The 72,089-nt window shown below is 37.6% G+C and overlaps 1 protein-coding gene across 1 annotated transcript; it reads right to left on the reverse strand.

The window, feature by feature from the left end:
• Window positions 1-10,036: 10,036 nt before the first annotated feature.
• On the reverse strand, window positions 10,037-49,491 carry LOC116267887 (alpha-terpineol synthase, chloroplastic-like; the record flags this gene model as incomplete). Its single annotated transcript, XM_050075345.1, is given in 6 exon segments — window positions 10,037-10,193; window positions 31,053-31,229; window positions 48,204-48,380; window positions 48,568-48,940; window positions 49,080-49,335; window positions 49,423-49,491. Coding segments are annotated over 6 exon segments (1,209 nt in total), but the record flags the coding sequence as incomplete, so codon positions are not given.
• Between the last annotated feature and the right edge of the window lie 22,598 nt (window positions 49,492-72,089).

Raw genomic sequence — 72,089 nt, forward strand, 5'->3', positions numbered from 1 at the left:
TTCTTTTAAGAACTCTCTTCTGTTTTTGACATCTCAATCTAACAGGAAAGTTTGGGTCCCAAAGAACACAATGTTCATATTATCAAACACCCTCTAAAGTGTGTGTAAGTTTTTGTTGCTATTCGGCTTGTACACTTCCAGGCCTTCTCCCTAGCAGGATTCTATGGGAAGTTCGAAGCTTTTTTCATGTATATCTTTGAATCAACGCCTTTAAAGCAAAATTATTGGAATCAAACTGAAGTTAACCTATCCAACCCGAATCGCTGTTAAGCCAAATTTTTGGCTGAGCAGGAGGTTAACAACCACACTACCTAGAAAAGACCCAAGGACCCCTCATACCTTTCAGCTTAAGTGTGACGAACTCACATTTAATTGTTCATATATATTTTTGGTATTATCATTTTTAAAAAAGGTAAATTTTATATAGTGTTTTGCCGATTCATAGTTGAATCAATTGAATTGGTAAAATAGCCAATTTTACTGAATTGACCAGCTTGATTGATTTGATTCCATGTAAGTATGTTTTTTGCAATAGCAGTATTTAAAAAAATATAAACTGAACCCTCACAAGATGGTTTCCACAACCATAAATCTTTACTACCCACAAATGTTTTTTTAGAAAATCATCAGACAACGTAAAGATACAAGACTAACCGACATTTCATCCAATTATATTAAACAAGAGCTGATAAAAATCGAAGCCTCCAAAAGAGTTAATTTCACTTAATGTTTCTGGAACTTACAATAATTTAGAGTGCATTTAAATGTCTCATTTGTTTGCAGGGGATATTATATGAGTGTCGAATAAATCCACTCTAAAGATTAGGGCCTCATGAAACGGTACTAAAATTTATGTGTTATCTTTCATCGAACACTCACATAATAACGTTCATGCATGTTGTCAAGCAACCCCTAAGAATATTTTAATGTCAATGAATCTCTTCTCGACTATTTCTTTTCTAGGGACAAAGTATCTTTATTTATGGGCAGAGCTAAGGATGTCAATGTATCTAATATCTGATTAAATTAGAAAGGAAAATAAAAGGATTAACATCTGATTAAAAAATTGGATGTATTTGATTTTATAAAATGTTGCTCTCACAATTCTGGAATTGAACTCAATTTAATAAATGTTCAATCAATTTGGATAAGGGTTTAGGTTCAATTTCAAACAAATATCCTTGTATATTTAATATACAAACAATTCGAAAGATGGCCAGTCCTTCACATGTCAAAATATGGTCGGAATTTGATTGCATAGTTAACGGATGGTGTCAGACTTGGATCATGTTGAAATGAAAATTAGATATCAGATCGGATCTGGACTACAAATTCAAAAATTTGATTCACACAAACTTTTCTTCCATTAATATTCAAATCTTAAATCATATCTAAATATGTGAACTTCTGATATATGGAATAGGGTAATGCCATACATTCGATTTGAATCTGATCCGATGGGGTATCATTCTTTCGAAGGCCATATGCCACGCAAGGTTGGGGAGAGAATGGAATTGCTTTTTGAAAGAAACAAATGGCACCACATGTTCTCTTCAATTTGTCACGCTGACAATTTGTCCTTGTGAAGAGAGAGAGGGAGAAAAGGGGGGAGGGGGAGGGAGTTGATGTGAACAAGTTTTAAAAAACAAGTTAGGCCATAAATGAGTTAAGCAAGTTAAGGGAGTTGAGCTCGAGCTTGATGTTGTTTAATCAAGTCGAGCTCAAGAGGGACAAGCTTGGGCTCGACGCATGTGCTGCCCTACTTGGTGATGCAATGTCGTTGCTATAAGTTTAGGAGTCCCAAACATTTTTATTAACCATATAACAGACAACAAAATACAAGATACCTGAGCTAGAACAAACCAAAAAAGAAGAGACACATAAACCTCAAATACAAAGATAGAAACTAAAACTAACAAAAAAGAAGATAGGCATAAAACCAACCTCACTGTACAAAAGGATTACAGTCTCATTTCAATCGATTGTTGACAGAAAATACATCAGCTACAAAAAGCCATTTTCAGCACACCATTTCACCACATACAGACATTTTCTGCACACCATTTCACCACATACAGATCGACCAGAAAACCATGTAGTAAGTTGGAAAGATCACCTCTTGATGTTTCCACTTAATACCAGCTTTCATATCCTTTAAATCATTGCGGACTCTCCATTCGAGACCGCACAAAATCAAATTGGCATGATGCATAATAGAATTTCTTTGTTTCCTCATGTTCCAAAAGAGTACATGAGAGCATAAACACAGCGCATTGTAACCCATTTATTTGAAAGAACATTTGAACCACCATGAGATAACTTCTTGAATAGAGTTATGCACTTCTAGCCATGACCCAACCCCCCTCATATTTTGGAAAAAATATGATACTTATACTTTAAAAAAAAATTAATTTGGGCTATGTAAAAATTTTGAAAAATATTGTTCAGTACTTGTATATTTTTGGCAAATACTATTCTACCCTTCCTAAAAAAAATCGCTGGCTTCGCCCTTTCAAGCAGACTTCAAACTAAGTAAGTTACATTTCCTAATATGATGAGAATCCCCCCAAATAAAATGACAATTTCTTCTCTACAAAATTCAGTAAGTGGAAGTGTAAATGCTCTCACCCAACAACCACCACTTGCTGTAGAACATGCTTCTCATATAAATAAGTGGATGGTCCACCCTTCCACAAAGCTTCTCACATAAGTCGGGGGTGAGAGTACCAACAAATAATGGAACCCAAATAAGTTAGGAGAAGTTTAGACAACTATCAACGAAATCGGTTTGCAATGACCATTGTGTATTCAAGAACATTAAAATGAATAAAAAAATGAAATGAATTTATAGTCAAACCCGCTTTGGAAGTGAAATCAGGTAAAACTTGGTTTAAGCAAGAAGTGGATTTTCACAACAGCCAAAAAAAATAAAAGGACGTCATTTGTAGAGAAGAAGCGCCCCAGGTAAGAAGTAAATTGAGAAAGTCATTTTAGGGGCTTCATGCCCTGTAAAACTCACCATTGGAGTTTTTTATATAATACTTCCACAACACAATGATAGTAAACAAAAGTGGAGAGAGAGGGTGCATTTCTCATCGGCCTCCATGGCAACAAAAAGTGGTTCCCTCCCTTCTTAAAGGTGACAACTAAGGAAGCAGTAGAAACATAAGAAATAATTTTCCTCACCCGATCTTCACGGGATCCCAAAAAAGAAAGAGCAAAGTGCAGGAAAGCACATCTCACTTTGCCATAAGCTTTTGGAATATCTAATTTGAGGAGAAAAAATTGTTCTATATGCCCTTATCCAAGATTTTGACTGCTTCGAGTGAAGGTGCATGGTTGGTGAAATATATATATATATTATATATATATTTGTTTTGGATTGTGATCTGGATTTTGACTCTATTTTTGGATCTGAATTTGGCACAATTTTCGATCTAAAGCTGAGATTTGGATTCAGATCTAAGGATCAATTTTGTATCTGGATCTCAAATTTGGGTCTAGATATGGATCTATGGATCCATTTTTCCTTTACATCTTGGATTGGAGCAAATATGAATCCAAGGCTCTTCAATCTAGACTAGGTGGATCAAGATATGGACGGAGGGCTCTTTTGCAATCTAGAGGTGGCATTTGGATCCAAATATGGGTCTAGGGATCTGATTTCCATTTCCAGCTAGGATTTGGATCCAGATGGGTCTAGGGTCTTGTTTTCAGTCTCTGTATGATTTTTTTGACTGAAGTCTGAATGTGGATTTGAATTACAAAATATGTCCAGATTTGGGCTGTGCTTGAGTCTAAACTTCTGAAATTAGAACTAAATGGGTCCTAAATCGAGTTGACAATATAATCAATAAGAAATCGATCAAAATTAAAGAAAATCAAGGTGTTTGCAGCTAGCAATCTTCGCTATTTTGTTGTAAAACTCGCCATAAAATGTTCAAAAAGTGCTGATTACCCCAAACAACAGTTGGATCTATCCTCCACCACTGGCAAGACAATCATGTGGTGGTGGAGCTAATTAAACGGACCCACTCACTCTATGAGGGGAGTGCCCAAGTCTATAAGTCAACTATAATTTTCGGCAGCAGCCTCATCTTTATCATCAGTTCTTGCTTTGCCTTTCTTCACCTCCATATTCTACAATCCCCTATCCCCAATACCCATACCAAATTTTCACCTTCTTACCATTACCCAAACACCGCTAGATTTAGTAACAAACATCTTCTCATCTCCAAAAGGCCGCTTTTCGATATCCATGAGAAATGAGCTTTAGTTTACAGGGTTCACAAGCTCCAATTCAAGTATTGGTGTCTGACCAAAAGAGCCCACAAGGAGTTGGAGATTCTAGCATGAAAAGTTCTAGTAATAAAACACAGAGAATATCACCAGAAAATATCGATGGAAACCCCGGTTGCACAGGTAGAGTTAGACCAGGGATAACATGAACAAGCATTTGAGGTTCTGTCAAGAGTCTTTTTGTGTCCATTGTATATGCAAAAAAAAAAGGTATTACATGTGCAACTCTTAGTATCACAGTGGAAGACATTTATCCCAGCTTCCGCAAGAGTACATAGGCTCAACAAAGTGGAACTGCATCCCCAAGGTGGTTGGTGCCTTAGGCGGGTGGGGACGGGTAAACTGCTAGTTTCCGTTTTGGATCCCCATTGTGTCAACTCCCTGTGCTGCAAAAGGGAGGCATCGATATGAAAATTGATCCATAAGGTGGGCACCTTTTCCAAGGCACCAAAAGCACGCTTGGAATTTATGGGGACTTTATTGTAAAAGTTGACTTCTACTACTCATTCTGCTCTCCCAAACAGGGGAAACGCGAAACTTTTTTATCATTTTCCTATTTTTTTTATGAATTTAGCAAGTTAAAACTATGGGAAGCCTCATATGAGCCAAGGGGTACATGTCCACACTTCATTGCCTAAAATCTCATTGGTTGTCTTTATGGTTGCAGCCAGTGGTAGAGCCAAAAATTTCTGGTTGAGGGGCACTTGAAGTGTAAGATTCAAATCTTAAGGGACACTGATATGTAAAAAACTGAAAATTAATGAAGTTTTTGTATGTAAATCGTTCCATTTTTTTGGGTTGGTGTGGGCAACTGCCCACACTAGCAATAATGTAGCTCTACCACTAGGACACAGTAGCTAAGTTTTCACTATGGTCTACACGCTATGCATCCCCATTTTTGGCTGCTGTAAATATAATTTTTTGTTAATACAAGTCCAGAGCCTAACTCCCACCATCTTCCATAGGAAACCTGAGCAGCTAATTACCCTATATCTAGAGATGTCAGCATATCCGATTTGGATCAGATATCTGACCAAACATTATCGAAAAAAATCAGATATGAAAAAAGAAAATATCTGGTTAATAAGGCAGATCATACTTGTATTTAAGAAATGACATATGATTGGATTCAGATATACATAATATCCTATCATATTCAGATTCATCGGATTTGTTTTTAAGGAAATATCCTATATCTAGTGCTCTTAACTTCTGACAGAATGGCTAACTTTGGTCAAAATTCGGATTCAGATTCAGATATGAATGTAAAAGTCAATTGTGAAATCAGATTTTGAATTTGGATTCAGATATAAATTTCTTTGTTTTTCAAATATGAATATCCAAAAAAGTGGACACAGTTAAAAGTATGTCTGATTTGAATGTGATCTGCTGACATCCCAACTATATCCACATAAATTGTCCAACTCAACTCAAAGATCAGAAGACAAACATGCAGCCCCTGTGAAATGAATTAGCATAAGATTTGCAAATGGAAGGAATGCAACAGGAAAGCTTAGCATCACAAAGGGGTTCTGATACACTCTTTGTTACGCATATGAATGGCCAAAAAGAGCAGCAAATAAGCCATATGTGGGCTGGTATGAGCAGTTGCCGGCAGGGTCAACAGCTTTTTAATGACGAGTGGACTTGGATTGTGGATCTAGCATTAGGAGCTGCCACCCAGGTTTGCTTGTCATATGCCATCAGCCATAAGGATGTCAATGGATCAGATTCGAATAAAATATACTCTTAACCATATGTACCTGCTTTTTCAAATATTCACGTGTTCATATTTGAATTCTGATTTGAACATGAATGAATAAAAGTCATATCTAAGTCTGAAATCCAATTTTGCAATCTGAATATGATCTGAATCCAACCTTGCATTCACTTCCAAATCTGAATTTTGAACCAAATCTAGCTGACTTTAACACATAAGAGTGTTAGATGTATGCTATTTGTTTAAAACTAAATCCAATCTGAATTTGAATCTGATCAAATATTTACATATATCTGAATCCGAATCCAATAGATTGTCATTTCTTAAGTCCAAACCTAATCTGATTTTTCCATTGGACATTATATTTTTTTTCTATAACTGGTTTTTCAGAATGGTTTGGTTGGATATCTGATTCAAATCGAATATATTGACATCCTTACTTAACCAGAAATTCCTATCTCCACCACTGGAAATGGGAGTAAAAAATGCACCATGATGTGCACGTGATACTACTACTTGTTTCTAACCAAGGTGGCCACAGGTATTGGCAGATGATCTATGTTTCAAATCTAGGAAGTGATGAGATCATTCAACCTTCTTCGATGCACATTTCAGTTTCTTTCTTTCCAAAGTCTAGAGAAGTAACACCCATAAGAATGGAACTAAGGATGTACCATCAGCGCGCTCCTCAAGCCAACTAGCTATCCTATGGCATGTCAATTCCGAATAGTTGACAACAATATATTACATCACAGACCTGAAAAAAAAATTGAATGTATAGATAACAATAATTTAAGTTTGAAGCAATACTTGACAAACAATACACTAGACAAAGTAGACCATGTAATCGCTGGAATTTATTTCTAAATCTTTCTTGCACATGTACGAAACATTTGGACCCAAATACCCTGAGGTGTTCAAGTGACAGCGGCTTACTGAGGAGGAGTTCAAGAGGAATTTTTCCTTCTATGCTAGAGTTTGGAACTCAATTGGATATATAACATGCTGTCCCAATGGCTTCGCTCCAAAAAATCTGAGGTACGTTCATGTGCATCATAAGAGCCCAAGCAATATTCAGAAGTTGTCAGTTTTTTCTTTATGCAATGCTGTTTTGCTGAGGCATCCCGGCGCAGGTACATTGGAGCTGTACTTCATGCTTCCTCATAAAGTTTTTCAATGCATCATCCATATATTCACCACCATTGCCAAAGCAAAGCATTTTAATCTTAGCACCATATTGAGGGAGAATGAGGGCATAGAATTCTTCAAAAATTTTTGGCACTTCACTCTTATTTTTGAGAAAATAAATCCAAGTTACACGAGTCATATCATTAACGAAAGAGACATATAACTTAAAACCGGCATGAGAGTCCTCTGGAGCATGTCCCCAAACATCCAAGTGAATGAGATCGAAAGCTTTTTCAGACCTTTCATGAATCGGTTGGAAGGTGAGGCGTGTGAATTTGGCAAATTCGCATGCATTACTTGCTTTATTATCATCAATGGTGAGGGAAGGGATGAGAGGACTGAGGTTCCGATCATATATGTGTCCTAATCAAGCATGTCAAATTTGATAATCCGTCCTTTGATTCAATCTTGATTGGATGAAAAAACTCAAACTGTCGGTGTCCAAAGTGTAGAGGTCACCATGCCGTCGGCCCTTACCAATCACCTTCTTCGTGCTCGGGTCCTGAAATGTTACATCCTTCTTGGAGAAAACAACTAGACAATCATAATCTTGAGTGATTTTGCTAACAGACATAAGGTTGACAGCAAGCTGAGGAGCAAGTAAAGCGGAACTAATATTTTTCTTGAAGAATGTTTTTCCAATGCCAGCAACAACCGTAGATGACCAATCAGCAGAAAAAACGTAATGATGAAGATCCTTATTTAGATCGGCAAGTCCTGTGGGATCAGTAGTCATGTGATCAGTAGCACCAGAATCAACTATCCAGGATTTAGTTTTAGTGGCAGTCAATAAGGCACAGAACTTACCTTCTGAGACGTCACCCACTGGTTGGGAAGATACTAGATTTGGTTTAGAGAATTTCTGGAAGAATTTTTCCTGGTCATCTTTGGTGACAAAGTTTGCAAGGTTGACGTCTTTGTCTGGGATTGATGGAGATCCCTTTTCCTTCCCTGGTCGCCCCACAAGTTCCCAGCAGCGATCGCGTGTGTGACCCAATTTCCTGCAGTGAGTACTCCTACGTTTGCTGTGATTTTTCTATGTGTTTGAGTGGCACCTTTGTATGCCTTGATTAGTGCCCGATTGTGAAAGGCACACCATTCTTTCTTGGCTGTCTTCTATGGAGTCCGTTTGAGAAGGGACACTCATGACTCTTCGCCTTGACACCTCTCTCTGAATCAATTGACAAACAGCATTGAATTTTGGTCACGGCATAGTATTCAGGATTTTAGTCCTTATGGCTTCATAGTCCTCACTCAATCGAACGAGGACCTTGAAGATTTGATCTTCTTCAAAATGCTGTTTGTAAATGACTGGATCAGAGGTCGCTGGTCGATATTGGAGGAACTCATCATATAGACTCCTGAGTCTCCCAATGTACCGCTGCACATCTTGGTCATGGAGGGTGAGATTGGCAATCTCGCATTTTATCTGGTATACTTGAGCAAGATTATTTTGCTCACTGTAAAGTTCTTTTAGAGCCTCCCATATTCTGTGCATGGTATCATGATATGTAAACAGATTTGCTATGGATGGTTCCATAGAGTTGAGCAGCCACGCCATAACCATGTCATTCTCTGATTCGCATTCATCATAGTTGGGATCAGTAGTGGCTGGAGCTTTGATTTTCCCATTTCCTGCAGTGAGTACACTTAAGTTTTCTGTCATTTTTCTGTGTGTTTGAGGTACCTTTGTATGCCTTGATTAGTGCCCAATTGTGAAAAGCACGCCATTCTTTCTTGGCTGTCTTCTATGGAGTCCGTTTGAGGAGGGACTCTCATGACTCTTCGCCTTGACACCTCTCTCTGAATCATTTGACACACAGCATTGAATGTTGGCAGCGGCATAGTATTCAGGATTTGAGTCCTTATGGCTTCATAGTCCTCACTCAATCCAACGAGGACCTTGAAGATTTGATCTTCTTCAAAATACTGTTTGTAAATGACTGGATGAGAGGTCGCTGGTTGATATTGGAGGAGCTCATCATATAGACTCCTGAGTCTCCCAATGTAGTGCTGCACATCTTGGTCATGGAGGGTGAGATTGGCAATCTCGCATTGTATCTGGTATACTTGAGCAAGATTATTTTGCTCACTGTAAAGTTCTTTTAGAGCCTCCCATATTCTGTGCGCGGTATCTTGATATGTAAACAGTTTTTCTATGGATGGTTCCATAGAGTTGAGCAGCCACGCCAGAACCATGTCATTCTCTGATTCCCATTCATCATTGTTGGGATCAGTAGTGGCTGGAGCTTTGATTTTTCTGTTAACATATCATGCCTTTGATCTTCCACTAAGAACCAAGCGAGCAGCCTTCACAAAACTCAAATAGTTAGCACCATTGAGTGGGGCGGAGGTAATTTTCAGGGTATTATGCTCGGTGGACTTGGCTCCCATGAAGGTTTCATCTCCTTGATTTGAGCTAGCAGCGTCGGCCATGATATTGGCACTGCGGATTCCCAGCTGAAGACAGTCTGGGTTGCAGGCGAGTCTCTCTATTGCAGGAGGTCGCAGGGTTCTTTAGAAACCTGTCACACTTGTAAATTCTGTATCTCTTCACAGGATTGTCCAAAAAATCTGAAAATTGGATAAAAAATACTAGACACGTGCCCAAATCCAACGCCTCCTTACTCGACCTCTGAATTGCATGCAGTCAAAAACACGCTTCAGAGAAGGTCATGGCTGGAATGCCCTGTCTGGTGGGGTTTGTAAAGCAGAAACTAGAGACAGAGTTGCTCCCTCAAATTTACCAACCATAATCATCCATTACCTCACAACAACTTGCACAAAGCGTTCAAGCTCCTCAACAGACTGATGCTCGCCGAAGATGTCCTAAATGGTGGCCATCAAGTAGGAGACCCTGACAAGTTGCATCCTGTACTGTGAGAACTGTGGCTCATGCATCTTCCCCACCGCCATAAAGTAGCTCTCCACCAGCCTATCTCTGGGGAAGCTAATGTGATAGCCCAAGCCCATGTCCCTCCACCACCTGCAAACACCCAAAACAAAGGACTCATGGTTGATTATTAGTGGACCCAATGATGCAAACCAGCAACAATGTAACATACATGATATTCGTTACTGATATACATATATACATAGAATGACATTAGTTGCTGCATTATTATCATCTATTAACCAAGTTATTTAGGCAAAAGTTCAAGAATGAATTGTACCCAGATAACTCCCTGAGCTCTCTTTGGTGGATTGTCCGCACCATGTTGAAGTCCAGCCTAGCAAACTCATGCAGCACTTGGCTTCTGCGGTCCGTCCTCTCGAATGTCTCAACATACACTTGGTTCTCGACCCACTTGGTTCTCGACCCTGTGAATCCTTCTGTGGAGCGGAACCTGCAGAGTACGCTGTACCTCTCGAGACATCCTCTGGTCCATGCGGCTTATCCTTGCTCTAAGATGCTCTGAATAGAAGGCCATAGCTTCTTCCAACACAGTTTCTCCTTCACAGGCTAGTTGTGATGCTTTGTAGAGGCCCAGCAACCCTCTCACGTCCTCACGAAGATTCTCAGAGAACCGGCCAGACTGTTCCCTAAATCTACTAAATCACTCTACGAAATGCAAAAAGAAACTTTGATGGTTAGTGTCAAATAACACATTTGTAATAGACAGTCTAGATTAAGAACTAATAATTGAGTCAATATTTTGGAATTAACGCATGTCTATATATATATGTATACCTGCATAAACATTATAGCCATGTTGCTCCAGAATTGTAAACCAAAGTGAAGAAGAGTAGAGGTCGTCAAATCCTCTAGTGCTCGTGCATATGGCATCTAGTGATCGCCGGATCTCACTCTCAAAGTGATAGGCCACACCTAAACGTTCGAGTGAATCGATGAGCTCCAACTGAGCCACTTGCTCAGTTGTAGATGTTATAAGTTGTCGGATTTCTCTTCTCAATTCTTCAACTCTGGTCCTTTGTGTTTCGATCTGCTTTCATTTTCATGTCCTTGAAATAGGATCACATCATAATACCAAAATAAACAAAATAATAGTCAGATCTGAGGTATGGAAAATTGCTGATGTTGCGGGCTGATAATGGACTGGATGAAGTCATAGTTCCTTGTACTTGGCTGGTATCTGGAAGGCCTCCTTTGAGCAGCAGACCTACCGCAGCCCTCAGCCCTTGGCTCACATCTCACAAGGGTGGTGCTCCATGGCTTGAACCCAGCCTTGCTATTTGGAGCAAGCTTGGGGGAAGTAACAAAAGGAGTGGAAAAGGAGGCAAGATGAGCAGCCATTAGAACAGTGTGTATTTGTTGTTGAATGCTGAAGGCTTTCACTGCCTCTCGAATGACTTAGCTCAGTATTGGTTTGCTAGTTTATATAGAGCTGCTTCCGAGTGTGCATTGCGTGTCTATAATGGTTAGAAAATTTTAATTAGGTTCAATCTCTTAAAATATGACACCGCCCAAGCCATAATTATTTGGTACTTTTATTTATTGATAGTATGCATTCTTTCTTCAAGTTTTTGATATGCACTATAATCTGACACTTATTAGCAAATGTTCACCACTTAAAACCATTTTTATTAAAGACCATGTTTCTTTTTTACAAGTATTTGAGTAATTGCACCCCTTCACCTTTAAATGGTGCAACTTGCCGTTTCAACAATATTATGAACAAGGTTTGCTAGCTTATAAAGAGCTGCATCCAAGTGCATATTGCATGTCTATAACTTTTAAAGAATTTTAATAAAATTCAATCTCTTAAAAATATGGTATTTGCATAAGCTATAAATGTTTGATGTTCTTTTCTTTCTATATAAATAGAATGCATTAAACTATGACACTTGCCTAAGCCATAATTATTTGGTACTTTTATTTTCATATAGATAGAATGCATTCTTTCTTCACGTTTTTGATATGCATTATAATCCGACACTTATTTGCTAATGTTCGCCACTTAAAACCATTTTTATCAAAGACTATGTTTATTTTTTACATGTATTTGAGTAATTGCATCCCTTCACCTTTAAGTAATTGCACCCCTTCACCCTTAATGGGTTGGTGTCGGCAGCCAACGCAAGCCAGCCACCATGTGTTTCTTCCATTGTTCCGAGAGAAGCATGTAAGGGAAAAGAGGAAAAAGAAAAGAATGATGAAAACATGTGGCAGACCCAACTATCTCACTACTCGTCATAGAAGCTGCCAAAGGAGAAACAAAGGAAGGAAGGACAAAGCAACCCCTTCAACCACAATTAGGGATGTCAATGGATCATAGTCAAATTGGATTTACCTTTAGCCATATCTAAATCCAAATCTGGAATCCAATTTCACAAACAGAATTTGATTTGTCAGACCCAACTATCTCACTCCTTAGCACTTTTTTAACTATGTTGTTCCCCCAACCACTGTCATGAAAATGATCAATTTCTATTCTGCTGGAGGCCGCAAAGCCAGTTTTCTCTGCTATCTAAACTTATAGACATGATTTTAAATTTGGTAAGAAACAACACACACACACACAAATATATATACATTAAGTTAATCATATTTTGGATGGTTATAATGTTTTTAATAATCTAAAAATGAATGGCTCTTTTAACATCAAAATTTGGAACATTGTAGAAAAGAACAATTCTTTCATGAAAATAACTTGAACCGAAACATGATTTTTATAAATTTAGTATTAATTATATACATATTAGGAGGTTCACATTTTATTTAAAATATCTTTTAATATAAATTTGAGAGGTATGGTTTTATCCCTTAGCGAAGTGGTATGGTGTGTGTGTGTGTGTATTAATGACATTAGGGATGGGGTACAGACGCTTCAGACTTACGATCTCAACTATTAACTACTAAAATACTCTTAAGATAATATCTAAAAGATTAGATTGTTATAGAAAAAAAATGTTTTGAACATTGCATTTGGATGTATATAATTGTCCACTTTATGCGAATCTTAACATTATGAGAAAGGTTAGGATATGGCTGTTGGATTCAATATGTATTTTTGCAACCGAGTCCAATATCATCTTCTGGTCTCTTTCTATCTCTCTCTCCCTCTCTCACACACACACACATATTACTTTATGTGAATCTTAACATTATGAGAAAAGTTAAGATATGGCTGTTGGATTCAATATGTATTTTTGCAACCGAGTCCAACATGAACTTTATGCTAAATGAATTTGGATTTCAGATCATATATGTAAATTATTTGTACATAATACAATAAATGAAATAAAAGATTAACAAGAAATCTGGCAAGTCCGAAAGGGGGAACTCTAGGGGTTGTAGAAGGCTTGGTTTTAGGGATTTTTCTACCAGATTTATTTAGGAGCAAGTAAATTAAGAAATTGAATTTCTTCTTTAACACAACCAATAAAAAATGTGCCGATGAGTATTTTTCTCATGTATTCTAGTATTATAACAGATCACCCCACGATTGATTGGAATTAAAGTTAAAGTGAATGAAGAAAATATAATAAACTGGAGAGAGAAAAGATGCAGCAATATGAACTTGGCTAGTCTGGAAGAGAAGAAGAATACAGTGTAAGGAATTGACGAAACAGCGTGAAAGGACTGAAGCCAATGAGTAACAACTGACAGAATTGAGGAAGGAATTTCTTGAGCCATCAAGGGCCGAATTTCTTCTGTAACTTGATTATGTCAGCGCTCTACCACTCTCAAGAGTATAATGTGGTGGTGGTGGTGATCAAATGGTCCCACCTGCTCAATTTGAATTTTACGTGCAGTTTTTTGCCTATATTGTTCGCATCCTTCTGAAAATTGCTTCTCTTACTCTGCCCTTCAATCTACCGACAAACTGGGAGTGGGGTTGCTGGAGATGGGGGCAGTAATAGATGCTCTTGTGCAAACAGCCATTTATACTACAACCAATTTGTAGAAAGAGACGAAATATTACATCTTGAATGCCAAAGATGATCAGAAGAAGCTCCAAAGGATCCTGAAAATCTTCCAAAAGGCCATCAAAGATGTTGATCGAGTCCTTTTTCGGGAAGGAGTGTGACGGAGAACTCGAGTTTGAGCTCAAGGATGTTCATTATGATGCCGAGGACATCATCGAAGGAAATTGAAGCAAAATTGAGGCCACCAAGAGGGATCAGGTACGGAAGCGGTCTTTGACCACTGCACTCTTCCTATTATGAAGATGTTTCTTTTCGTTAACAACTTGGTAACAAAATCAAGAAAATCAATGAAAGGCTTGATAAAATAAAGAATGATTGGGACATGGTGGATAGGCTCAAAACAACACCAAAAGGGGGTGGTAAGGATGAACATGACAACCCAAAGAGGCAACCCATCAGATAGGTGTACACCTGCCCATAGGCAGGGAGAATATTAAAAAGGTGTTAGTAGAAATGCTCTCGTCGAATGACTTTTGTAGTAAGACTGAGAAGGGTGGTGCTTCTATTATCTCCATTGTTGGAAAGGGAGGGATGGATAAAATGACTCTTGCAAACAAGGAATTTAATGAAGTTGAACGACAGTTCGGGGAATGCAGGTGGTCGGTTTGTGTTTCAGGAAGAGCAAACCATACGGATTTGGTGTGGCAGATATTAAGGGAAGGGTGCAAGAGTTCTGGAGAAAACACTGATTGTTCCTTGACAGACTTATGCAGTGGGGAGCAAAATTTTGATTACCAGTAGAAAGAAATATGTGTCGGAGGGGATGGGTGCTTTCTATAAGCATGAATTACAAGAATTTAATTTCCACCAAAGTTGGTACTTGTTTCTGAAGGAGGTTTTAAGAGAAGGCCAAACCGAAGAAGATTCGGTGACGCATAAGATCAAATTTGTTGGAGAGGGAATAGTAAAGAAGTGTGGTGGGTTGCCACTTGTGATTAAGATGGTGGGGTCCATGATCCGCACCAAGAAAATGAGTAGGGAGGACTGGAAGTCAGTCGTGGATAGTAAGATATGGGAATGGAAGACTCCTGCAGCCTCATCATCGTCCACTGAAATAGGTGACGATATTCTTCCAGGTCTCATGCTGAGCTACGATGACTTGCCATATTATTTGAAGAGTTTTTTTGTGTATTGCTGCATTTATCCAAAGGATTATGAGATTGAAAGGGAGACATTGATCATGCATTGGGTGGCACTTGGATTGATTGAGGTTGGCATGGATGTTAAAGCAACAACAAACCAATACATTGAAGATTTGATAAGGCGGTGTTTGATTGAAGAAATTGATTTGAAGACCATCAAATTGCATGACATTTTGCTTGACCTTGCCTTATATATAGGTGGAAGGGAATATGGCCATGCCTCTACTACTGAGCACACCCACCATGTCATTACTTGGTGTACACGATGCAGAGGCACACAAGCATAATACCTTGGAAACAGCAAATAAGGTGTGAACATTGTTGGCTGATTCCAATTCTTATTTGCAGGTTTATATTGAACACTTGACCAATTTCAAGTGGTTGAGGGTGTTGTCATTGAGGGGATGCGAAATGGATGAGCTGCCAAAGTCCATTGAATACCTTTCACATGAACAAACTACAGGGGGAATTGTCAATACAAGGGTTGGGGGGTCAAGAAAAGCTATTGATTGTGCAAGACATGCACGATTTCTTAAGGAGAAGCATGGCATAATTAGTTTGGAATTCTACTTCGGAATTACTGGAGGTGTTTCTGAACAGAGTGGTACTTCGGAACAGAGTAATGACGAACAGAGTGGTGCACTAGAGGCCACTTTGGCTGGAGTGCTTGGAGATATGTGATTATAAAGGAAAGATGGCAGTTTGGCATTTGAATACTGAGCACACCAAGCTACATTCACTAAATCTGGAAAGATGCCATTTATGGGGAAAACTAATAAGCATTACCTCGTTGAAAGTACTAAATGTCATCAATTGCCCAGCACTATGTGAAATAGCTAGCACGCCTGCCTTGGAGTCGTTGAAGGTGGAGGAATGCTGCAGCCTATATCAATTACCTCATCACATGCCTGCTCTCAAGTGGTTGGACGTGGCACTTTGTGGCAGCCTAGAGCAATTGCCTCATCACAAGCCTGCTCTCAAGTCGTTGATGGTGTGGGCACGTGATAGCCTAAAGGCTCTTGTTAAAATGCCTGCCTTGGAGTCATTGGAGGTGAGTTATTGTGACGGCCTAGAGCATTTACATGACATGTCTGCTCTCAAGTCATTGATGGTGCGGAGATGTGATAAGCTGAAGACTCTAGCTGACATGCCTGCCTTGCAGTCGTTGGAGGTAGAATTTTGTGACAGCCTAGGGTAATTATATCATGACGAGCCTACTCTCAAGTCGTAGAAGGTGTACGGACCTAATAGCTTGAAGGCTCTTGTTAATGTTCCTTTACTTGAGGAGTTGATGGTGGAAGGTTTGCTCAACTGGGAAGGGTGGCCAGCAGAAGGATTAGGGGAAACAACATTGACTTCAATGCCAAGGTTAAGAGAGGCGAATTTTATGAATTGTCCAAAGATGCAGACAGACGGCTTGCTTGATGCTCTATTGGAGCTGGCGGGGCATGATGGTTAAGTGACTCAGCTCCAAAGTCTGTCAGTGTGTTTTTGCCTAAGTGCAAGATTGGGATGGAAATTCCTTGAGCTACTCCCCAACCTCATTGAGTTAATGTTGGATCCAGACTCAGCAGTACTACTTTCATAGCCATTGCCATCGGAGGTATCAACATTTCAACCCTCCCTCAAGTCTCTATCTTTGAGCGACACCAATGTTGATGAGGTCAAATTGTGAAGGGTGCCTCAGTGCTTGTGGGGTCTCTCCTAACTGGAGACATTGTACCTAAACTATTTCTATGAGGACATCAGCTTCCGAGGCCACTGGCAATGCCTCCCAAAACTGAGATACGTAGAGCTTCAATACTTCCCCAGTCTGAAGTCTCTGGTGGACATTACTACCCACCAAAATGAAAATGATGCAGTAGCAACAACATGTCCCATTGATGCAAAGGAACAGGTCACCTGCCTCTTGAAGCTTGAAAAGTTAGTAAATTACTTTTGTCCAGTACTCCATCTGCTGCAGGATCTCAGGGACCATCATGGGGAAAGGTTATCCATCCTTGGCTAAAGTGGTGGAGGTGCTGTTATATCATGTTACGAAACCTTTTCTGTTTCGTTGGCTGAAGCCTTCTGTATTTACATATGTCCTGCACTTGATCTGCCGCAGGAGTTAAGATGCCATCTTGGAGGAAAGGTAACAATTATCCGATATGTTTTAGTGTTTAACATAGGTGAGAGATTGTAACTATATATTTTTTTGGTCAAGTATGAATCTTTTGCATTTCGTCGGCTCTTTTTTTCTCTCCCTTGTTTGATTTAGGTCTTGTACATTTTTTATGTCATGTTTTCCATCTGCAAAAGTAGAGTGAATCTGTAAAAATCAATAGATTGCAACTGCTTTCAGCAAACATGGCAGAAGTCAATAGGACTTGGTCATGTTGGTGTGTTTCACTGAGAATATCAGCCTGGGAGGCCACAGGAAATGCCTCCCGGAACTGAGAAAGCCAGTTCTTTTTTACTTCCCCAATCTCAAGTCTTCTGTTGGCCGCAAATAGTATTACTCCTCAACAAAATGATGCGGTAGTAACCACATTTCTCACGGATAAACAGGAACAGATCGCCTTCTTGTAGAAGCTTAAATGGTAGAGCAGCTAAGAGAGCTAAGAGAGCCTCTTGGAAAAAGGTTTACAATTACTGAAATATTTTAATTTGTAAAAAATCGGTGACAGATTGAAACTAATTCTTTTTTTGTTAAACATGAATGTTTTTTGCTTTTTGTCGGCTCTTTTCTTTCCCTCCCTTCCTTTATTTAGGACCTGTAAAATTTTTATGCCATGTTTTCCATTTTCTCTTTCACCCACCAAACATTGGGTCAATTAGTTCTTAGTCGATCCAACCACCATTTAGTTTTTATGCATCCGCATAATATTTTTCTTCCTTTATTTTCTTGACTGTCACATCATGACAGAATGGACAGTCTTAGTATGTATGTATATATATATATATATATATATATATATACATATAGTTACAAATCTGTTGGATCCTTATCCAAAACCTGTATGGTTGTTATCAGAGATGCTCACTTCCTATTGTATTGCTGAGTCCTCCACCTAAGGCTAATATTGGCAAATATTAAAATCTCTAAGTAAGTGGGCTTGTATTCTTAACTCTTGAGAAGATGCACTAGCCAGCACTATATACATTCCTTCACAATCATTTGTAGCTCATGCATTTTAAAATTTCCTTTTAATTCAGGGGGATATATTGAAATATTAAAATTTTAAATCTTTTGCAATGTGTAAGGTTCTAAGAAATCACACCAACATGTCCATGTGAAGCTTTTTGGCATCGCTTGTTTTATAAGGAAGCAGGCCCTAATGATTGGATGTCTTCTCTCTTGGCACATGTTTTGATGATTTTAATACACCAATTCCAGAATTTTAGTTCTTTCTCTATCAAACACATAATTTCCAATTTTAAAATCAAAGTTCCAGACTATCAAGGGGAAACTAGAGTTGGAAGTTTCATTCCAATTCTAGTTGAAGGTGAAATTTTGTTTCTATAACACAAGGTCATCATAGCCCCCTTAAACTTAGTCCTCTAAGGCTTTCTAGAAGTGTTTATGGCATCATTGAAGGTGGTTCCACGAAAAGTTATAGGTGGCTATTCAGTTCCATGAAAACATATGCCACGCAAGGTTGGGGAGAGAATGGAACTGCTTTTAAAAAGATACAAATGGCACCACATGTTCCCTTCAATTTGTCACATTGACATTTTGTCCTTGTGAAGAGAGAGAGGGACTGAAGGAGGGGGGGGGAGAAACCCCTTGTTTTCATGGTTTTACCATAGAATTTGTTCTTATTGGTGTGCAACTTTGTGAATAAGTGGAAATTTTTAAGTTGTTTGCTCATTTTACTTACAGCACTAAAAAGAATATCTTGGTACTACAGGACAATCATTACAAACTTTGTATCACATGAAAACCAATTTTCCTTTCAACTTGTGGTAACAACTTTTGCTTTGGTGTCATACATGAACTAAATGAGTTGACGTGAACAAGTTTTAAAAAATAAGTTAGGCCATAAATCAGTTAAGCAAGTTAAGGGAGTCAAGCTCGAGCTTGATGTTGTATAATCAAGTCGAGCTCAAGAGGGACAAGCTTGGGCTCGACTCATGTGCAGCCCTACATGGTGATGCAATGTCGTTGCTACAAGTTTAGGCATCCCAAACATTTTTATTAACATTATAATAGATAACAAAAGACAAGATACCTGAGCTAGAACAAAACAAAAAAGAAGAGACATAAACCTCAAATAGAAAGATAGAAACTACAACTAACAAAAAAGAAGGTGGGCATAAAACCAACCTCACTGCACAAAAGGATTACAGCCTCATTGAAATTGATTGTTGACGGCAAATACATCAGCTACAAAAAGGAAATTTTCTGCACACCATTTCACCACATACAGACATTTTCTGCACACCATTTTACCACATACAAGCATTTTCTGCACACCATTTCACCACAAACAGATTGACCGCAAAACCTTGTAGTAAGGAGGAAAGATCACCTCTTGATATTTCCACCTTATACCAGCTATCATATCCTTAAATCATTGGAGACACTCCATTCGAGACCACTCAGAATCAGATTGGCATGATGCATAGTAGAATTTCTTTGTTTCCTTACGTTCCAAAAGAGTACATGTAAGCATAAACACAGCGTATTGTAACCCATTTATTTGAAAGAGCATTTGAACCACTGTGGTATAACTTTTTGAATAGAGTTATGCACTTCTAGCCATGACCGCTCCCCCCTCATATTTTGGAAAAAATATGATACTTATATTTCTAAACATTTTTAATTTGGGCTATGTAAAAATTTTGAAAAATATTGTTCAGTACTTGTGTATGTTTTGCAAATACTATTCTACCCTTCCTAAAAAAATTGCTGGCTTCGCCCTTGTATCTAGGGTCTTCTATTTTTTATTTCATGTCCATTTCATCTAAAGTTAATGAAATTATGATTACCCCAATCCTCACACCAAATTTTCACCTTTACTGTAACCCAAACACTGCTAAATTAAGTAACAAACCTCTTCTCATCCCCAAAAGGCAGCTTTTCCATATACAGGAGAAATAAGCATTACTTTATAGTGTTCACAAGCGCCCATTCAAGTATTAGTGTCTGACCAAAAGAGTACATAAGGAGTTGGTGACATCAAGAAGGCCAAGACCACCTTCTTGTATCGGAGCAAGCAGACTTCCAACTAAGTAAGTGATGTTTCCAAATATGATGACAATCCCCCCAAATAAAATGACAATTTATTCTCTATAAAGTTCAGTACCATAAGTGGAAGTCTAAATGCTCTCACCCAACAACCCAACTTCCTGCAGAACATGCTTCTCATATAAGTAAGTGGATGGTCCACCCTTCTACAAAGCTTCTGACATAAGTCAGGGGTGAGAGTACCAACAAATAATGGAACCCAAATAAGTAAAGGGAAGTTGAGACAACTGTCAATCAAATCGGTTTGCAATGACGATTGTGCTGTCAAGAACATTAAAATGAATAAAAAATGAAATGAATTTATAGTCAAACCTGCTTTGGAAGTGAAATCAGGTAAAACTTGGTTTAAAGAAGAAGTGGATTTTCACAACAGCCCAAAAAAATAAAAGGATGTCATTTGCAAAGAAGAAGCGCCACAGGTAAGAAGTAAATTGAGAAAGTCATTTTAGGAGCTTCCTGTCCTGTAAAACTCGCCATTGGAGGTTTTCAGAGAAAACTTTCATAACACAACAACAGTAAACAAAAGTGGAGAGAGAGGGTGCATTTGTCATCGGCCTCCTTGGCAAAAAAAAGTGGTTCCCTCCCTTCTTAAAGGTGACAACTAAGGAAGCAGTAGAAACATAAGTAATAATTTTCCTCACCCAATCTTCACTGGATCCCAAAAAAGGAAGACCAAGGTGAAGGAAAGACCATCTCACTTTGCCATAAGCATTTGGAATATATAATTTGAGGAGAAAAAATTGTTCTATATGCCCTTAACCAAGCTATTGACCGTTTCAAGTGCAAGGTGCATGGTTGGTGAATAAATCTACTGGAAAGATCAGATGCCCTCGTTCTGAGCCAATAATTGTGCTAAAACAATCTTCATTATCTCAGCCGTCAACTTATCAACTAGTTGTATATCAAATTGCACAATGATGTAGGTCAAGACTTTAATATCCATAATGACAAGAAATTAAAAATCAATATCATCTGTGTTGCATTTGCCTATCTTACAAGTTCGTTTGAGATGAAGAAATTTCTCACCACTAGTGCTGCATATTTTGCATCCCAAAATTTCTTTTGGTTCACCAATGAGAATTTGTTCAGCAAAGTGGAGAAGGGTCCACCAGCCATCAGTACGAGGCTTAGTTTTTCTGGCACATTGTTCATTCTTGGTGCATTTCCATATTCATTTAAGCATTATTCTCCACTTAAATGCAGTTTGGGGCATGGTAAAGATTTCATATTGTTTTAGAAATTTTAAATTTTATAAAGCAAAAAATGATATAAGACTCAATCCTTAAAATAAGAAAACTATTTGTGAGGCATTGGAAAGGAGAGTTCTATATTTTTTTTTATAAAATGGTAGGAGATATGTTTTAGAAGAAATAATCTTAACTAATGAATCATTTGATTTGGAAAAATCATTTGAAATAATGCCTCACAAACAGTGATTACCATCATGGGTACTGCACTCTGCTAAACACTGAACGCTCTCTCCCACTCGCATGCTGGTTATTGCGAAATCTGGCCTGAGGGAGTTAAATGCCTTTTCATTGGCTTGAATTTGATTGAGGCAATGAGGTGGGTATTTGGTCCTGCCACCCTAGGTAGGCCCCACACGAGTCCAGGCAGCATGGTTAAAATTAAAAAAAAAAGAAAAGAGTGAAAATTTCATATTTTTCTAACGGCAAAATGACCATTTTGTAGAATGAATTTGGCTCCGGTTTTGACAATTTTGGGTCCGCTTGAATCTTAATAAATTTTTCCCGAACCAGGAAGGGTTCAGGTCGATGTCAAATGCCCGAATTAAGGATTGAATTTGTGTTTTCAGTCAAGTTTTAGATTTTATAAAGCGAAATTGAGACCCAAGGTGAGGGGAGTTTGTGTGCGTGCTCAGGGATCCAACTTGAAATATAATGCTGGAGGTTGGTTCTCGGGCTTCGTTTTTTATATTTGGATAAAAAATTTGGGTTGGATCTAGGTTATGGTTTGTGCATTGAATTTGGATATGTATATATATATATGTATATATATATATATATATTTGTTTTGGATTGTGATCTGGATTTTGACTCTATTTTTGGATCTTGGATTGGTTTTTGGATACAGGCTATATTTTTGGATCTAATGCTTAGTTTTCGATCTGAATTTGGCACAATTTTCGATCTAAAGCTTAGATTTGGATTCAGATCTGGGGCTCAATTTTGTATCTGGATCTTAAATTTGGGTCTAGATATGGATCTATGGATCCATTTTTTCATTAAATCATGGATTGGATCAAATATGAGTCCAAGGCTCTTCAATCTAGACTACGTGGATCTAGATATTGACGGAGGGCTCTTTTGCAATCTAGAAGTGTTATTTGGATCCAAATATGGGTCCTGGGATCTGATTTCGATTTACATCTAGGATTTGGATCCAGATATGGGTCTAGGGTCTTGTTTTCAGTCTCTTTATGAACTTTTGGACTGAATCCCTGTCTGAATGTGGATTTGAATTACAAAATGTGTCTAGATTTGGGCTGTGCTTGAGTCCAAACTTCTGAAATTAGATCTAAATGGGTCCTAAATCAAGTAGACAATATAATCAGATAAGAAATTGATCAAAATTAAGGAAAATCAAGGTGTTTGCAGCCAGCAATCTTTGATATTTTGTTGTAAACTCACCATAAAATGTTCAAAAAGTGCTGATAACCCCAAACAACGGTTGGATCTATCCTCCACCACTGGCAAGACAATCACGTGGTGGTGGAGCTAATTAAATGGACCCACTCACTCAACTTGATATTTATGAGGGGAGTGCCTAAGTATACAAGTCAACCATAATTTTCTGCAGCAGCCTCATCTTTATCATCTGTTCTTGCTTTGCCATTCTTTCCCTCCCTATCCTACATTCCCCTATCCCCAATACTCATACCAAATTTTCACCTTCTTACCATTACCCAAACACCGCTAGATTATGTAACAAACCTCTTCTCGTCCCCAAAAGGCAGCTTTTCGATATCAATGAGAAATGAGCTTTAGTTTACAGGGTTCACAAGCTCCAATTCAAGTATTGGTGTCGGACCAAATGAGCCCGCAAGGAGTTGGAGATTCTAGCATGAAAAGTTCTAGTAAAGAAAACACAGGAAATGTCAATCGGAAATATCGATGGAAAACCCTGTTGAATAGGTAGGGTTAGACCAGGGATAACATGAACAAGCATTTGAGCTTCTGTCAATAGCCTTTTTGTGTCCATTGTATATGCAAAAAAAATGGTATTACATGCACAACTCTTAGTATCACAGTGCAAGACATTTATCGTAGCTTCCGCAAGAGTACATAGGCTCAACAAAGGGGAACTGCATCCCCAAGGGGGTTGGTGCCTTAGGCAGGTGGGGGCTGGTAGACTGCTAGTTTCCGTTTTGAATCCCCACTGTGTCAACTCCCTGTGCTGAAAAGGTAGGCACCGCTATGAAAATTGATCCATAATGTGGGCACCTTTACCAAGGAACCAAAAGCAGACTTGGACTTTATGGGGACTTCATTGTAAAAAATGACTTCTAATACTCATTCTGCTTTCCCAAATAGGAGAAACACAAAACGTTTTTACCAATATTCTGATTTTATTTGATGAATTTAACAAGTTAAAACTATGGGAAGCCCCATACGAACCAAGAGGTACATGTCCACTCTTCATTTCTTCAAATCTCATTACATGTCTTTATCGTTGCAGCCAGTGGTAGAGCCAAAAATTTCTGGTTGAGGGGCACTTGAAGTGTAAGATTCAAATCTTAAGGGACACTGATATGTAAAAACCTGAAAATTAATGAAGTTTTTGTATGTAAATAGAATAATTCTTTTGGGTTGGTGTGGGCAAGTGCGCACACTAGCAATAATGTAGCTCTGCCACTAGGACACAGTAGCTAAGCTTTCACTATGGTCTACATGCTATGCATCCCCATCTTTGGCTGCTGTAAATATAATTTTTTGTTAATACAAGTCCAGAGCCTAACTCCCACCATCTTCCATAGGAAACCTGAGCTGCTAATTACCCAATATCTAGAGATGTCAGCATATCCCATTTGGATCAGATATCTGATCAAACTCTATCGAAAAAAATCAGATATGAAAAAAGAAAATATCTGGTTAATCAGGCTGATCATATTTGTATTTAAGAATGGCATATGATTGGATTCAGATATACATAATATCCTGTCATATTCGGATTCGTTGGATTTATTTTTAAAGAAATATCCTATATCTAATGCTCTTAAATTCTAAAAAAAATGGCTAAATTTGGTTCAAAATTCGGATTCAGATTCAGATATGAATGTAAAAGTCAATTGCGAAATCAGATTTTGAATTTTGGATTCAGATATAAATTTCTTTGTTTTTCAAATATGAATATCCAAAAAAGTGGATACAGTTAAAAGTATATCTGATTTGAATGTGATCTGCTGACATCCCAACTATATCCACATAAATTGTCCAAAGATCAGAAGACAAACATGCAGCCCCTGCGAAATGAATTAGCATGAGATTTGCAATTAGAAGGAATGCAACAGGCAAGCTTAGCATCACAAGGAGGTTCTGATACACTCTTTGTTACGCATATCAATGGCCAAAAAGAGCAGCAAATAAGCCAGATGTGGGCTTGTTAGAGCAGTTTTAGCAGGGTCAACAGCTTTTCAGTGAGGAGTGGACTTGGATTGTGGATCTAGCATTAGGAGCTGCCACCCAGGTTTGCTTGTCTTATGCCATCAGCCATAGGGATGTCAACAGATCAGATTCGAAGAGAATATACTCTTAACCATATGTAGCTGCTTTTTCAAATATTCACGTGTTCATATTTGAATTCTGATTTGAACATGAGTGAATAAAAGTCATATCTAAGTCTGAAATCCAATTTTGCAATCTGAATATGATCTGAATCCAACCTTGCATTCACTTCCAAATCTGAATTTTGAACCAAATCTAGCTGACTTTCAATACATAAGAGTGTTGGATGTATGATATTTGTTTAAAACTAAATCCAATTTGATCAAATATTTACATATATCTGAATCCGAATCCAATAGAATGTCATTTCTTAAATCCAAACCTGATCTGATTTTTCCATTAGACATTATATTTTTTTTCTATAACTGGTTTTTCAGATTGGATTGGTTGGATATCTGATTCAAATCGAATATATTGACTTCCTTACTTAACCAGAAATTCCTATCTCCACCACTGGAAATGGGAGTAAAAAATGCACCATGATGTGCGTGTGATACTACTACTTGATTCTAACCGAGGTGGCCACAGGTATTGGCAGATGATCAATGTTTCAAATCTAGGAAATGAAGAGATCATTCAACCTTCTTTGAAGCACATTTCAGTTTCTTTCCTTCCAAAGTCTAGAGAAGTGAAATCCATAAGAATGGAACTAAGGATGTACCGTCAGCGCGCTCCTCAAGCCAACTTGCTATGCTATGGCATGTCAATTCCGAATAGTTGACTACAATATATTACATCACAGACCAGAAAAAAAAATTGAATGTATAGATAACAATAATTTATGTTTGAAGCAATACTTGACGACTAGACATAGTAGACCACGTAATCACTGGCATTTATTTCTAGATCTTTCTTGCCCATGTACGAAACATTTGCATCCAAATACCCTGAGGTGTTCAAGTGACAGCGGGTTATTGAAATGGAGTTCAAGAGGAATTTTTCCTTCTATGCTAGAGTTTGGAACTCGATTGGATATATAACATTCTTTTCCAATGGCTTCACTCCAAAAAATCTAAGGTACGTTCATGTGCATCATAAGAGCCCGAGCAATATTCAGAAGTTCTCGGTTTTTTCTTTCTGCAATCCCATTTTGCTGAAGCATCCCGGCGTAGGTACATTGGGGCTGTATTCCATACTTCCTCATAAAGTTTTTCAATGCATCATTCACATATTCAGCACCATTGTCAAAGCGAAGCATTTTAATCTTAGAACCATATTAAAGGAGAATGAGGGCCTAGAACTCTTAAAAAATTTTTGGCACTTCACTCTTATTTTTTAGAAAATAACTCCAAGTTACATGAGTCATATGATCAATGAAAGAGACATAGAACTTAAAACTGGCATGAGAGTCCTCTGGATCAGGTCCCCAAACATCCGAGTGAATGAGATCGAATGCTTTTTCAGACCTTTCATGAATCGGCTCGAAGGTGAGGCATGTGAATTTGGCGAATTCGCATGCATTACACGCTTTATTATCATCAATAGTGAGGGAAGGGATGAGGGTATTGAGGTTCCAATCATATATGTGTCCTAATCAAGCATGTCAAATTTGATAGTCCATCCTTTGAGTCTATTTTGATTTGGTGAAAAAACTCAAACTGTCGATATCCAAAGTGTAGAGGTCACCATGGCGTCAGCTGTTACAAATCACCATCTTCGTGCTTGGGTCCTGAAACGTCACATCCTGCTTGGAGAAAACAACTAGGCCATCATAATATTGAGTGATTTTGCTAACAGACATAAGGTTGACAGCAAGCTTAGGAACAAGTAAAGCGGAATTAATCTTTTTCTCAAAGAATGTTTTTCCATTGCCCGCAACAACCGTAGATGACCCATCAGCAGAAAAAATAGAACGGTGAAGATCCTTATTTAGATCAGCAAGTCTTGTGGGATGATTAGTCATGTGATTAGTAGCACCAGTATCAACTATCCAGGATTTATTTTTAGTGGTATAAGGCACAGAACTTAAGTCTTGTGATCAGTAGCTCCAGTATCAACTATCCAGGATTTATTTTTAGTGGCAGTCAATACGGCACAGAACTTACCTTCTGAGACGTCGCCCACTGGTTGGGAAGATACTAGATTTGCTTTAGAGAATTTAAGGAAGAATTTTTCCAGGTCATCTTTGGTGACAAAGTTTGCAAGGTTGACATCTTTGTCTGGGATTGAAGAAGATCCCTTTTGCTTCCCTGGTCACCCAACAAGTTCCCAGCAGCGATCGCGTGTGTGACCCAATTTCCTGCAGAGAGTACACTTAAGTTTGCTGTCATTTTTCTGTGTGTTTGAGTGGTACCTTTGTATGCCTTGATTAGTGCCCGATTGTGAAAGGCACGCCATTCTTTCTTGGCTGTCTTCTATGGGGTCCGTTTTAGGAGGGACTCTCATGACTCTTCGCCATGACACCTCTCTCTGAATCATTTGACAAACAGCATTGAATTTTGGCAGCGGCATAGTATTCAGGATTTGAGTCTTTATGGCTTCATAGTCCTCACTCAATCCAACGAGGACCTTGAAGATTTGATATTCTTCAAAATGCTGTTTGTAAATGACTGGATGAGAGGTCGCTGGTTGATATTGGAGGAGCTCATCATATAGACTCCTGAGTCTCCCAATGTACCGCTGCACATCTTGGTCATGGAGGGTGAGATTGGCAATCTTGCATTGTATCTGGTATACTTGAGCAAGATTATTTTGCTCACTGTAAAGTTCTTTTAGAGCCTCCCATATTCCGTGCGCGGTATCTTGATATGTGAACAGTTTTTCTATGGATGGTTCCATAGAGTTGAGCAGCCATGCTAGAACCACGGCATTCTCTGATTCCCATTCATCATAGTTGGGATCATTAGTGGCTGGAGCTTTGATTTTTCTGTTAACATATCATGCCTTTGATCTTCCACTAAGAACCAAGAGAGCAGCCTTCGCAAAACTCATATAGTTAGCACCATTGAGTGGGGTGGATGTAATTTTCAAGGTACTATGCTCGGTGGACTTGGCTCCCTTGAATGTTTCATCTCCTTGAATTGAGGTAGCAGCATCGGCCTTGATATTGGTGCTGCGGATTCCCAGCTGAAGACAGTCTGGGTCGCAGACGAGTCTCTCTGTTGCAGGAGGTGGCAGGGTCCTTTAGAAACCTGTGGCACTTGTAAATTGCTTATCTCTTCACAGGATTGTCCAAAAAATCTGAAAATTGGATAAAAATACTAGACACGTGCCCAAATCCAACGCCACCTTACTCGACCCCTGAATCGCCTCTAGTAAAAAATGCACTCCAAAGAAAGTCAGCTCCTTTTCATGCCATGCTTTCTAAAACGCCGTCTTCTCTCTCAGCTCCTTTTCATGCTCTCCCGGGATCTTCAGATAACCTTGCGGGACATGGTGAAGAGAAAGAACTGGGCAGTGCGAGTGGTGAAGAAATGCTGGATTTCTCCACTCCTTGTGGAGACGATGGCGATGGAGGGTGTATTTTTGCAAGCGACAACCATTTGGCGGGTGCATGGCCAAGTTTGCTAAACAGTTGAAAGTGGGGCGGGGGCTGAGGCAGTTGCAATCATGAAATGTTTGAAAAATGATAAATATTGAATTTTAGAAAATTTGGGGTGATTACACCTTCTAAGAATTTTCAAACTATTAGAACGTTGATTAGGAAACACTTGTTGCTCTTAAATTGTTGTGGAAACAAATGTATTAATTGAAAAATGTCGTTCTCTTATTTTAATAAATAATGAATAAGTGCACGTGAGCAATGTGTTACTTTAAGGGGTAGCAATAGATTGGCAAGGTTCCATGAATCTGCCCAGAAAATTGATAAAGGTTCATGAAATAGTAGATCTAGTGTCCAATGAACCTTCTATAATTTTGCTGTAGATTTATGGGACACTCAGAAAGTGTCTATTGCCAAACACCCTCTTAGCTCCTTTATAAACTAAATGGCAACACAAGGCACTGAGAGAGTTTATAAACTTAGCCCTACGTAAAACCGTGGGTGAGAAGATTACATCATAAAAACATAAAGGATGGTTGTTGTATATGAAAACACTCTTACTTTGAACCGGGTCCAGATCTAGAACTTTGAGAACATTTTTAGTTGTAATAACTTTGGATTTGATGTATATTCAAACTCCAATTTTAACTATGAATTGTACTCAGATATTTAAATTTGGATTTGGATATATAAATTTAGCTTTGTTTTATTTTGAATTTACTATCGAATTGGACATATACCAAATTACTTAATTTTAAGATGATATGTTAAAAGTTAGGTTGTATGGGAAGAAAATATTTTTAACATCCAGTAATTTACATATCCTTTCCTCTCTCCCGTTCTCGTCTTGGGTCAGTAATTTTGGGCAGAAGGTTAGAGTTGTATCTTATTATCCAGTCCTTGGTGCAATACCCATAAATTGCCCAAGCCTGATATCTAAATAAGCTTTGACTTTGAGAAAAGAAGAGAAAAAGATCACGTATCCAAATTTTTTACATAATAAAATAGGATAGATGAAAACCCTAGAAAAAGAAATCTGCAAACGTGAGAAAAGGAAATCCTAGAAGATTGGGATTGAGACATTTTGCTCAGATTTGTTTAGTATATGGGACTTTGCTAGTGTGCATAGAAACCTATGGGCTCACCATAGTCCAAAATCGGTAGCGCTTCTGATTGGAGGCAAACAAATGGACCCTTAAAGATTTATTCTCTCATAAACTCAGCAACTTGAGAAATTTAATTTTCTGAGTTAAAAAAAAGCGAGTCTTGTTGTATTTATGTACTCTCCACCACAGCAGCGGTGGACCTAATTAGAGGGGCGCATGCCCACTTGCTCACCTTTGTAAGTTTGATCTCTTCCTTAATTTGCCTTATTTCTTCACTTCTGATTCTTTTCCTCTGCTCTTCCCGTCTACCAAGGAACAGGGGAGGTTGGCGTTAGTAATGGACGTACTTGCAGAAGCCCTCAAATATGCAGGTTGCAAGTCCTTTTCCAGCAACAAGGGCGACTAGGGTCTAGACGGCAGCTGAAGGCTTGAGCTCGGCAAAAGGGAGAAGGATTTCTTAACTTCATGGAACAAGGTAAGAAAGCCTTGGATCATTCTGCGCACTTGCTTTAGAATTGTATTTAATTCGGTAAACCCACTTATTCCCCTTGGGTTTTACGTTTTTTAAAGTATGCACCCAATCTCATGTTTCATTCTCTTCTTGTGCTTTAAATTAAGCAGCCATGGCGTCACACCAACATTGATGCTTAACGGCTTGACTAAAGGAGGATGGTTCCAAATCTTTACACATGACCACAAGAAGTGCTTTATGAGGTGTAGAGATATAAAGAAAATTATGACTGTGAGCATACATAAAATACACTAAACTAACCCTGGATCTCTGGAGGTCAGCCGAGAGACGAACTATTATCGATGACAAGTTGATGATGCTGGACTCAGATTGCAGCTGCTGGATTGCTTGTTCCTCAATGTTTTGGGAGAAGAAGAAGTGGGCAGAGCGGAGAATAGGGCCGTTCATGGCCGCCCGGATGTTGCTCAAATATTCCTCTAGCCTTGGTGTCTGTCGGGCACGGAGCCACCTTGCTTCAACCAAGTAAGCTCTGCACACACTCACCCACTGCCCAAGAGTAGAAGAGAGCAAGTCACATAGAAGACCCTCAGTGACTGTGGCAGCTGCTCTGCCGCTTGAAGATCCCACCTGCGTATGTACAATATACAGCACCCAGAATGGCTCCTAACGATGTGAAGTAGAAACTAGAGACAGAGTTGCTCCCTCTAATTTACCAACCACAATCATCCTTTACCTCTCAACAACTTGCACAAAGCATTCGAGCTCCTCAACAGACTGATGCTCGCCGAAGATGACCTCAACGATGGCCACCAAGTAGGAGACCTTGGGGAGTTGCATCCTGTACTGTGAGAACTGTGGCTCATGCATCTTCCACACCGCCATGAAGAAGCTCTCCACCAGCCTATCTCTGGCGAAGCTAATGTGCTCGCCCAAGCCCAAGTCCCTCCACCACCTGCAAACACCCAAAACAAAGGACTCATGGTTGATTATTAGTGGACCCAATGATGCAGACCAGCAACAATGTAACATACATGATATTCATTACTGATATACATATATACATAGAATGACATTAGTTGCTGCATTATTATCAACTATTAACCAAGTTATTTAGGCAAAAGTGCAGGAATGAATTGTACCCAGATAACTCCCTGAGCTCTCCTTGGTGGATTGTCTGCACCATGTTGAAGTCCAGCCTAGCAAACTCATGCAGCGCTCGAAGGAAATCGAAGCAAAATTGAGGCCAGCAAGAGGGATCAGGTACGGAAGCGGTCTTTGATCACTGCACTCTTCCTATTATGAAGATGTTTCTTTTCTTTAACAACTTGGTAACAAAATCAAGAAAACTAATGAAAGGCTTGATAAAATAAAGAATGATTGGGACATGGTGGATAGGCTCAAAACAACACCAAAAGGGGGTGGTAAGGATGAACATGACAACTCAAAGAGGCAACCCATCACATAGGTGTACACCTGCCTATAGGCAGGGAGAATATTAAAAAGGAGTTAGTAGAAATGCTCTCGTCGAATGACTTTTGTAGTAAGACTGAGAAGGGTGGTGCTTCTATTATCTTCATTGTTGGAAAGGGAGGGATGGGTAAAACGACTCTTGCAAACAAGGATTTTAATGAAGTTGAACAACAGTTTGGGGAATGCAGGTGGTCGGTTTGTGTTTCGGAAAGACCGAACCATAAGGATTTGGTGTGGCAGATATTAAGGGAAGGGTGCAAGAGTTCTGGAGAAAACATTGATTGTTCCTCGACAGACTTATGCAGTGGGGAGCAAAATTTTGATTACCAGTAGAAAGAAATATATGTCGGAGGGGATGGGTGATTTCTATATGCATGAATTACAAGAATTTAATTTCCACCAAAGTTTCTACTTGTTTCTGAAGGAGGTTTTAAGAGAAGGCCAAACCGAAGAAGATTCGGTGACGCATAAGATCAAATTTGTTGGAGAGGGAATAGTAAAGAAGTGTGGTGGGTTGCCACTTGTGATTAAGTTGGTGGGGTCCATGATCCGCACCAAGAAAATGAGTAGGGAGGACTGGAAGTCAGTCGTGGATAGTAAGATATGGGAATGGAAGACTCCTGCAGCCTCATCATCGTCCACTGAATTAGGTGGCGATATTCTTCCTGGTCTCATGCTGAGCTACGATGACTTGCCATATTATTTGAAGAGTTGTTTTGTGTATTGCTGCATTTATCCAAAGGATTATGAGATTGAAAGGGAGACATTGATCATGCAATGGGTGGCACATGGATTGATTGAGGTTGGCATGGATGTTAAAGCGACAACAAACCAATACATTGAAGATTTGATAAGGCGGTGTTTGATTGAAGAAATTGATTTGAAGAGCATCAAATTGGATGACATTGTGCATGACCTTGCCTTATATGTAGGTGAAAGGGAATAAGGCCATGCCTCTACTACTGAGCACACCCACCATGTCATTACTTGGTGTACACGATTCAGAGGCACACAAGCATAATACCTTGGAAACAGCAAATAAGGTGTGCACATTATTGGCTGATTCCAATTCTTACTTGCAGGTTTATATTGAACACTTGACCAATTTCAAGTGGTTGAGGGTGTTGTCATTGAGGGGATGTGAAATGGATGAGCTGCCAAAGTCCATTGAATACCTTTCACATGTAAAATATCTCGATCTAAGCAATTCTAAAGTGAGACGGTAGCCCAGTTCAATCTGCAGACTCTGTAACTTGCAAACATTGGATTTAAATTATAGTAGAATTGAAGAGTTGCCCATGGAAATCGGTGAACTCTGCAACTTGAGGTATCTTGGGCTGAAATGGACATGGGAATTGAAAAGCCTGAAGGATTGGGGAAGCTTACCAATTTACGGACCTTGCATAGATTTGTGGTATGCGATGACAAAGGGGACACAAAGGGATGCGATATTAGGGAACTAAAAGACTTGAACAAACTACAGGGGGAATTGTCAATACAAGGGTTGGGGGGGACAAGAAAAGCAATTGATTGTGCAAGACATGCACAATTGCTTAAGGAGAAGCATGGCTTAATTAGTTTGGAATTCTACTTTGGAATTACTGGAGGTGTTTCTGAACAGAGTGGTACTTCTGAACAGAGTAATGATGAACAGAGTGGTGCACTAGAGGCATTGGAACCTCCACTTTGGCTGGAGTGCTTGGAGATATGTGATTATAAAGGAAAGATGTCAGTTTGGCATTTGAATACTGAGTATACCAAGCTACATTCACTAAATCTGGAAAGATGCCATTTATGGGAAAAACTAATAAGCATTACCTCATTGAAAGTACTAAATGTCATCAATTGCCCAGCACTATGTGAAATAGCTAGCACGCCTGCCTTGGAGTCGTTGAAGGTGGAGGAATGCTGCAGCCTAGAGCAATTACCTCATCACATGCCTGCTCTCAACTGGTTGGACGTGGCACTTTGTGGCAGCCTAGAGCAATTGCCTCATCACATGCCTGCTCTCAAGTCGTTGATGGTGTGGGCACGTGATAGCCTAAAGGCTCTTGTTAAAATGCCTGCCTTGGAGTCATTGGAGGTGAGTTATTGTGACGGCCTAGAGCATTTACATGACATGCCTGCTCTCAAGTCATTGATGGTGCAGAGATGTGATAGGCTGAAGACTCTAGCTGACATGCCTGCCTTGGAGTCGTTGGAGGTAGAATTTTGTGACAACCTAGAGTAATTACGTCATGACATGCCTACTCTCAAGTCGTAGAAGGTGTACGGACCTAATAGCTTGAAGGCTCTTGTTAACGTTCCTTTACTTGAGGAGTTGATGGTGGAAGGTTTGCTCAACTGGGAAGGGTGGCCAGCAGATGGATTAGGGGAAACAACATTGACTTCAATGCCAAGGTTAAGAGAGGCGAATTTTATGAATTGTCCAAAGATGCAGACAGAAGGCTTGCTTGATGCTCTATTGGAGCTGGCGGGGCATGATGGTTAAGTGACTCAGCTCCAAAGTCTGTCAGTGTGTTTTTGCCTAAGTGCAAGATTGGGATGGAAATTCCTTGAGCTACTGCCCAACCTCATTGAGTTAAGGTTGGATCCAGACTCAGCAGTACTACTGCCATAGCCATTGCCATCGGAGGTATCAACATTTCAACCCTCCCTCAAGTCTCTATCTTCGAGCGACACCAATGTTGATGAGGTCAAATTGGGAAGGGTGCCTCAGTGCTTGTGGGGTCTCTCCCAACTGGAGACATTGTACCTAAACTATTTCTATGAGGACATCAGCTTCAGACGCCACTGGCAATGCCTCCCAAAACTGAGGTACGTAGAGCTTCAATACTTCCCCAATCTGAAGTCTCTGGTGGACATTACTACCCACCAAAATGAAAATGATGCAGTAGCAACAACATGTCCCATTGATGCAAAGGAACAGGTCACCTGCCTCTTGAAGCTTGAAAAGTTAGTAAATTACTTTTGTCCAGCACTCCATCTGCTGCAGGATCTCAGGGACCATCATGGGGAAAGGTTATCCATGCTTGGCTAAAGTGGTTGAGGTGCTGTTATATCATGTTACGAAACCTTTTCTGTTTCGTTGGCTGAAGCCTTCTGTATTTACATATGTCCTGCACTTGATCTGCCGCAGGAGTTAAGATGCCATCTTGGAGGAAAGGTAACAATTATCCGATATGTTTTAGTGTTTAACATAGGTGAGAGATTGTAACTATATTTTTTTTTTGGTCAAGTATGAATCTTTTGCATTTCGTCGGCTCTTTTTTTCTCTCCCTTGCTTGATTTAGGCCTTGTACATTTTTTATGTCGTGTTTTCCATCTGCAAAAGTAGAGTGAATCTGTAAAAATCAATAGATTGCAACTGCTTTCAGCAAGCATGGCAGAAGTAAATAGGACTTGGTCATGTTGGTGTGGTTTCACTGAGAACATCAGCTTGGGAGGCCACAGGAAATGCCTCCCGGAACTGAGAAAGCCAGTTCTTTTTTACTTCCCCAATCTCAAGTCTTCTGGTGGGCGCAAATAGTATTACTCCTCAACAAAATGATGCAGTAACAACCACATTTCTCACGGATAAACAGGAACAGATCGCCTTCTTCTAGAAGCTTAAATGGTAGAGCAGCTAAGAGAGCTAAGAGAGCCTCTTGGAAAAAGGTTTACAATTACTGAAATGTTTTAATTTGAAAAAAATCGGTGACAGATTGAAACTAATTTTTTTTTGTTAAACATGAATGTTTTTTGCTTTTTGTCGGCTCTTTTCTTTCCCTCCCTTCCTTTATTTAGGACCTGTAAAATTTTTATGCCATGTTTTCCATTTTCTCTTTCACCCACCAAACATTGGGTCAATTAGTTCTTAGTCGATCCAACCACCATTTAATTTTTATGCATCCACATAATATTTTTCTTCCTTTATTTTCTTGACTGTCACATCATGACAGAATGGACAGTCTTAGTATGTATGTATATATATATATATATATATACATATAGTTACAAATCTGTTGGATCCATATCCAAAACCTGTATGGTTGTTATCAGAGATGCTCACTTCCTATTGTATTGCTGAGTCCTCCACCTAAGGCTAATATTGGCAAATATTAAAATCTCTAAGTAAGTGGGCTTGTATTCTTAACTCTTGAGAAGATGCACTAGCCAGCACTATATACATTCCTTCACAATCATTTGTAGCTCATGCATTTTAAAATTTCCTTTTAATTCAGGGGGATATATTGAAATATTAAAATTTTAAATCATTTGCAATGTGTAAGGTTCTAAGAAATCACACCAACATGTCCATACGAAGCTTTTTGGTATCGCTTGTTTTATAAGGAAGCAGGCCCTAATGATTGGATGTCTTCTCTCTTGGCACATGTTTTGATGATTTTAATACACCAATTCCAGAATTTTAGTTCTTTCTCTATCAAACACATAATTTTCAATTTTAAAATCAAAGTTCCAGACTATCAAAGGGAAACTAGAGTTGGAAGTTTCATTCCAATTCTAGTTGAAGGTGAAATTTTGTTTCTATAACACAAGGTCATCATAGCCCCCTTAAACTTAGTCCTCTAAGGCTTTCTAGAAGTGTTTATGGCATCATTGAAGGTGGTTCCATGAAAAGTTATAGGTGGCTATTCAGTTCCACGAAAACATATGCCACGCAAGGTTGGGGAGAGAATGGAACTGCTTTTAGAAAGATACAAATGGCACCACATGTTCCCTTTAATTTGTAGCATTGAGATTTTGTCCTTGTGAAGAGAGAGAGAGAGGCAAAAGGAGGGGGGGGGGAGAAACCCCTTGTTTTCATGGATTTACCATAGAATTTGTTCTTATTGGTGTGCAACTTTGTGATTAAGTGGAAATTTTTAAGTTGTTTTCTCATTTTACTTACAGCACTAAAAAGAATATCTTGGTACTACAGGACAATCATACCAAAGTTTGTATCACAAGAAAACCAATTTTCCTTTCAACTCGAGGTAACAACTTTTGCTTTGGTGTCATACATGAATTAAATGAGTTGGCGTGAACAAGTTTTAAAAAACAAGTTTGGCCATAAATGAGTTAAGCAAGTTAAGGGAGTCAAGCTCGAGCTCCAGAGGGACAAACTTGGGCTCGACTCATGTGCAGCCCTACATAGTGATGCAACGGCGTTGCTACAAGTTTAGGCGTCCCAAACATTTTTATTAAAAATATAACAGATAACAAAAAACAAGATACCTGAGCTAGAACAAACCAAAAAAGAAGAGAGACATAAACCTCAAATACAAAGATAGAAATTACAACTAACCAAAAAGAAGGTGGGCATAAAACCAACCTCACTGTACAAAAGGATTACAGCCTCATTGCAATCGATTTTTGACAGCAAATACATCAGCCACAGAAAGGAAATTTTCTGCACACCATTTCACCACATACAGACATTTTCGGCACACCATTTTACCACATACAGACATTTTCTGCACACCATTTCACCACATACAGATTGACCGCAAAACCTTGTAGTAAGGAGGAAAGATCACCTCTTGATATTTCCACCTTATATCAGCTATCATATCCTTTAAATCATTGGAGACACTCCATTCAAGACCACTCAGAATCAAATTGGCATGATGCATAAAAGAATTTCTTTGTTTCATTATGTTCCAAAAGAGTACATGTAAGCATAAACACAGCCTATTGTAACCCATTTATTTGAAAGAGCATTTGAACCACTGTGGGATATCTTTTTGAATAGAGTTATGCACTTCTAGCCATGACCTCTCCCCCCTCATATTTTGGAAAAAATATGATACTTATATTTCTAAAATTTTTTAATTTGGGATATGTAAAAATTTTGAAAAATATTGTTTAGTACTTGTATATGTTTTGCAAATACTATTCTACCCTTCCTAAAAAAATTGCTGGCTTCGCCCTTGTATCTAGGGTCTTCTATTTTTTATTTCATGTCCATTTCATTTAAAGTTAATGAAATTATGTTTACCCCAATCCTCACACCAAATTTTCACCTTTACTGTAACCCAAACACTGCTAAATTAAGTAACAAACCTCTTCTCATCCCCAAAAGGCAGCTTTTCCATATACAGGAGAAATAAGCATTACTTTATAGTGTTCACAAGCGCCCATTCAAGTATTGGTGTCTGACCAAAAGAGTACATAAGGAGTTGGTGACGTCAAGAAGGCCAAGACCACCTTCTTGTATCAGAGCAAGCAGACTTCCAACTAAGTAAGTGATGTTTCCAAATATGATGAGAATCCCCCCAAACAAAATGACAATTAATTCTCTATAAAGTTCAGTACCATAAGTGGAAGTCTAAATGCTCTCACCCAATAACCCAACTTCCTGCAGAACATGCTTCTCATATAAGTAAGTGGATGGTCCACCCTTCTACAAAGCTGCAGACATAAGTCAGGGGTGAGAGTACCAACAAATAATGGAACCCAAATAAGTAAGGGGAAGTTTAGCCAACTGTCAATGAAATCGGTTTGCAATGACCATTGTGTTGTCAAGAACATTAAAATGAATAAAAAAATGAAATGAATTTATAGTCAAACCAGCTTTGGAAGTGAAATCAGGTAAAACTTGGTTTAAAGAAGTGAATTTTCACAACAGCCCAAAAAAATAAAAGGATGTCATTTGCAGAGAAGAAGCTTTACAGGTAAGAAGTAAATTGAGAAAGTCATTTTAGGAGCTTCCGGTCCTGTAAAACTCGCCATTGGAGGTTTTCAGATAAAACTTCCACAACACAACAATAGTAAACAAAAGTGGAGAGAGAGGGTGCATTTGTCATCGGCCTCCATGGCAACAAAAAGTGGTTCCCTCCCTTCTTAAAGGTGACAACTAAGGAAGCAGTAGAAACATAAGTAATAATTTTCCTCACCCAATCCTCACAGGATCCCAAAAAAGGAAGACCAAGGTGAAGGAAAGACCATCTCACTTTGCCATAAGCATTTGGAATATATAATTTGAGGAGAAAAAATTGTTCTATATGCCCTTAACCAAGCTGTTGACCGTTTCAAGTGCAAGGTGCATGGTTGGTGAATAAATCTACTGGAGAGATCAGATGCCCTTGTTCTGACCCAATAATTGTGCTAAAACAATCTTCATTCTCTCAGCTGTCAACTTAGCAACTAGTTATAGATCAAATTGAATAATGATGTAGGTCAAGCCTTTAATATCCATAATGAGAAGAAATTAAAAATCAATATCATCTGTGTTGCATTTGCCTATCTTACAAGCTCGTTTGTGATGAAGAAATTTCTCACCACTAGTGCTGCATATTTTGCATCCCAAAATTTCTTTTGGTTCACCAACGAGAATTTGTTCTACAAAGTGGAGAAGGGTCCACCAGCCATCAGTATGAGGCTTAGTTTTTCTGGCACATTGTTCATTCTTGGTGCATTTCCATATTCATTTAAGCATTATTCTCCACTTAAATGCAGTTTGGGGCATGGTAAAGATTTTATATTGTTTTAGAAATTTTAAATTTTATAAAGCAAAAAATGATATAAGAGTCAATCCTTAAAATAAGAAAACTATTTGTGACGCATTGGAAAAGAGAGTTCTATAATTTTTTTTATAAAATGATGGGAGATATGTTTTAGAAGAAATAATCTTAACTAATGAATCTTTTGATTTGGAAAAAACTTTTGAAATAATGCCTCACAAACAGTGATTACCATAATGGGTACTGCACTCTGCTAAACAATGAACGCTCTCTCCCAGTAGAATGCTGGTTATTGCGAAATCTGGCCTGAGGGTGTTAAATGCCTCCTCATTGGCTTGAATTTGATTGAGTCAATGAGGTGGGTATTTGGTCCTGCCACCCTAGGTAGGCCCCACACGAGTCCAAGCAGCATGGTTAAAATTAAAAAAAAAAGGAAAGAGTGGAAATTTCATATTTTTCTAACCGAAATTTCATATTTTTCTAACGGCAAAATGACCTTTTTGTAAAATGAATTTGGCTCCGGTTTTGACAATTTTGGGTCCGCTTGAATCTGAATAAATTTTTCCCCAACCTGGAAGGGTCCTGGTCGATGTCAAATGCCCGAATTACGGATTGAATTTGTGTTTTCAGTCCAGTTTTAGATTTTATAAAGCGAAATTGAGACCCAAGGTGAGGGGAGTTTGTGTGCGTGCTCGGGGATCCAACTTGAAATATAATGTTGGAGGTTGGTTCTCGGGCTTGGTTTTTTATATTTGGGTTGGATCTAGGTTATGGTTTGTGCATTGAATTTGGATATATATATATATATATATATATATATATATATATATATATATATATATATGTTTGTTTTGGATTGTGATCTGGATTTTGACTCTATTTGTGGAACTTGGATTGGGTTTTTCGATACAGGCTATATTTTTGGATCTAATGCTTAGTTTTCAATCTGAATTTGGCACAATTTTTGATCTAAAGCTTAGATTTGGATTCAGATCTAGGGCTCAATTTTGTATCTGGATCTTAAATTTGGGTCTAGATATGGATCTATGGATCCATTTTTTTTTAAATCTTGAATTGGATCAGATATGAATCCAAGGCTCTTCAATATAGACTAGGTGGATCTAGATATCGATGGAGGGCACTTTGGCAATCTAGAAGTGTTATTTGGATCCAAATATGGGTCTAGGGATCTGATTTCGATTTACATCAAGGATTTGGATCCAGATATGGGTCTAGGGTCTTGTTTTCAGTCTCTGTATGAACTTTTGGACTGAATCCCTGTCTGAATGTGGATTTGAATTACAAAATGTGTCTAGATTTGGGCTGTGCTTGAGTCCAAACTTCTGAAATTAGATCTAAATGGGTCCTAAATCAAGTAGACAATATAATCAGATAAGAAATTGATCAAAATTAAGGAAAATCAAGGTGTTTGCAGCCAGCAATCTTTGATATTTTGTTGTAAACTCACCATAAAATGTTCAAAAAGTGCTGATAACCCCAAACAACGGTTGGATCTATCCTCCACCACTGGCAAGACAATCACGTGGTGGTGGAGCTAATTAAATGGACCCACTCACTCAACTTGATATTTATGAGGGGAGTGCCTAAGTATACAAGTCAACCATAATTTTCTGCAGCAGCCTCATCTTTATCATCTGTTCTTGCTTTGCCATTCTTTCCCTCCCTATCCTACATTCCCCTATCCCCAATACTCATACCAAATTTTCACCTTCTTACCATTACCCAAACACCGCTAGATTATGTAACAAACCTCTTCTCGTCCCCAAAAGGCAGCTTTTCGATATCAATGAGAAATGAGCTTTAGTTTACAGGGTTCACAAGCTCCAATTCAAGTATTGGTGTCGGACCAAATGAGCCCGCAAGGAGTTGGAGATTCTAGCATGAAAAGTTCTAGTAAAGAAAACACAGGAAATGTCAATCGGAAATATCGATGGAAAACCCTGTTGAATAGGTAGGGTTAGACCAGGGATAACATGAACAAGCATTTGAGCTTCTGTCAATAGCCTTTTTGTGTCCATTGTATATGCAAAAAAAATGGTATTACATGCACAACTCTTAGTATCACAGTGCAAGACATTTATCGTAGCTTCCGCAAGAGTACATAGGCTCAACAAAGGGGAACTGCATCCCCAAGGGGGTTGGTGCCTTAGGCAGGTGGGGGCTGGTAGACTGCTAGTTTCCGTTTTGAATCCCCACTGTGTCAACTCCCTGTGCTGAAAAGGTAGGCACCGCTATGAAAATTGATCCATAATGTGGGCACCTTTACCAAGGAACCAAAAGCAGACTTGGACTTTATGGGGACTTCATTGTAAAAAATGACTTCTAATACTCATTCTGCTTTCCCAAATAGGAGAAACACAAAACGTTTTTACCAATATTCTGATTTTATTTGATGAATTTAACAAGTTAAAACTATGGGAAGCCCCATACGAACCAAGAGGTACATGTCCACTCTTCATTTCTTCAAATCTCATTACATGTCTTTATCGTTGCAGCCAGTGGTAGAGCCAAAAATTTCTGGTTGAGGGGCACTTGAAGTGTAAGATTCAAATCTTAAGGGACACTGATATGTAAAAACCTGAAAATTAATGAAGTTTTTGTATGTAAATAGAATAATTCTTTTGGGTTGGTGTGGGCAAGTGCGCACACTAGCAATAATGTAGCTCTGCCACTAGGACACAGTAGCTAAGCTTTCACTATGGTCTACATGCTATGCATCCCCATCTTTGGCTGCTGTAAATATAATTTTTTGTTAATACAAGTCCAGAGCCTAACTCCCACGAACTTCCATAGGAAACCTGAGCTGCTAATTACCCTATATCTAGAGATGTCAGCATATCCGATTTGGATCAGATATCTGATCAAACTCTATCGAAAAAAATCAGATATGAAAAAAGAAAATATCTGGTCAATCAGGCTGATCATATTTGTATTTAAGAAATGACATATGATTGGATTCAGATATACATAATATCCTGTCATATTTGGATTCATTGGATTTATTTTTAAAGAAATATCCTATATCTAGTGCTCTTAAATTCTAAAAAAATGGCTAAATTTGGTTCAAAATTCGGATTCAGATTCAGATATGAATGTAAAAGTCAATTGTGAAATCAGATTTTGAATTTTGGATTCAGATATAAATTTCTTTGTTTTTCAAATATGAATATCCAAAAAAGTGCATACTGTTAAAAGTATATCTGATTTGAATGTGATCTGCTGACATCCCAACTATATCCACATAAATTGTCCAAAGATCAGAAGACAAACATGCAGCCCCTGTGAAATGAATTAGCATGAGATTTTGCAATTGGAAGAAATGCAACAGGCAAGCTTAGCATCGGATAGAGGTTCGGATACACTCTTTATTATGCATATCAATGGCCAAAAAGAGCAGCAAATAAGCCAAATGTGGGCTTGTTAGAGCAGTTGCCGCAGGGTCAACAGCTTTTCAGTGAGGAGTGGACTTGGATCGTGGATCTAGCATTAGGAGCTGCCACCCAGGTTTGCTTGCCATATGCCATCAGCCATAGGGAGATCAACAAATCAGATTCGAATAAAATATACTCTTAACCATATGTAGCTGCTTTTTCAAATATTCACGTGTTCATATTTGAATTCTGATTTGAACATGAATGAATAAAAGTCAAATCTAAGTCTGAAATCCATTTTAGCAATCTGAATATGATCTGAATCCAACCTTGCATTCACTTCCAAATCTGAATTTTGAACCAAATCTAGCTGGCTTTCAATACATAAGAGTGTTGGATGTATGATATTTGTTTAAAACTAAATCCAATCTGATCAAATATTTACATATATCTGAATCCGAATCCAATAGAATGTCATTTCTTAAATCCAAACCTGATCTGATTTTTCCATTCGACATTATATTTTTTTTCTATAACTGGTTTTTCAGAATGGTTTGGTTAGATATCTGATTCAAATCGAATATATTGACATCCTTACTTAACCAGAAATTCCTATCTCCACCACTGGAAATGGGAGTAAAAAATGCACCATGATGTGCGCTTGACACTACTACTTGACTCTAACCGAGGTGGCCACAGGTATTGGCAGATGATCTATGTTTCAAATCTAGGAAATGAAGAGATCATTCAACCTTCTTCGATGCACATTTCAGTTTCTTTCTTTCCAAAGTCTAGAGCAGTAACACCCATAAGAATGGAACTAAGGATGTACCGTCAGCACGTTCCTCAAGCCAACTAGCTATGCTATGGCATGTCAATTCCGAATAGTTCACTACAATATATTATATCACAGACCAGAAAAAAAAAATTGAATGTATAGATAACAATAATTTATGTTTTAAGCAATACTTGAAGAACAATATACTAGACAAAGTAGACCACATAATCACTGGAATTTATTTCTAAATCTTTCTTGCCCATGTACGAAACATTTGCATCCAAATACCCTGAGGTGTTCAAGTGACAGCAGGTTGTTGAGATGGAGTTCAAGAGGAATTTTTCCTTCTATGCTAGAGTTTGGAACTCGATTGGATATATAACACTCTTTTCCAATGGCTTCTTTCCAAAAAATCTGAGGTACGTTCATGTGCATCATAAGAGCCTGAGCAATATTCAGAAGTTCTCGGTTTTTTCTTTCTGCAATGCCGTTTTGCTGAGGAATCCCGGCGTAGGTACATTGGGGCCGTATTCCATACTTCCTCATAAAGTTTTTCAATGCATTTTAATCTTAGAACCATATTAAAGGAGAATGAGGGCATAGAACTCTTCAAAACATTTTGGCACTTCACTCTTATTTTTTAGAAAATAACTCCAAGTTACACGAGTCATATGATCAATGGAAGAGACATAGAACTTAAAACTGGCATGAGAGTCCTCTGGAGCAGGTCCCCAAACATCCGAGTGAATGAGATCGAATGCTTTTTCAGACCTTTCATGAATCGGCTCGAAGGTGAGGCAAGTGAATTTGGCAAATTCGCATGCATTACGCACTTTATTATCATCAATATTGAGGGAAGGGATGAGGGTATTGAGGTTCCGATCATATATGTGTCCTAATCAAGCATGTCAAATTTGATAGTACATCCTTTGAGTCTATTTTGATTTGGTGAAAAAACTCAAACTGTCGGTATCCAAAGTGTAGAGGTCACCATGGCGTCAGCCATTACAAATCACCTTCTTCGTGCTTGGGTCCTGAAACGTGACATCCTGCTTGGAGAAAACAACCAGGCAATCATAATATTGAGTGATTTTGCTAACAGACATAAGGTTGACAGCAAGCTTAGGAACAAGTAAAGCGGAATTAATCTTTTTTTCAAAGAATGTTTTTCCATTGCCCGCAACAACCGTAGATGACCCATCAGCAGAAAAAACAGAACGGTGAAGATCCTTATTTAGATCAGCAAGTCTTGTGGGATGATTAGTCATGTGATTAGTAGCACCAGTATCAACTATCCAGGATTTATTTTTAGTGGCATAAGGCACAGAACTTAAGTCTTGTGATCAGTAGCTCCAGTATCAACTATCCAGGATTTATTTTTAGTGGCAGTCAATAAGGCACAGAACTTACCTTCTGAGACGTCGCCCACTGGTTGGGAAGATACTAGATTTGCTTTAGAGAATTTAAGGAAGAATTTTTCCAGGTCATCTTTGGTGACAAAGTTTGCAAGGTTGACATCTTTGTCTGGGATTGAAGAAGATCCCTTTTGCTTCCCTGGTCACCCAACAAGTTCCCAGCAGCGATCGCGTGTGTGACCCAATTTCCTGCAGTGAGTACACTTAAGTTTGCTGTCATTTTTCTGTGTGTTTGAGTGGTACCTTTGTATGCCTTGATTAGTGCCCGATTGTGAAAGGCACGTCATTCTTTCTTGGCTGTCTTCTATGGAGTCCATTGTAGGAGGGACTCTCATGACACTTCGCCATGACACCTCTCTCTGAATCATTTGACAAACAGCATTGAATTTTGGCAGCGGCATAGTATTCAGGATTTGAGTCTTTATGGCTTCATAGTCCTCACTCAATCCAACGAGGACCTTGAAGATTTGATATTCTTCAAAATGCTGTTTGTAAATGACTGGATGAGAGGTCGCTGGTTGATATTGGAGGAGCTCATCATATAGACTCCTGAATCTCCCAATGTACCGCTGCACATCTTGGTCATGGAGGGTGAGATTGGCAATCTCGCATTGTATCTGGTATACTTGAGCAAGATTATTTTGCTCACTGTAAAGTTCTTTTAGAGCCTCCCATATTCCGTGCGCGGTATCTTGATATGTAAACAGTTTTTCTATGGATGGTTCCATAGAGTTGAGCAGCCATGCTAGAACCATGGCATTCTCTGATTCCCATTCATCATAGTTGGGATCAGTAGTGGCTGGAACTTTGATTTTTCTGTTAACATATCATGCCTTTGATCTTCCACTAAGAACCAAGAGAGCAGCCTTCGCAAAGCTCATATAGTTAGCACCATTGAGTGGGGTGGAGGTAATTTTCAAGGTATTATGCTCGGTGGACTGGGCAGATAACCTTGCAGGACATGGTGAAGGGAAAGAACTGGGCAATGGGAGTGGTGAAGAAATGCTGGATTTCTCCACTCCTTGTGGAGACGATGGCGATGGAGGGTGTATTTTTGCAAGCGACAACCATTTGGCGGGTGCATGGCCAAGTTTGCTATACAGTTGGAAGTGAGGCAGGGACTGAGGCAGTTGCTATCATGAAATGTTTGAAAAATGATGAATATTGAATTTTAGAAAATTTGGGATGATTACACCTTCTAAGAATTTTCAAACTATTAGAATGTTGATTAGGAAATACTTGTTCCTCTTAAATTGTTGTGGAAACAAATTTATTAATTGAAAAATGTCGTTCTCTTATTTTAATAAATAATGAATAAGTGCACGTGAGCAATGTGTTACTTTAAGGGGTAGCATGGATTGTGAAGGTTCTATGAATCTGCCCAGAAAATTGATAAAGGTTCATGAAATAATAGCTCTAGTGTCCAATGAACCTTCTATAATTTTGCTGTAGATTTATGGGACACTAAGAAAGTGTCTCTATTGCCAAACACCCTCTTAGCTCCTTTATAAACTAAAGGGCAACACAAGGCACTGAGGGTTTATAAACTTAGCCCTACGTAAAACCGTGGGTGAGAAGATTGCATCATAAAATCATAAAGGATGGTTGGTGTATATGAAAACACCCTTACTTTGAACCGGGTCCAGATCTAGAACTTTGAGAACATTTTTAGTTGTAATAACTTTGCATTTAATGTATATTCAAACTCCAATTTTAACTATGCATTGGACTCGGATATTTAAATTTGGATTTGGATATATAAATTCAGCTTTGTTTTATTTTGAATTTACTATCCAATTGGATATATACCAAATTACTTAATTTTAAGATGATATGTTAAAAGTTAGGTTGTATGGGAAGAAAATATTTTTAACATCCAGTAATTTACATATCCTTTCCTTTCTCCCGTTCTCGTCTTGGGTCAGTAATTTTGGGCAGAAGGTTAGAGTTGTATCTTATTATCCAGTCCTTGGTGCAAGACCCATAAATTGCCCAAGCCTGATATCTAAATAAGCTTTGTGATTTTGAGAAAAGAAAAAAAAGGATCATGTATCCAAATTTTTTACATAATAAAATAGGATAGATGAAAACCCTAGAAAAAGAAATCGGCAAACGTGAGAAAAGGAAAGCATAGAAGATTGGGATTGAGACATTTTGCTCAGATTTGTTTAGTATATGGGACTTTGCCAGTGTGCATAGAAACCTATGGGCTCACCATAGTCCAAAATCGGTAGCGCTTCTGATTGGAGGCAAACAAATGGACCCTTAAAGATTTATTCTCTCATAAACTCAGCAACTTGAGAAATTTAATTTTCTGAGTTAAAAGAAAGCGAGAGTCTTGTTGTATTTATGTACTCTCCACCACAGCAGCGGTGGACCTAATTAGTGGGGAGCATGCCCACTTGCTCACCTTTGTAAGTTTGACCTCTTCCTTAATTTTCCTAATTTCTTTACTTCTGATTATTTTCCTCTGCTCCTCCCGTCTAACAAGAAACAGGGGAGGTTGGCGTTAGTAATGGATGTACTTGCAGAAGCCCTCAAGGATGCAGGTTGCAAGTCCTTTTCCAGCAACAAGGGCGACTAAGCTCTAGGCGGCAGCTGAAGGCTTGAGCTCGGCAGAAGGGAGAAGGATTCCTTAACTTCATGGAACAAGGTAAGAAAGCCTTGGACCATTCTGCGCACTTGCTTTAGAATTGTATTTAATTCGGTAAACCCACTTATTCCCCTTGGGTTTTACGTTTTTTAGAGTATGCACCAAATCTCATGTTTCATTCTCTTCTTGTGCTTTAAATTAAGCAGCCATGGCATCACACCAACATTGATGCTTAACGGCTTGACTAAAGGAGGATGGTTCCAAATCTTTAGACATGACCACAAGAAGTGCTTTATGAGGTGTAGAGATATAAAGGAAATTATGACTGTGTGCATACATAAAATACACTAAACTAACCCTGGAACTCTGGAGGTCAGCCGAGAGACGAACTATTATCGATCACAAGTTGATGATGTTTTGACCCAGATTGCAGCTGCTGGATTGCTTGTTCCTCAATGTTTTGGGAGAAGAAGAAGTAGGCAGGGAGGAGAATAGGGCCGGTCATGGCCGCCCGGATGTTGCTCAAATATTCCTCTAGCCTTGGTGTCTGTCGGGCATGGTGCCACCTTGCTTCAACCAAGTAAGCTCTGCACACACTCACCCACTGCCCAAGAGTAGAAGAGAGCAAGTCACATAGAAGACCCTCAGTGACTGTGGCAGCTGCTCTGCCGCTTGAAGATCCCACCTGCGTATGTACAATATACAGCACCCAGAATGGCTCCTAACGATGTGAAGTAGAAACTAGAGACAGAGTTGCTCCCTCTAATTTACCAACCATAATCATCCTTTACCTCTCAACAACTTGCACAAAGCATTCGAGCTCCTCAACAGACTGATGCTCGCCGAAGATGACCTCAATGGTGGCCATCAAGTAGGAGACCTTGGGGAGTTGCATCCTGTATTGTGATAACTGTGGCTCATGCATCTTCCCCACCGCCATGAAGTAGCTCTCCACCAGCCTATCTCTGGTGAAGCTAATGTGCTCGCCCAAGCCCAAGTCCCTCCACCACCTGCAAACACCCAAAACAAAGGACTCATGGTTGATTATTAGTGGACCCAATGATGCAGACCAGCAACAATGTAACATAAATGATATTCATTACTGATATACATATATACATAGAATGACATTAGTTGCTGCATTATTATCAACTATTAACCAAGTTATTTAGGCAAAAGTGTAAGAATGAATTGTACCTGGATAACTCCCTGAGCTCTCCTTGGTGGATTGTCTGCACGATGTTGAAGTCCAGCCTAGCGAACTCATGAAGCGCTTGGCTTCTGCGGTCCATCCTCTCGAATGTCTCAATATGCTCTGGGGCCTCGACCCTGTGAACCCTTCTATGGAGTGGAACCTGCAGAGCATGCTGTACCTGTCGAGACATCCTCTGGTCCATGCGGCTTATCCTTGCTCTAAGATGCTCTGAAGAGAAGGCCATAGCTTCGTCCAACACAGTTTCTCCTTCACAGGCTATTTGTGATGCTTTGTAGAGGCTCAGCAACCCTCTCACGTCCTCATGAAGATTCTCAGAGAACTGGCTAGACTGTTCCCTAAATCTACTAAAACACTCTACGAAATGCAAAAAGAAACTCTAATGGTTAGTGTCAATTAACACATTTGTAATAGAGAGTCTAGATTAATAACTAATTGTTGAGTCAATATTTTGGAATTAACGCATGTGTATGTATATATATATATATATGTATACCTGCAGAAATATTATAGCCATGTTTCCTCAGAATACTGAACCAAAGTGAAGAAGAGTAGAGGTCCTCAAATTGTCTAGTGCTCATGGATATGGCATCTAGCGATCGCCTAATCTCACTCTCAAAGTGATAGGCTACACCTAAACGTTCGAGTGAATCGATGAGCTCCAACTGAGCCACTTGCTCAGTTGTAGATGTTATAAGTTGTCGAACTTCTCTTCTCAATTCTTCAACTCTAGTCCTTTATGTTTCGATCTGCTTTCATTTTCATGTCTTTGAATTAGGATCACATCATAATACCAAAATAAAGAAAATAATAGTCAGGTCAGAGTTTTGGAAGTTTACTGATGTTACGCTGGTAATGGACTGGATGAAGTCATAGTTCCATGTAGTTGGCTGGTATCTGGAAGGCCTCCTTTGAGCAGCAGACCTACCGCAACCCTCAGCCCTTGGCTCACATCTCACAAGGGTTGTGCTCCATGGCTTGAGCCCAGTCTTGCTATTAGGAGCAAGCTTGCGGGAAGTAATGGAAGGAGTGGAAAGGGAGGCAAGATGAGCAGCCATTAGAACAGTGTGTATTTGTTGATGAATGCTGAATGCTTTCACTACCTCTCGGATGACTTAGATTGGTTTGCTAGTTTATATAGAACTGCATCCGAGTGTGCATTGCGTATCTATAATGGTTAGAGAATTTTAATTAGGTTCAATCTCTTAAAATATGGTGTTTGCATAAGCTATAAATGTTTAATGCTTTTTTCTTTGTATATAAATAGAAAGTATTAAACTATGACACTTGCCCATGCCATAATTATTTGGTACTTTTATTTTATTGATAGTATGCATTCTTTCTTCAAGTTTTCGATATGCACTATAATCTGACACTTATTAGCAAATGTTCACCACTTAAAACCATTTTTATTAAAGACCATGTTTATTTGTTACAAGTATTTGAGTAATTGCGCCCCTTCACCTTTAAGTGGTGCAACTTGCCGTTTCAACAATATTATGAACATGGTTTGCTAGCTTATAAAGAGCTGCATCTAAGTGCATATTGCATGTCTATAACAGTTAAAGAATTTTAATAAAGTTCAATCTCTTAAAAATATGGTATTTGCATAAGCTATAAATGTTTGATGTTCTTTTCTTTCTATATAAATAGAATGCATTAAACTATGACACTTGCCTAAGCCATAATTATTTGGTACTTTTATTTTATTTGCATATAGATAGAATGCATTCTTTCTTCACGTTTTTGATATGCATTATATCTGACACTTATTAGCAAATGTTTGCCCCTTAAAACCATTTTTATCAAAGACCATGTTTATTTTTTACACGTATTTGAGTAATTGCACCCCTTCACCTTTAAGTGGTGCAACTTGCCATTTCAACAAATGCATTCTTTCTTCATGTTTTTGATATGCACTACAACCCGACACTTATTAGCTAATGTTCGCCACTTAAAACCATTTTTATCAAAGACCATGTTTATTTTTTACATGTATTTGAGTAATTGCACCCCTTCACCTTTAAGTGGTGCAACTTGTCGTTTGAACAATATTATGAACATGGTTCACTAGCTTATACAGAGCCGCAATCGAGTGCACATTGCGTGTCTATAATGGTTAGAGAATTTCAATGACGAGTAACATCTTACATTGTCTACATAGGCTATAGTCGTTTGACACACTTTCTTTGAGCATAAATAAAATATACTAAAGGACGGTGTTTGTGTAAGTTATAATTCTTTGTATAAATGTAGAATGTATTCACTGCTTCAATGAAAATTTTAATGGGTTGGTGTGGGCCAGCTGGTGGCAGCTGGCCCCACCAGCTGGCCCACACCAGCCACCATGTGTTTCTGCCATTGTTCCAAGAGAAGCATGTAAGGGAAAAGAGGAAAAAGAAAAGAATGATGAAAACATGTGGCAGACCCAACTATCTTTCAGGCCTCTTTCACAAAAAGAAACCATTAACCTCACTACTTGTCATAGAAGCTGCCAAAGGAGAAAGAAAGGATGGAAGGACAAAGCTACCCCTTCAACCACAATTAGGATATCAATGGATCATAGTCAAATTGGATTTACCTTTAGCCATATCTAAATCCAAATCAGGAACCCTATTTCACAAACTGAATTTGATTTGAATATAATTTTAATATTCATATCTGAATACGAATTTTGAACTGAATTTGACCTATTTTCAAAATGTAAGAACATTAGATATAGGATATTTGATTAATAGCAAATCTGATTCAAATCCATGTCCAAATCCAACCGGATGTTTATGTATATCCGAAAATCTGATTGGAAGCCAATTATTAAAGCTGAATTCAATCCTATTTTTTAATAGGATATGTTTTTCTTTTTCATATCCGATTTCTTCGAAACAGATCGATTAGATTTTCTATCCAAAGCAGATATATAGGCATCCCTATGCGAAACTATGGATGCCAGTGGTTTGGATTCTGGGAGGACTTGGGATTCAGATGTAGGCTCTACTTTTCAAAACTGAATTGAATCCAAGAAGCATATGATCCCAAATATAGACATAATCGGGTTGCATCTACATAACACAAAGTGGACTCGGGCCTGAATATGGCATAAAACATAAAGGAACACAAATTTGATTAGTAATGGCACAATTCTTTTTTACTAGCTACAGTTCAAAATCAGGTCCATAATCAGATATATCCAACCTTGAAAATGGTGGGGGAAATTTTTTTTTTGTAAATTTTAATTATAAAAATATGCTAAAGGCCTTGACCAATTTTTTTTCACTTTTCATTCTCAAAGAGCAACCCTCAGTCATGGGGACCAAAGGCCTTGACCAACAAAATTATAGAGAGAGGGAGTACTGGAGGCAGGGGGCCCTGGTAGGGGCTGTATTTCTTCTTGGATTTTAGAAAAATAAAAAAAAAATTATAAATTTTAAATATTTTTTATCCTGTATAAAATAAAATAAGAAAACTATATTTCTGGTTCTGTAAAAATTTAGAAACTATAGTTTGGTTCCTACAACAAAAAATTCCTAACTTCATCTTTGAGATTCAGCAACCCTGTACGTAAGGGTTAAAAAGAACTTTATGCCCTTTGTTCTATAGGTTTCACCAATTAAAAAACAAGGAGCTTTGGAGTCTTTCCTTTTAGCCGAACAGAATAGAAACAAAGATTTGTGTCAAAGAAAACAAGCAGCTCATGCTGTAAAAGTCGTCACCTTCTTTTATAATGCGGCCGTGAAAAAAATTCATGGCCTTTCATTACACAGCAGAAAGTTTTCGTTAGATTGCTACCTTTGTGTGCATACTTTGTGGTGTGTCATATGAGGTTCCCAGTTGGCAGGTTGCTTTTTAATTATAACTATAGAATATTTGATCCACAAATCAGATTTCAAGAATCTTTTTAAAATTCATGCTGTAAAAGTCATCACCTTCTTTTATAATGTGGCTGTGAAAAAACTCATGGCCTTTCATTACACAGCAGAAAGTTTCCGTTAGATTGTTACCATTGTATGCATATTTTGTGGTGTGTCATATAAGGTTCCCTGTTGGCAGCTTGATTTTTAATTATAACTATAGAATATTTGATCCACAAATCAGATTTCAAGAATCTTTTTAAAATTTTATAGATTTCAGCACTGGAGAATATCCATATGTCACTGGACGTGTAAAATATTTATATGTATCTTGGAAAGTATCCCTAGAAATTGAGAATAATTATTCAAAGGGGAATGAACCTGAAAATATGTAATCAATAATTATTCTCTTATCACTGTCTTTGTGAATGCTGGATGCTTTGGATTAAATTCATTTCACAACTGTTTTTTCTTGCTTTAGTTTGTACGAATACCTTTGTCTATCATAAAGAAAGTGATGTTCTCGTCACTTTCTCTTTTTTACTGGTGAAATCAAATTCAAATTTACCTTACTCTAGCTATAGGCAACATATTAGACAAATAAGAGACCATAAGGACTCACTGATCTCTCAACATTTTGATTTACGTTCTCATTCTGAGACATTCAATAATACCCATCTTGTATATTATATTCTCTTTATATCGATAATTTCTCTTATAAGACTATGACATATTTGTTAAATTATTGGTATTTGATTTTTTTATTGTTTTAAAGGAAGAAAATTGATTAATGCTGAGACACAATTAAAATTTTAAAACAAATAGTTTCTTAAAAAAAATGAATGACTGTCTTGAAAAAAAAAAGAGGGGCCACTATCGATAGACTTTAGGGAGTCAAAATCAGAAATTTTACACACTTATCAAGAAAGCATCCAAAGTGAAGCTTTTCTCCATTCTTTTGCTCTAACTTCTACAAAATGAAATAAAAAAAAAAACCCACTTGAAAGGAAATAGGTCAAAAGACAAGTTGTACTTCTAGTCAATGGTCAGATCATGAAACTTGGATGGGATAAATAAAATTTTGGATTTGGAAAAAAAATTTCATGCATCCAAACTTTTACATAACACAATGAGAAATCCAACAAATGTGAGAAAGAGGAAGTGTAGGTGATGTAGAAGTTTGTGGATTGGGAATTTTTCCGGATTTATTTAACACCAATCATGGACCTTGCCAGCCTGTAGAGCACTACCTTCGTCTTCCTTCTCTTTCCATTTTAGTAGAGTGAACAACAAGCCGATTTATTTCCTTTTTCAAACATTTCTCTCACTTCTTTTCTTTTTTCTCGATGCCAACCTTGTTCACAACTCACTTTTCCATTTTCCCCATATTATTATGAATGAAAAAGCAAGTGATATGTGCAAAATATTATCTTGGTAGGCACCATGTTTCCAAATCAAAAGTAAACTAAAGTTAGATATCCATGATAAGTGGCTTTGTTTGTTTGAAAAATTTACTAATGTAGATTGGATTTTCATGGTTGGGATTTCACAATCGTGGAAATGTCAATGTCCTAAAATTAAATCTGTTAAAATTTGTGGGCCAATCTTTTTTTTTCTTTCTTTCTTTCCTACACGCGACACTAAAGTGACTGGACAAGTGGTTTTGAAGCATTTCATGGTGAAGAATAAATATGGGAAGTTAAAATTTTTGAAAGTTTTTGCCATTGATCCACTTCTTTCTGTTCAATTACAAAGATAGGTGAGCATAGCCCATGTGGAAATTATTGATTGATAACTCGACAGCCGAGAGTTTTTATAACTAGGCTTTTTTCTATTGAATTATTGACTATTGAGCACAATTTAATCAAGATTAGTGAATATTTTTGCCATTGCCTTAAATTCCAAATTCGGGATGTATGAACACAAGTATGGCCCATTACTAGGAAGCCAATCCCGGTGATACATTAATGTACCAGCGACAACCATGAAAGTAAGTATCATTTGCCAAATAATCTTATTGTAAGGATCTAGGCTGGGGCAGAAGGAGGGGGAGCTGACAGGAGCCATGGCCCCTCCTCCCCCCTCATGTTTTGGAAAAAAAAAATGATACTTACATTTTAAAAAAAATTTAAATTGCCCTATGTAAAAATTTTGACAAATATTGTTTGGCCCTTGTATATTTTTTCCAAATACTGTTCAGCCCTTCCTAAAAAAAATTGCTGGCTCCGCCCAGGATTCACGGTCTACTGTTTTTTATTTCATATCCATTTCATCTCAAGTTAATGAAATTATGAGTACCTCATGTCAGAACATCATCACAATCAATAAGAGAAGAAGAACTAATAAGAAATTAGACAGACATAGAAAATATATCTCTAGCAAAAAATTCTTGCTTGTGGTTAAGAACTACCTCCACTGTAGCTTGCATGTGACTGTAATTTCATAAGATCATCTTGCTTGAGTAGTTGTTCTAGAATCCCCTATCCCCAATACTCATACCAAATTTTCACCTTCTTACTGTTACCCAAACACAGCTAGCTTTTCCATATTCATGAGAAATGAGCTTTTGAAACATCTAATTTGAGAAGGGGAGAGAGAGGGTCCCCTTGTCATCGACCTCCATGGCTACAAAAAGTGGTTCCCTCACTTCTTAAAGGCAACAACAAAGAAAGCAGTAGAAACACAAGTCATATTTTTCCTCACCCAATCCTCATAAAATCCCAAATAAGAAAGCCCAAAGTGCAAAAAGACAATCTCACTTTGTCATAAGTTTTTGAAACATCTACTTTGAGAAGAAAAAATTGTTCTATATGCCCGTATCCAAGCTGTTCACCACTTCAAGAGCAAGATGCATGGATGGTGAATAAATCTACAGGGGAGGTCAGAAGTATAACTAGTTTATAGATCACATTGCATAATGATATAAGTCAAGACTTTTATATCCATAATGATATAGAATTAAGAATCAATATCATATGTGTTCCATTTATGGACCTTACAAGCTTGTTTGTGAGAAGAAATTTCTCACCACCAGAGCCATATTGTTTGCATCCTAAAATTTCTTTTGGTTCACCAGTTCTCTTGTTTTGCAAACTAGAGAAAGGGTCCACCAGCCATTGGTATGAGGCTTAGTTTTTCTGTTCCATTCTTCATTCTTGGTGCATTTCCTCAACTTAAATGCAATGTGGTGGATGGTAAAGATGTTAAAGTGTTTTAGTCATTTAAAGCTTTATAAAGCAGAAAAAGATGTAAGAGTCAATCCTTAAAATAAGAAAATTGTTCATCAGGCATTGGAAAAGAAAGTTCGATAATTTTTGTATGATAAAATGGTAAGAGGTATGTTTTAGAAGAAATAATCTTAACTAATGAATCATTTGATTTGTAATAATCATTTAAAGTAAAAAAAATTAAGTTAATTTTTGAAAGAAGAGTTTTGATAAAATTTTATAAAAAAGGTTTAATGAAATGATCATTTGTAAAGTAAAGAAAGTTAATAGATATATTTTGAAACACAAGTTAATCTCAAGTTTTAGCCTAACTCTGTCACCATATTATTAAGGCTCGATCATGTTTTGCTTAGGTTAACTAAAGGAGTGGTTGTAGGTATCTGTGAATCTTATGAATCCATGGTGAATATGAAAGTTAAATGAAAAGAGAAAGAATTCTCTATTCTTGAAAGAAAATTAAATAAGACATTCATACCACAGCATGCATATTAAAAAAAAAGGTTTTCCAAAATGAGTTGTATGCCAACAAGTGTAGTCCGAATGATAAGGATCATGGGTATTGCACCTTAATATTGGCCTTGGTGAAGTCGAATGATTTTGGGCCAACCAAAATGGGATCTTTTTTTGTTTAACATATAAATAGAGAGAGAGAGAGAGAGAGAAATTAGAAGAGAGAGTAAAACAGAGAGAAGTCGAAAAGGAAGGGAGAAAAGGTGTGTGGGGGAGGAGACAAGAACCAGTCCAGTTGGCCTCATAATGGCACCCTTAATCTCAAAATCAACATTGTTCCTCATTACCATTAGGATAGCACCCTCCAATAATCAAACTGAAGACATGGCTGTAACATGCTGCCTAACCCAACCATTGTCCTGCCCATCATTTGTTTAATAGGGGTGGAGAGAGCGAGAAAGAGATGGGGGGTTTAAAAAAGGAAAAAGAGTGATTAAAAGAGAGGTAAAAGAAAGAGAGAGAAAGAAAGATTTTTAAAAAGGGAGAGAGGGAATTGAAGACAAAGAAAAAAAAGAAATTTGACAGAGAGAGATCTAAAAAGAGAGAGAAATCACAGAGAGAGAGGTAGAAAAATAGGAGAGAGAAATAGAGAAATCCAAGAGAGAAAGATTAAAAAAAGGAAAAAGAAAAAAGAGAGATTAAAAGAGAGGTAAAATAAAGAGAGAGAAAGAAAGAGATTTTAAAAAAGGAGAGAGAGAACTGAAGAGCGAGAGAGAGAAAAGAGAAATTTTAGAGAAAGAGATCTAAAAAGAGAGAGAAATCAGAGAGAGAGAGAAAGAGAAATAGGAGAGAGAAATGGAGAGAATAAAAGAGAGATTTTGAGTTTTTAAAATTCTCGTTCCTGGATGGAAACTAGGATTAATGAGTTTGGAAAATAATTTAATTATGATAACAACTTCATTACATTTGTTGTAGGTCAGAGAGAAACTTAAGCTCATAAAGAAAGAGTCTAAGCAAAGTCTTCAAAACCTTTAATTTCAAGGGTTTGAAATGCTTTTGAAACTATCAAAAAAATCATTGTATGCATGTGTAAATAGTAAAGTAGACGTCCTATCTAATCTTGGCATTTACGAGAAGACGCCCCCTCCCATCATTAGGTATAAGATGAAGCATAGATAATGAGGAAGAATCGTCTACTCTAGAAGTACATGAAGGAAGCTCCTGCCCTGATCCTCCTGTACACAAATCCCATCAAAGGAGCATTTCTAAAGCAAAATGACTCTTTTGGGATTGCTAATATAATGACAAATAAATGGTTTATCAAGAGAATAAGGATTCAAAGGTGGCTAAAGTAGTGGTCTAAAACTAATAGTAAGGTATGTATTAATCTTGAACCTGACTAGATAAAAGGTACCGATCTTGAATTTGACTTCCTCCCTTGATAATGAATGAGCATGTAAGGTTTTGTTGGCCACACTGCAATAAAACTTTTACAATAAAACAGAAGGTTTATGGATTTTTGATGAGCGACAAAGCTATGTGGTAGCTTCAATAGGATTTTTGGTGGAGCATTCTTGATGTGGTTCAGTACCAAAGACTCTAAACAATTTGTTAATGAGAAAAAGAAAAAAAATAAATTGCAGTAACACGTGAATGTTAAAGGATTGGATTCAAATAAAATCTCATGTTAGCATATCAAATTTATCGGATATTCATAATTCCGATTTGAATTTGGATTTAAATACGAAGGAAGAAAAATCCATGCCGTATCCACATTCAAATTTGATTTAAATTCATAATTCAAATTTGATTTTAGATTTACATCCACACCTGAATCCAACTTTTAACTACAAGAGCTAAAACCACATTACAATATGTTAAGAATATACAGATATTCAAAACTTATAAATTGGGTGTATGATAATTCATTTGAAATTGAATTCGAAAGGAAACCTGAATTGGAATATGATGGGATATTTAGTTAAAACTGAACCCGAATTCGAATCCAATCAAAAGTCATTTCTTAAATATAAAACCCATTCAATTTTTTTAATTAAAGTGATACCTCTTTCTTTTTTGATATCAACTAACTTTTTCAGAGTAATGAATGTGCGTTCAAATTCATTACTTCAAAATAGATGTGAATACATACATGAGGTTGCTTCTAGAGAATTCTCACTACAACAAAAATACAAAAAATCAATAATTAGTTGTTACAGTTTTAACAAATTGTTATATGAATGATTATGTTATGATTTGAAGAGAAACAAATAAACTAATATGAGATGTTGCACCAATCCAGACAGATGAATTCTCCTGAACAAATACTGCACCCATTAACACAAAGCTAAGCAGAGATATATAGTGGAAAATTATCAGGCCAACCTCCAAATAACTGAATCATCCAACCACCACCTTTGACATTTCATAATGAAAAAATAAATGCAAAAGATCAAAACTGAAGTTGCTGAACTTGGCAGTGGTAAAGAAACAAAAATATTTGTTGACAAGTTTCCGAATGCTCTAGCTTCTGGCACAAGCAGTGCATTGGGCAATCACCTCCCCTACCTCAAAAAAAAGAAAAAAAGAAGCAAAAATATAGAGTTGGGTTCGGGGGAGGAGGAGGAGGAGTCATTGCCACCCTTAAGGGAGTCGAGCATAGGCATGGGCCTGCATGATCAGACCCGGCCCAGGCTGGTAACTTTGCGTGCGGGGTATCGGACATTACATGCAGCCCGTCGCGGGCCCGGTAAGCCCAACAATTTTTTTATTTTTAATTTTTAAATATATTTTGAAGTCTGTTTCCTTTGTAAAGGTTTCAAACTTTAAAAAATCGAAAGTTTGCTTTAGTCTTTGTTTTCTTCCTTCGCCATCGGTGTCTCACCAGGCTGCATCGCCATCATCGCACCTCCTGGCTTGCACGGCCGTGCCTACCATGCCATCACCAATTTGTTGCCTCTTGTTCCAAATCCAAACCATTTCTCGTGGCCCTACTACTGCTCTGCTTGAAGACTCATTGATTCCATTTTCACGAGTCTCCCCTCTCTCTCTCTCTCTCTCTCTCTCTCTCTCTCTCTCTCTCTCTCTGTGGATGGTTGTTCTCCATTGGAATGATTCTGGTGTGAATGACTGTTCTCCATTGGGCTGAATCAGGTGACATTCGTAAGATGGGGAAGGTGGGACGGTGGTTGAAGAGCATGCTGGATTTGGCTGGTCCAATCGGAGCATGAAGCAGTGTAGGAAAAGAGCAGGAAGAAGTGGCAGTCTGGCAGAAGCAATGCCACGGAGGCTGCAAAAATTGCTTTCGTTGGCCCATTAGTCTGAACAACTACGCTACACTGCTTGGGGCTTTCTTGGTATGTGGGACAGATTAAATTGCAAATGGTCAATTTTGTATATGTAATTATAAACGGACATCAAATGCAATTTAGGTACTCTACCTTGTGAAATCAAATTTAAATTTAGCTAATCAGGTTTTGTTGAAAAAGAAGAAATACTCTAGCTAAAGCCACATATTAGACAAATAAGAGACCATATGGACTCACTGATCTCTCAAAAATTTGATTTACGTTCTCATTCTGAGACATTCAATGATACCCATCATGTATATTATATTCTCACTATAGCGATAATTTCTCTTATAACACTATGACATATTTTTTAAATTACTGGTATTTAATTTTTTTAATGTTTTAAAGCAAGAAAAATGATAAATGCTGAGACACCATTAAAAATTTAAAACAAATAATTTCTTAAAAAAATGAATGAATGTCTTGAAAAAAAAAAGAGGGGCCACTATCGATAGACTTTATGGAGTCAAAATCAAAAATTTTACACACTTATCAAGAAAGCAACCAAAGTGAAGCTTTTCTCTCTTCCTTTGCTCTAACTTCTACAAAATGAATATAAAAAAAGAAAGCCCACTTGAAAGGAAATAGGTCAAAAGACTAGTAACAAAACCTAACCCTGAGTACGTAATTGGTCTGAGCCAACTTTGCCTGGCTAGTTCCACTTTATCATGCCCTGTTGCTACTGTTAGAGAGACCTTTTACATCCCATTCTGAGCTCATAGTTCTGTCAAACAGAGTTTGTTGGAATAAAACAGTAAAACTGGATTAGTATGAGTCCTGGACGTCATCAGCTTTGTCTCTTCATAATAGGGATGGTGAGCCTTAAGTTTGGCAAGGTCCATGGCATTCCCTCGCGGCACGAACAAGTTGTACTTCTAGTCAATGGTCAGATCACGCAACTTGGATGGGATAAATAAAATTTTGGATTTGGAAAAAAAAAAAATCATCCATCCAAACTTCTACAATGAGAAATCCGACAAATGTGAGAAAGAGGAAGTGTACGTGATGTAGAAGTTTGTGGATTGGGAATTTTTCCAGTTTATTTAACACGAATCATGGACCATGCCAGCCTGTAGAGCAATACCTTCGTCTTCCTTCTCATTCCATTTTCGTAGACTGAACAACAAGCCAATTTATTTCCATTTTCAAACATTTCTCTCACTTCTTTTTTTTTTCTCGATGCCAACCTTGTTCGCAACTCACTTTTTCATTTTCCCCTTATTATTATGAATGAAAAGGCAAGTGATACGTGGAAAATATTATCTTGGTTGGCACCTTGTTTCCAAATCAAAAGAAAACTAAAGTTAGATATGCATGATAAGCGGCTTTGTTTGTTTGAAAAATTTACTAATGTAGATTTGATTTTCATAGCCCATGTGAAAATTATTGACTGATAACTAGACAGCCGAGAGTTTTTATAAGTAGGCTTTTTTCTATTGAATTATTGACTGTTGATCACAATTTAATCAACACAAGTATGGCCCATTACTAGGAAGCCAATCCTGGTGATATATCAATGTACCAAAGACACCCATGATAGTAAGTATCATTTGCCAAATAATCTTATTGTAAGAATGTAGGCTGGAGCAGAAGGAGGGGGAGCTGGCAGGAGCCATGCCAATCCCCCCTCATGTTTTGGAAAAATAAAATGATACTTACATTTTAAAAAAAATTTAAATTGGCCTATGTAAAAATTTTGAAAAATATTGTTTGGCCCTTGTATAATTTTTGCAAATACTGTTCAGCCCTTCCTAAAAAAATTGCTGGCTTCGCCCCCGGATCTCACGGTCTATTGTTTTTTATTTCATATCCATTTCAGCTCAAGTTAATGAAATTATGAGTAACTCATGTCAAAACATCATCACAATGAATAAGAGAAGAAGAACTAATAAGAAACTAGACTTACATAGAAAATATATCTCTAGCAAGAAATTCTTGCTTGTGGGCAAGAACTGCCTCCACTGTACCTTGCATGTGACTGTGTAGTTTCATAAGATCATCTTGCTTGAGAAGAGGAGAGAGAGGGTCCCGCTGTCATCGACCTCTATGGCTACAAAAAGTGGTTCCCTCCCTTCTGGAAGGCAACAACAAATAAAGCAGTAGAAACAGAACTCATATTTTCCTCACCCAATCCTCACAAAATCCCAAATGAGAAAGCCCAAAGTGCAGAAGGACAATCTCACTTTGTCATAAGCTTTTGAAACATCTAATTTGAGAAGAAAGATTGTTCTATATGCCCTTATCCAAGGTGTTGACAACTTCAAGAGCAAGATGCGTGGATGGTGAATAAATATGCTGGGGAGATCAGAAGTACCACTAGTTTATAGATCACATTGCATAATGATATAAGTCAAGACTTTTATATCCATAATGATATAAAATTAAGAATGAATATCATATGTGTTCCATCTCAACCTTGTTTGTGGGAAGAAATTTCTCACCACCAGAGCCATATTGTTTGCATCCCATAATTTCTTTTGGTTCACCAATGAGAATTTGTTTTGGAAACTAGAAAACGGGTCCACAAGCCATTGGTATGAGGCTTATTTTTTCTGTGGCATTCTTCATTCTTGGTGCATTTCCTCATCTTAAATGCAATGTGGTGGATGGTAAAGATGTTAAAGTGTTTTAGAAATTTAAAATTTTATTAAGCAAAAAAAGATGTAAGAGTCAATCCTTAAAATAAGAAAATTATTCATTAGGCATTGGAAAAGAAAGTTCGATAATTTTGGTTTGATAAAATGGTAAGAGATATGTTTTAGAATAAATAATCGTAACTAATGAATCATTTGATTTGTAATAATCGTTTAAAGTAAAAAAAATTAAGTCAATTTTTGAAGGAAGAGTTTTGATAAAATTTTATAAAAATGCTTTAATGAAATGATCATTTGTAAAGTAAAGAAAGTTAATAGATATCTTTTGAAACGCCAGTTAATCTCAAATTTTAGCCTAACTCTATTACCATATTATTAAGGCTCGATCATGTTTTGCTTAGGTTTCGTAAAGGAGTAGTTGTGGGTATCCGTGAATCTTATGAATGCATGGTGAGTATGAAAGTTGAATGAAAAGAGGAAGAATTCTCTATGCTTGAAAGAAAATTAGATAAGTCAGTCATACCACAACATGCCTATTAAAAAAAAAGGTTTTCAAAAATGAGTTGTTTGCCATCCAAGTGTAGTCCCAATGATAAGGATCATGGGTATTGTACCTTAATATTGGCCTTGGCGAAGTCGAACGATTTTGGGCCAAGCAAAATGGGAGCTTTTTTGTTTAATATATAAATAGAGAGCGAGAGAGAGAGAGTAAAAGGGCGAGAAATCTAAAACGAGGGGAGAAAAGGTGGGTAGTGGAGGAGTCAAGAACCAGTCCAGTTGACCTCATAATGGCAACCCTAATCTGAAAATCAATATTGTTCCTCAATACCATTATGATATCACCCTCCAAGAATCAAACTGAAGAGATAGCTGTAACACGCTGCCTAGCCCAACCATTGTCCTACCCATCATTTGTTTAAAAGGGGTGGAGAGAGAGAGAAAAGGGGGTTTAAAAAGATAAAAGATAAAAGATAAAAGAGAGGTAAAATAAAGAGAGAGAAAGAAAGAGATTTAAAAAAGGGAGAGAAAGAACTGAAGGGGGAGAGAGAGAGAAAAGAAAAATATTAGAGAGAGATCTAAAAAGGGAGAGAAATCAGAGAGAGAAAGAGAAATAGGAGAGAGAAATAGAGAAATTAAAAGAGAGATTTTGCATTTTCAAATTCTCTTTCTGGGATGGAAACTAGGATTAACGAGTTTGGAAAATAATTTAAATATTATAACAACTTCATTACATTTGTTGTAGGTCAGAGAGAAACTTAAGCTCATAAAGAAAGAGTCTAAGCAAAGTCTCCAAAGCCTTTAATTTCAATAGTTTGAAATGCTTTTGAAACTATCAAAAAATATCTTTGTACGCATGTGTAAATAGTAAAGAAGACATCCTATCTAATATTGGGAATTATGAGAAGATGCCCCTCCCATCATTAGGTAGAAGATGAAGCCTAGATAATGCGGAAGAATCGCTTACTCTAGAAGAAGTAGATGAAGGAAACTCCTCCCCTGATCCTCTTGTACTCCTATCTCATTGAAAGAGCTTTTCAGAAGGAAAATTACTCTTTTGGGATTGCTAATATAATGACAAATAAATGGTTTATCAAGAGAAGAAAGATTCAAAGGTGGCTAAAGCGGTGGTCTAAAACTAATAGTAAGGTATGTATTAATGTTGAACCTCACCAGATAAAAGGTAATGATCTTGAATCTGACTTCCTCCCTTGATAATGAACGAGCATGTAAGCTTTTGTTGGCCACACTGCAATAAAAGTCTTACAACAAAACAGAAGGTTTATAGATTTTTGATGAACGACAAAGCTATGTGATACCTTCAATAGGATTTTTTAATGATGTGGTTCAGTACCAAAGACTCAAAACAATTTGTTAACAAAGACTCTAAACAATTTCTTGATGTGGTTCAGTACCAAAGACTCTAAACAATTGGTTAATGAGAAAAGGAAAAGAAAAATTGCAGTAACACATGAATGTTAAAGGATTGGATCCAAATAAAATCTCATGTTACCTTATCAAATTTATCGGATATTCATAATTCCAATTCGAATTTGGATTTAAATACGAAGGAAGAAAAATCCATGCGGTATCCACATTCAAATTTGATTTAAATTCAAAATTCAAATTTAATTTTAGATTTACATCCACACCTGAATCCAACTTTTAAATACAAGAGCCAAAACCACATTACAATATGTTAAGAATGCACAGATATTCAAAACGTATAAATTGGGTATATGATAATTCATTTGAAATTCAATTCGAAAGGAAACATGAATTGGAATATGATGGGATATTTAGATAAAACTGAACCCAAATTCAAATCCAATCAAAAGTCATTTCTTAAATATAAATCCCATTCATTTTCCTTAATTAAAATGTTATTTTTTTCTTTTTTCATATCAACTAACTTTTCACGAGTAATGAATGTGCGTTCAAATTCATTACTTCAAAATAGATGTGAATACATACATGAGGTTGCTTATAGAGAATTCTTACTACAACAAAAATAAAAACAATCAGTAATTAGTTATTACAGTTTTAACAAAACATTATACGAATGATTATGTTATGATTTGAAGAGAAACAAATAAACTAATATGAGATGTTGCACCAATCCAGATAGATGAATTCTCCTGAACAAATACTGCACCCGTTAACACGAAGCTAAGCAGAGATATATAGTGGAGAATTATCAGGCCAACCTCCAAATAACTGAATCATCCAATTACCACCTTTGACATTTCATAATGAAAAAATAAATGCAAAAGATCAAAACTGAAGTGGCTGAACTTGGCAATTGTAGAGCAACAAAAATATTTGTTGACAACCTTCTGAATGCTCCAGCTTCTGACACATGCAGTGCATATGGCAATCACCTCCCCTACCTCAAAAAAAAAGAAAAAAAGAAGCAAAAAGAGAAAGTTGAGTTGGGGGGAGGAGGAGGAGTCATTTCCACCCTCGACATGATCAGACCCAGCCCGGCCCGGTAACTTTGCGGGCTGGGTGTCGGACATTACATACAGCCCATTGTGGGCCCGGTGAGCCCAAAAATTTTTGCATTTTTAATTTTTAAAAGATTAAAAGATTTACAAGAAATCTGACAATCCGAAAGGGGGAACTGTAGGGGAGGTGGAAGGCTTGGCTTTGGGGATTTTTCTACCAGATTTATTTAGGAGCAAGTAAAATAAGAAAGTGAATTTCTTCATTAACACAACATATAAAAAATGTGCCGATGAGTATTTTTCTCATGTATTCTAGTATTATAACAGATCATGCCATGATTGATGGGAATTAAAGTTAAAGTGAACAAAGAAAATATAATGAATTGGAGAGATAAAAGAAGCAGCAATATGAACGTAGCTAGTCTGGAAGAGAAGAAGAATACAGTGTAAGGAATTGACGAAACAGCGTGAAAGGACTGAATCCAATGAGTAACAACCGACAGAATTGAGGGTGGAATTTCTTGAGCCCTCAAGGGCCGAATTTCTTCCATAACTTGATTACTTCAGCACTCTACCACTTGCAAGAGGATAATGTGTTGGTGGTGGTGGTGATCAAATGGACCGAGCTGCTCAATTTGAATTTTATGTGCAGTTTTTTGCCCATTTTCTTCGCATCCTTCTGATAATTGCTTCTCTTCTTCTGCCCTTCAATCTACCGAGAAACTGGGAGTGGGGTTGCTGGAGATGGGGGCAGTAATAGATGCTCTTGTGCAAACAGCTATTTCTACTGCAACCAATTTGCTGAAAGAGACGAAAGACTACATCTTGAATGCCAAAGATGATCTGAAGAAGCTCGAAAGGATCCTGAAAATCTTCCAAAAGGCCATCAAAGATGCTGATCAAGTCTTTTTTCAGCAAGGAGTGCGACGGAGAACTAGAGTTTGAGCTCAAGGATGTTCTTTATGATGCCGAGGACATCATCAAAGGATATCGAAGCAAAATTGAGGCCAGCAAGAGGGATCAGGTACGAAAGCAGTCTTTGACCACAGCGCTCTCTTCCTATTATGAAGATATTTCTTTTCATTACCAACTTGGTAACAAAATCAAGAGAATCAATGAAAGGCTTGATAAAATAAAGAAAGATTGGGACGTGGTGGATAGGCTCAAAACAACACCAAAAGAGGGTGGTAAGGACCCTGTTCATGGTGAACATGTCACCCTAAAGACGCAACCCATCACATAGGTGTACAACTGCGCATATGCAGGGAGAATGATAAAAATTAGGTTTGATGCATTCTTTCTCTGAGAAGTTACAACCATTTATATTTATACAATTACCTACAGGCACATGCCCCACTGTTTTTAAATATGAAAAAGACCATTTTACCCTAATAAAAAGAAAATACCTGAATAGAAAGATTTTTATGGGCCACATCTTTTTGACAATTTCTTCAATATTTTCGTCTATTTTGTAAGTATCAATATTAATAAAAAAAAAGGCCCAGGGAGAGTGTATGTACAAAATGTGATTTTTTTCATTTTTTTCATAGAAATTGCTCAAGATTTTAACATTTTTCTTCAATTAATGAAGCAGGTGTTTGTCAATCATTTTATTATGTCAAACAACTTTTCAATCTTTTTAACACCCTTCGTCGTACAAAGAAATTCATCTATTTGAAAAACATTACTGTATTTAGATTTTCTGATTGCTGAAAATGCTTGTCAATCGATAGTGTGAATGATTTCAAATAAACTGAGATAGGAATTGGAGACGTTTATTTTTCTTTGTTATCTTATTTGTCCATTCTTTTGCACCAAAGATCTTACCTTTTCTGAAGGAACTGGAGCTACATCTCATGTGCTTCCATGCCTTTTTGGTTTTGAAACCTTGAAAAATTGATAGATTCCCTTTATTAGGGATACATAAGATTTGTCACCAAAAAAAGGATAATGGCAACCTCACCTAACCTATAGTAATAAAAATACATGTCCTACTGAGACTTATGACTTGCTATGCTCTTTAGTCGCAGGCCCTGACTCACCCTCCTCTAAAAGGATGATTCAGTCAGACCAACATGAGGGTCCAACCACATTGCATTGCCAGGATCCACCGAGAGTGAATTTTTTTAAGGTCATCAGTCTTGAAGTTCCTCAGTAGAGATAGGATAAAAAAAAAATCAGTCTTCCATAACCTTTCATTAGTCCTAGGTACTTCTGAAACTCAGTTCCTTAATTGTGGGAGGGGCACTTTAAAAGGATGTCATATTTTCTATAACGAGTCAATGTTTCCCTATAAACAAGACTTATTTCATTGAAAATTTGTAATTTGTAAAGGAGCAGTTTCATAGTTGATTATTTTTATATTAACTTGGAGAAGTAGCCATAAATGACATTATATTTTCCAGTCTTCATTAAAATTGTGAAACAGACAGTTCTAAAGAAACTTCTTCACTATTTCCTGTGGACTTCTTGCTTCCATTTGCATGTGCACTGCACCTTATGTTTGCCTGTGTGACTGGTTGACTTTCAGTTTGGGACTGCATTCTAGGATCAAGAGGTTGGAAAGGCTGAGCCGGTGGAAACATTCAGTTTTTACCTGCTAGTTAGCAGCTTTTCATTTCACATCCTTTTTTTTTATATTTTCCTCCACAAGATCTTTCCTTTCTGATCTTTGTGCTGATAATAGTGTCGGCCCAAGGGTAGGATGGGCCTTCTGGTCACTTGCTGACATTGAGTCATTAGAAAACAAGTCCTGAAAATTTCTGGGTTATTCAATTGCTTTGAATTTCTTGAGAACAGTACTTGCCATGAATTTAAAAAAGAAACAGTCTCAAATAATGTCATCTACCAACAAATTGGATTTTGAACTGGATTTTTGGCCATCTCAATTAATGTCCAAAACATGTACATCTACAGGTGATTAAGGTACATTGTTTGTTAGAGGTAACTTTAGACTATTTGTGCACCTGCAGATGTCCTGATGAGTATAAGAAACATGGTAAATTTGACATGATTTAATTCGACGTACAATCTTGGTTAAATCTTACCATGTTGTTGAGAAAAAAGTAAATTAAAACAAAAACATAGCTAACATGAAATATGAAAATAGAAAAGATGCAAGTGTCAATCATAAAACGGAGAAGGGGGGGGGGTTGTGTGCTTGCTTCAAATAATAGTGGTAATATGTGCTTCTTTCTTTGGTATTGGTTATGACACGATTTACCGGAGGTAAAAACAACAATTGAAGTTTTATAGCGGTGAAGACATATGTGGGTGTTAACATTTAACAATCACCAGTATACATACGATTTAACAGCGACAAAAATCCACCATAGGGCATATATACCAGCCACGAAAATCACCGGTATGGATAAATATCCACACCTTTCTCCTAGCAAGTTCTAGTTCCAATCAATCAAAGATATGTCTCGCGGGATCCATTTCTTACAAGTCAATGCACTGAGGGGAAAGAAAATGCAGCCACATGTTGGATTGACATCGTTGGAAAGATGAAATCAGCTCTGAAAAATAAAGTATTCTGTTGCTTTCACCGTTACAATTTCCCTCCATCTAAAGGTGTATGTATACATCAAGAAATCATGGCGATTGCCAACCCAAAAAAAGAAGCCAATTTCACCTTTCATGATGTTCCCTGCTTTCATACAATGAAGAACAAAATGATATTCTTCCTTTGGTGCTTTTAATATCCGCCTTAAGATTAGTTTTACATGTTGGCTAATTCTTTGGCTTATTTTTACAGGTTGACTAATTCTTTTGTTTTATTTCTATCCAAGTATCAGACTTAAAATTAATTTTGGTTAACAAAGGAAAAACATCCTCAGTTTTTGTGTTTGCAGTTGTCAATGAACATGGAATGATCCTTTTGGTTCTATATTCTAGTTCGTTAACTTTTATGTGCGAGATTTTTCCACAAAAATCTTTGCCTTAGAGGCAAAATTCCATAATCCATCCTGCATGTTGCCACATCAAAAACCCCGAGATACTTTTTTACTTATATATCTCGCTTTCAGTCATTGACATTTTTGAAACCGTACTCTTCAACTTGGTTCACTTAATAGCTCCTGTTGGTTGTAAGATCTAGAATACCTTTTACATATATATATCTATTAGTGAGTTACATCTTTCTACTTAAACTCATCCCCACAATCTTGATCTATATAATTTTGGAGTTTGTACAGAAGCCATTAATTAGGAATTTTTCCTTCTTAGTATTATTTTCTTGATAATATTTTAAATTTGAAGGGATAATTTCATCATTTGTGTGACTAATATTTTTTAGTGCTTTGTCCTTCTTTCAGGCGGTGGGTAAAAACCTGCTCACTTGAAGGGATAATTTCATCATTTGGGTGATTACTTCAATACTTTTGATGAGATCAAGCGTTTGTTTGAAAAACAGAAGGAAAAGTTGGGTGGACATTTGGTGTTTCTCAAAAGGAGTTATCTCTTATTTTTTTCATTTAATTTGTGGAGCAATGTCTCTTAACATTGAAAGCATTGTTGGTTTGGATTTTTAGATTTAAATACATTGACGTCGCATGTAGTGATTGGGAAAACATATATACATTACTTTTTTACAGTTGATTTAAAAAAAAACTATGTGTTAAACTGTTTTTAAATCCAATGTATGGGGACTTTCTGTAGTGAGATAGATCTTCATGATTGATGTATACACATGCAGCTACATTCTATAATGCAATTGTTACGTTACAACGAATTTTATCATGAAGGAGCATGATTTGTAATGCAGCGACAACTGCATGTATAAGAGATTCTAAACATCGTCTTTACTTTACTCTACGCAAATAAAATCTTTCCTGGTTGGGTCCTGAAATTATTTTTTTACAAAGTGCGAGTCAACCAGACCCCTATTGAAACCCAAAAGGTTGTAGGATAATAATTGAAAAAAATAAAAGGGTCTTCACTAGAATTGTGTACAAAACAATGGGTCAACATCGAATTTCCCAAGACACGTATAAGTGGCTTTTTGTCGACTTCTTTTTTGTTTCCTTCTCCCATTTTATCTCCCCTCACTCTCTTGAATCTTGTTCGTTGCCTTCTATCTGTAAGGGCTTTATGTTGAGCAACAAAAAGTCCCCAGCCATCTATGGCGATCGGCGAGCTCACCGGAGCATCAGTAGCGGCAGTGAAAACCCAACAACAACAAGTATTATTTTTTCTTTCTCTCACCCCCTCAAGTTTCTTCTACATTTCTTTCTCTAAGGGTGTTCTACTATGTCACTGGTGCATGGGGTACGGTGCGGGCGTGGGTGATGGTGCGATACATCTCAAAAAATTGCAGTGTGGCGGTGCAGTGTGGTTTTGTATTATTATTATTAATTTATTATTATAATATATTAATAATATCGAATTTGATAAAAAAAACTGAAAAAATTTGAAATCAATAAGGTGTGCGTTGGGTGCGAATCTGGGTCGCAGACGCGATGTGGGTGCATCACCAGGGTTGCCGCACCCGGGTGACATAGGTGTTCTGTGGCAAAATCGGGCCCCTCATTTTTTATTCTTTTTTTTATCTGTTTTCTCCTTTCTCGTTTTTTTACTGACGTGGAATATGCCCAAATCTTTTTTTCTTTGGTTGCTCGTTCTGCACACTGCAGGGGCTCATTATCAACTGACCCCACTTCATGACAAAGAATAGCAGATTTGGCCGAAGAAGAGATTCAGTGCTATGGCGTTCCTTGGTGAAATAGAGTCTAGCAGGGGGTAGTAACAGTGAACCTTTTTTAATTGATTTCTGCCATTTTTCTTTTCTGTTGTTCAGGAGCAAGCAAGAAGGCTCTCTGTAGTCAGTGAGCATGCAGCATTACAAGGCACTCCGAGCTCTCTGATTGAGTCCTATTATATTTGCTTACACAATTGTCGGATTTGTTTTAAGACATAGGTCAAATGAAATAGTGTTTACAACGATGTGATAAACACTTAGAAAAATTAAAAGCAATAGTATCATTGTATGGATTGGTTTTATGATAACATGGTGCTTAATAAAGGGCAATAAGCAATCAGAAAAAATAGATTCTAACAATGCAAATGCAATATTCATTTTATGATATCCTAAAATAAATTTGGGTTTACAAGAATGTGATAAGAACAAAAAATCAAGCGACAACACAACTACATGATTTATTTTATGATAAACTCAAGTAATATCATGCTTACAAGTAGGAAATAAGCACTCAGAAAATTAAATGCAACAATGACACTATATGAACTGGTTTTACGATAAAAGATTGAATGCATGACAAAACAAAGACGTCAGAATGATTGCGTTTTGCTCCTCCTCGTCTCGCTGCGGCATCTTTCTTTTTACTAGCGCCTTCTAGTATTCCAGAAAGGTTAGTTGGATATGCAGTTGGAAAGTTCCTGTTTTCTATAATCACATCAATTGGAGGCATCAGAATCTTGTTTGGACATAATGTCTTAAAAAGGCAGATTATGTCGGTTGGATTTCTCTCGTGCTACCCTCGTGTGCGCTGATTGCTCTTCCATATCAACTTCCTTCTTGCCTTTTAGGGTCTTAGACCAAATCGCCTCTAATGCATTGTCTCTCTCTCTGCCTCTATATTATCCCTCTCTTTCTCTCCCTCCCGATCCATCATGGTTTCCACCGGTGACTACTCACTACAACAAATGTTGGAAACTAAAATTAGGATAGAGCCATTAGGATCGGTTTGTAGATACTTTCCTAAATCTCAATGTAAAAAAGATGTGTTACTTGTGACAATAAAGCCAATCCCTCGCCCCCTTTCTGGTGAAAATCCATCTTCCACTCATCCCTATGGCCCTTGCCATTGCAGCATGCACTGATGTCAAGCATCCATCACAATCAACTGATTGTCGCTGACAGAAGAGGTGAAGAAGAAGAAAGGTTCCTCAACTCTGTCATTGCTTCCCAAATTTTTCTGTTTCATCAAAAAATCCATGATTCACTTGCTTTGTTGCTCGTTTTCTGGCATTTCTCCTTGCTCAGTTTGCTGGTTGCTCACCTCGCCATTGTCATGTTTTTGTTCATCTCCTCTGTTTGCAGCAATCGCCGAATTGCTGATTTGCTCGGAC

Source organism: Nymphaea colorata, unplaced genomic scaffold (genome assembly GCF_008831285.2).
Source record: "Nymphaea colorata isolate Beijing-Zhang1983 unplaced genomic scaffold, ASM883128v2 scaffold0001, whole genome shotgun sequence".
NCBI lineage: Eukaryota > Viridiplantae > Streptophyta > Magnoliopsida > Nymphaeales > Nymphaeaceae > Nymphaea > Nymphaea colorata.